Source organism: Etheostoma cragini, chromosome 4 (assembly GCF_013103735.1).
Source record: "Etheostoma cragini isolate CJK2018 chromosome 4, CSU_Ecrag_1.0, whole genome shotgun sequence".
NCBI classification, from domain to species: domain Eukaryota; kingdom Metazoa; phylum Chordata; class Actinopteri; order Perciformes; family Percidae; genus Etheostoma; species Etheostoma cragini.
In genome coordinates, this window is record NC_048410.1 from 3,796,135 (window position 1) to 3,867,111 (window position 70,977).

The 70,977-nt window shown below is 40.3% G+C and overlaps 5 protein-coding genes across 11 annotated transcripts in view; 2 read left to right on the forward strand and 3 right to left on the reverse strand.

The window, feature by feature from the left end:
• LOC117942798 (integrin alpha-5-like) overlaps nt 1–5,405 on the reverse strand; it is a 42,263-nt gene extending 36,858 nt beyond the window's left edge. Inside the window, exon 1 of the mRNA XM_034868473.1 lies at nt 5,032–5,405. Within this exon, the coding sequence (XP_034724364.1) occupies nt 5,032–5,225 (194 nt within the window). The 5' untranslated portion in view covers nt 5,226–5,405. The remainder of the gene's footprint in view (nt 1–5,031) is intronic.
• A 9,160-nt stretch (nt 5,406–14,565) lies between these two features.
• Nucleotides 14,566–25,186, reverse strand: bin2b (bridging integrator 2b). 3 transcript variants are annotated; one of them, XM_034868504.1, is made up of 14 exons: nt 25,171–25,186; nt 24,713–24,880; nt 23,446–23,526; nt 21,413–21,467; nt 20,863–20,957; nt 19,165–19,260; nt 18,887–18,994; nt 18,677–18,762; nt 17,909–17,984; nt 17,309–17,391; nt 16,389–17,100; nt 15,422–15,514; nt 14,897–15,118; nt 14,566–14,864 (listed from the first exon to the last, which is right to left on the reverse strand). In XM_034868504.1, exons 2-13 carry the CDS (start codon nt 24,806–24,808, stop codon nt 15,005–15,007), a joined length of 1,695 nt encoding a protein of 564 aa, XP_034724395.1. In that variant the 5' UTR covers nt 24,809–24,880; nt 25,171–25,186; the 3' UTR covers nt 14,566–14,864; nt 14,897–15,004. The 3 variants fall into 3 exon arrangements, with proteins under 3 accessions (XP_034724395.1, XP_034724396.1, XP_034724394.1); XM_034868505.1 differs by lacking the exon at nt 25,171–25,186 and having other exon boundaries at nt 14,897–15,115; nt 24,713–25,161; XM_034868503.1 differs by lacking the exon at nt 25,171–25,186 and having other exon boundaries at nt 24,713–25,161.
• Nucleotides 25,187–27,224: 2,038 nt separating this feature from the next.
• On the forward strand, nt 27,225–41,224 carry txnrd3 (thioredoxin reductase 3). 2 transcript variants are annotated; one of them, XM_034868488.1, is made up of 16 exons: nt 27,225–27,609; nt 28,333–28,393; nt 30,007–30,116; nt 30,919–31,023; nt 31,158–31,230; nt 31,697–31,879; nt 31,967–32,109; nt 33,500–33,615; nt 34,223–34,448; nt 34,769–34,861; nt 35,342–35,418; nt 36,335–36,491; nt 37,001–37,108; nt 38,307–38,402; nt 38,519–38,653; nt 40,195–41,224. In XM_034868488.1, exons 1-16 carry the CDS (start codon nt 27,493–27,495, stop codon nt 40,255–40,257), a joined length of 1,863 nt encoding a protein of 620 aa, XP_034724379.1. In that variant the 5' UTR covers nt 27,225–27,492; the 3' UTR covers nt 40,258–41,224. The 2 variants fall into 2 exon arrangements, with proteins under 2 accessions (XP_034724379.1, XP_034724380.1); XM_034868489.1 differs by having other exon boundaries at nt 27,230–27,609; nt 31,697–31,816.
• A 9,584-nt stretch (nt 41,225–50,808) lies between these two features.
• LOC117942830 (carbohydrate sulfotransferase 11-like) lies at nt 50,809–66,775 on the forward strand. Of its 2 annotated transcripts, XR_004656224.1 has the most exons (4): nt 50,809–51,244; nt 60,260–60,339; nt 65,301–66,206; nt 66,242–66,775. XR_004656224.1 is itself a non-coding variant. In XM_034868528.1 (3 exons), exons 1-3 carry the CDS (start codon nt 51,151–51,153, stop codon nt 66,144–66,146), a joined length of 1,020 nt encoding a protein of 339 aa, XP_034724419.1. In that variant the 5' UTR covers nt 50,809–51,150; the 3' UTR covers nt 66,147–66,775. The 2 variants fall into 2 exon arrangements, 1 of the variants encoding a protein (XP_034724419.1); XM_034868528.1 differs by having other exon boundaries at nt 65,301–66,775.
• Nucleotides 66,776–68,306: 1,531 nt separating this feature from the next.
• The window catches only part of LOC117942822 (solute carrier family 41 member 3-like), a 13,050-nt gene continuing 10,379 nt past the window's right edge, over nt 68,307–70,977 (reverse strand). For 2 of the 3 annotated variants that reach the window (XM_034868514.1, XM_034868515.1), the window contains exons 8-10: nt 69,684–69,818; nt 68,793–68,941; nt 68,307–68,677 (exon numbers count right to left, since the gene is read on the reverse strand). In XM_034868514.1, the coding sequence (XP_034724405.1) occupies nt 68,498–68,677; nt 68,793–68,941; nt 69,684–69,818 (464 nt within the window). In that variant the 3' untranslated portion in view covers nt 68,307–68,497. The remainder of the gene's footprint in view (nt 68,678–68,792; nt 68,942–69,683; nt 69,819–70,977) is intronic. The other variant, XM_034868516.1, reaches the window with a different exon arrangement.

Here is a 70,977-nt window from a genome sequence, read left to right on the forward strand (position 1 = left end):
TAGTCACAGCCTATTGGTAGGATATCCTCACTCAGTTGAGCGGTCCCTATGAAACATGACCTAATCAAAACATTTCTTTTACACATTGTTATGTTGATTTTTTTCTTTCTCTAGAAGTACGTTTCTCTAAAATACTGATACTGTTACCCCTTCAGGCATTTAAAGGTATTTCAATGGAGCAATTTAAGGACAGCCGAAATAACCATGTAGACATCGCTTCATTTTAAGAGGCACAAGCCAAACAGGTTAATAACCATTGAGTATAATCATATAACCATACTTTACATATGTCCATGGAAATAGCAAAGCCCCTGTATCCCTGAAAACTGTTCAGGTTTCCACAAGATTCTATCTGGGTTGTTATAATAAACAGGATATGATGTTTATATGAGCCAGATCCCCAAGCTGAGTTAGTTTGTTTTTTAGCATGTAAATACATGCATTAAACACACATATGTGGGTGGCCCAGAATAATCTTACACAATACTCAATTAGTGTGTTTTCTTAAAGTGCTTTGGTCAAATATGCAATGTTGATTAAACCAACATTAAAGCTGCTATAAAACATAAGCTGCCATAGAAAAATCCCCACTGCTCTAGACTGTACATTTGCTCAATTGACCAAATGACATCTGGTTCTTATATCAAAAACACAACCAGATTCAGATTAAAACCCAACACAGCACTGACCAGGACTTGCTGTTCAGTAAAATGAAGCTAGCAACATTTGGTGGCCTTTAATGTAGAGCTCACAGACAAGTTGGTAAACATAAAGAAGTTCACTGACTTCAGGTCACAGGATTTCAACAGCTGTGTCCCATTTCCACACTAGAAACTAATTCTAAAGATGGTTTGGGTATGCAGTGTATTCACAAGGGGGAAAGTGAAAAAATCAAGTAGCCTACACTTAAACAGGACTAAGAGTTTATAGCCACAGCTCTTTGATGTGTTATTAAGAATGCCAGTACTTTCCTAGGCAAGATATGCCCTGCTTAGCATACAGATGCCAGGATTGGCCAGGATCCTCCAAACCATACAACAATATGTCATGTATTGCTACCCTCTAATACGACCCAGTTGTGTCAGGTTTAGGCACAAAAACTACTTTGTTTATGTTCAGGCACCCACACTCATTAGTTAGGTATAGAAAAAGATTGTGGTTTGGGTTAAAATCAGACGCTACTTCACTTCTGCCTATTCATGTGGCGCAGAACGTGACATAGCTGCGTTTTTCCGTAAAGTTAAACTTGCTGTTTACTTTAATTTTAAACGGGATTCGAACATCGGTCTCCTGGGTGAAAGTCCTGTGTTTGTTTGAGTGTCTTGCCAAGAAAAGTAGTGGGATTCATATCCACACCTCTGAGAGGCTGTATACATAAGCATAGCTATGGTTGCATCAACATGCCCACAAGGGTGTTTATCAGGTATAACATTTACCATCTTAGTTTATTGTGTTAGCATGGTAACATGTACTACTTATAAACACAAGTACAGGCGAGGATGGGGGGAATTTAAGTTGTTTTGCAGGTATTTTGTCATAAACCAAAGTATTGGACAAACACAAACTTTTACCTAATGTTGGGGCTAGATGACAAGTCAGGGATATCACCAAAGAGATTAGGATTCAACCCGAAGGGGATATGACTATATGTACTAGAAATTGTATGGCAATCGATTAAATAACTGTCTAGACATTTCACTTTGAATCCAACAAAGTCAGTAGTCTTCATACTCTGGAAACCATAAATGTCTAGGTAAAATATTTAATGGCAATTCATCCAATTTTGTTACAATATTTAAGATATGACCAGAGCAGTGGACCAACTGACCAACAACACCATCCCTACACTCTGAGAAACATCTCTGTATTAACAGTTGTATGTCTGCATATTTTAACAGAAATTGTTCACAGTTGTCTATCTCTTTATGTACATTTCAATTTGCACTACGGGACCTGTGCTTGTTTTCGTCAAATTTATTTCTTAGAGTGTCGAGCCATGAAGTGAGTGTACACTGTTGAACCATCTCTACCAACACACTTGATGCTAAACTAGACTTATTGACATACTGGAGATGTGTGCTGAGACAATTAAAGCAGAGACGGCATGGTGAGCAACAGGAGCACCTCTTAACAAGGCTTCCTAAAGCCAAACAGTGTAGTATTTGTCCAAATGCACAACGACCAGCAGAAACCATCCCATCAGCAGAAAGAAAACATCGATCTCATTCAGGGGAGCATCCATTTCCTACCGCGTTGTTTACCCACCACAAAAGCAGCTGTCAAAATATATGAATTTGGTCAAAAACAAATGTTAAATTGTTCAGTGTAAGCAAAACTATTGCTTACAAAAGGGGGGGATCTTGTCTGTTGAAATGCATTGGTCTAAAATCAACATATCAGTAATGACTCAACAACATGCCCTCTAACTGCCAGAAGCTTAGTAAAGCAAACTCAGAGAATCTTAATCAATTTCCTCACAGGCAAATTTCTACATTCACTAAACCAACATTGGTTTTACTCTGTAAGGCTTCAAGGATGATAGTGAGAGATAGTGATGGAAATGATTTGACACTATGAATAAAGTTGAGTTGATTTGTTTCTACATCTGATGTATGCTAACAGATATACGATATGTGGTTTGCATGTAGCATTTCTAGTTGTTAGCTAAGTGAGCCTGCTGGCTAGCTAGATAGCAGCATATATACGAACGTCTCTTACGTTCAAGCCATTGCTAAATGATTAGCAACAAAGCTAATTAAGACCATCAGCTACACACAACTCTGTCTGTATTTCTTTGTGTGGCTATGTTCAGAAGATTGTTGCATTTGGCAATTTTTATATATTTACCTCTTCTGAACAGTCCTTTTTTGTTTTTTTAATCCTCCATGTCCTCATTAGCTACTAGCAGTTGTGTGGAGGAGGGGGAGGTGCGCGGTCACGGAAGGCTTTTATCATGTGGATGCGCCGACAGTTTTGTTGTCATTACTTACAATTTCTAATGGGGGCGGCCGAAAATACACACTATGACTTTAAAGTGATATTATTGCAGTTTTTTGCTGAGTAACGGCTACTGGGGCAGCAAGTGACAATTTATGGAAAGATGGTAAAAGGCAAAACACAGCTTAAAAGTAACAGAACAGCTAACAATTGCATTGTCTTAATGAAGTTAACTAATGTTTGCTAACATTAGCCAGAAAAAGCTTCTTACCAGACCAAGGCATTAAAAACCCAGAGGTATTCAAGTAAGAAAATGTGGTTTGTGTTGCTTATAAATGTGTCTTAAGAGGAACAATAGTGTCTCTTTTTTAAATAACATAGTCTCACTTTAATATTGAAGTTTTCCCTAAGCCTCAATTCAGAGTGGAGAATTCAACAGAAGTCTGCCGCAACATTAAACAAAATGTAACCTGTTTTAAAGTTGTTTCTGTCTCCTTTATGTCCTTTCTTAAAACACAAGCAAAGACCCAGGTGTTATATTGTATTAAAATCTAGCAATACTGGAATGTAAGATCACTATACCTATACCACTAAAAAAAGGAGATCACATACACTACCGGTCAAAAGTTTGGGGTCAGTTACAAGTTTCCATTTCACTCCATTATAGACAGGATACCAGCTGATCTGAGTGGGTGGCTGATCTTTAATGAACTATCTACATTTCCCATTATCAGCAACCATTCATCCGATGTTCCAAAGGCACATTTTGTTTACTAATCTGATGTTATTTTAAGAAACTAACTGAGAAAACATTAAACAACCCTTTTGCAATTATGTAAGCAAATAATGTAATCTGGAAACTGCTTCCCTGGTTAAAAAAAAACAAGGCAACTGATCTCAGCTGGGATTCTGTCTATAATGGAGTCCAATGGAAATCTGTGTATATATTTTTTGCACACACATACAAAAAGGTAATAATAGCCTACATGAGATGCACAAAATGTTTTTGAGCATCCAATTATAGAGAACCATAAAGCAATCAGCATTATATACTTTATTCATATTCAATTTACTTTTGGGTTATGACTGTGGGTGTTCCACTCTAGTGCCCAGAGGAGAGTTTCCTTAATGGGCCAAAAGCAGGTGATAGTACATGATGTATGGGAAGAAGGAAGGAAGAAGAACATGTTTGATCTTTAAATTATTCTCACTCAACAGTTCATCATCTGTCAACAACAACAAAAAACAGCAGGAAACCCCAACTGTTCCTTCAGACAGGCAGACTTCTTACTTTGCTTATGGGTTAACCCCCTCTACCCTGAATCATACACAGCCTAGTATGTCTGTTTCCAATCACAATTGGGCTGGAATCCAGTGTGTGTGTGTGTGTGTGTGTGTGTGTGTGTGTGTGTGTGTGTGTGTGTGTGTGTGTGTGTGTGTGTGTGTGTGTGTGTGTGTGTGTGTGTGTGTGTGTGTGTGTGTGTGTGTGTGTGTGTGTGTGTGTGTGTGTGTGTGTGTGTGTGAAAGAGAGAAAGAGAGAGAGAGAGAAAGAGATGTATGCCTATGAGTGATATTTGACTTTAGACACAGCCTTAACATTTCCATCAGAGTGACATATTTTTAACAGACTACTCTTACACTTTAAAATGTATCAAATTAAAGTCCCTAAATGAGGGCCTATAGTATGATACGATCATATAAATGACATCCATGATACATCATTTAACTGAATGCTAAAAACAGGACATAACTGACTATTTCCCAGCAACGAGTCAAATAGAAAATTGTTAAATGTAGCCTAGTAGGCTGTATTATCGCAAGGATACCATAAGAGAGAGAACAACACGAAAAGTGACTGTGTAAGGTAGGCGTCACTAGTCATAAAGACCCGGTAAGACTGTCGAAAAGTGAGTCCACTACAACTGGAGAGGCCGGTTAATCTTTCTACTCCCAACATATAGTAGCCTATTGGGCAATAATAAATAAGGGATTTTAAACTGCTGAGAACACTGTAAACTAATTGCTGTAAACTTTCTGACTTGCCAAAGTAAATGAGAACATTAAGCTTAGTGATGCTGCGTTTAAAGACTTTACCTGGATGAGTTACTGAAGAACTCTACTGAATAGCCGAAATAACTCCCCCGTGGTCCGGTGAAAACGACGAGTTCTTCCGTGTCCAAGTTAAAAGCAGCGCAAAGCTGGACCAAAACCACCACTACAGGTACAGCCAACACGGCGTAAGGACAACATTTTCCTCGGGTAGGTGAAAGTCCAGGAATGGTGCCCATCTCTTCTTTTGCGCGTTTCTTCTTTCATTGAATAGCTGAAGAGCAAAACGCATCATCCGTAATGTTCCTTATGTAGTGATCATAAACTGGCATCCTGAATAATCCCTTCAGCTTCAGCAGGTCCGGTGTACTGATCCAGAGTGCATAGGCAAATGTAAAGAAAGGCAAGACAGAGTCAGAGAGAGGGAAAGAGAGGAAAGAAGGGTGGGTGGGGGGGGATGATTGCAACCTCATTTGGGGTGGAGCTTTATATACCAGGCAGTCTGGTCCCCTGAAGAAGCAAGACTATGGTAATGACTTAAGTCAATAGACACTTAATGACAAATAGCTATCACAGCAAAATGTCAATCTATTGACTAATGTCAAAAGAGACTGACATAATTTGGAAATTCATCATTACATTACAAATACATTTTAAATTCTACTACCATTACATTTTTTTGATGTTATTCATTGCAGCCCATGTGTTCATGACACAGAGCCTGCGACGCTGTGTGTGAATTCAAACTTGTTTGCTGTACAGCTAAACAATGAGCTGCAACTCGCTATCACTTCTCTGTATTTTATCACTCTCAGAAACACCTTTCACCCTACAAATTGATTTCACATTGTCATTTGATACCATGTACATTTTCTATTGATTATAGCTAATTTGAAGTAACTCTGTGTGTCAATGGATACAATTTATCAAAATGAGGATCATGACTCTGATGACTTATTTACACTTCACTGACAACATCAAAATAGACTTGCATCTCAACCTTGACTAACACCACTGACTCCTAACTTTACTAGGACTTTATCCTTTTGACTTGGAAATGACCTCCCCGAGTCCAAAGATCAAAAAAGTCTTCCTTTGCAAGAAGAACCGAGTATTTGTTCATACACGTTGAATCAGTCTGACAGTCATTTTGCAGGAGCAGGAGGAAAAGCTGCATGTCAGATGACACCTGATTATCACATTTGGATGTAACAGTGATGTTGTAAAGTCTAAAAGGACAGCAATACACATACACCTCGTCAAAATGTTGTATACCTGGTAGTTTGAAAATAATAAACACACATTTAGAAAGCCATTTATTATTGCTGCATCTGAACATTAAAATTGCATTAATTTAAGTGACTTTACATACAGGATTTAGAACTTAGACTTGACACAGGACTTCACTCCCTTGATTTATAGCCAAAACTTGAGAGTCATACATGTGACTTTGTCTCTTTTGTGGCAATAATTGTGTATAGCTTGCTGCTTTCCATTGCAGATTCCCATTAGACAGCTGTTGATTAAGCCAGCAGCATAGACATATTTAACTTTTGATAGTCTGACCATTTGACATTCATGTCATGTAGTTGAGTGTTTAACATAAGAACAATAAGAACTTAGTTTCAGAAACAATGATGATTGTAATGATACGGCTGCATTTTTAAAAGAATATCTTCTCCGGGTGCTTACTGTCAGAATCTCCTGGTTTTGTTCTGACATACTTTACATGTCAAGACAGAATTTAGTGTGACTAAACCTGGAAACACAGGCATCCATATTCAGCTCTGTCTCTCATCACTTTGTTGGAACTCAACTTGCAGTCATGGCAGACAGACAGGCAAGCATACAGTACGTGATTGTTTGCCTCATGGTTGTGTGTGTGTGTGTGTGTGTGTGTGTGTGTGTGTGTGTGTGTGTGTGTGTGTGTGTGTGCGTGTGCGTGTGCGTGGCTGTGAGTCAGGATACTTTACCTGCCAAATGCAACAGGAACGTAGCCAAAGAGAGTTTTTTTGCTGTAAAAACAGACTTTCACATAACGTGGAGGCAGTACACTGTGCCTTGTAGCAGCTAACAATACATCAGTAAGTTCCCCTCATAAATTAACAAGTGCCAGCAGATGTGGTAATGTGCTGGATGCTGGGTGTTACTTTAGTTTACTTCATGAATAGGTTCAAATATAGCAACATTTCTAGCTGACTTAAATGGATACTTCCTCATGTTTTAACAAATTCTTATACACAGCACGTTATATTTGTTATCTGTAATCAATCAATAATTTTAACTCAAATGAATGTCTTGATCCCTGCCTCCACCTATTAAAAGCTTAAAGTTATAAATTTTGGATTACAGTTAGTGCCATAGTTGTGACACAACTATACAGATGAGGAAATACGTAATAACAAAATGCTGTATAAATCGCCTATTTAACTCTGAATAAAAGAGATCAACTAATCGGTTATGTTTGTTGACCTCTATTGGCATGAAATATGAACTGCAACATTCAACAACCGTTCCTTACAAGTTCTTAATGCTTAGTTTTTACAGTCTATTGTGTTGCCCCAGGTGGTCCGGATGCATTCAGACCTAACACTGTGAGCATCCGTATGCCAAAAGACAGTTAAAAACAAGTATGTGCTTTAATTTTCTTAAAAAAACACGTACACTTAGCGTTATTTTAAACCATTAAGTCTCATTCAAACCGTTCCAAAGCATACCAATGACTGATGATTGGCACACAAGAGACAAAGTAACACTTATAAGTCTCAGGTCTTAGGCCCAGTCACTGTCTTCAGTGGCCAAAAAATAATGCAACTTCAAAGCAAATGGACTGGGCTACAACCTGCGATAAGAAAAACCCATGTAATGGTCAACAGTCTAATTAAAGCTTTTGTTTCTTCCTGGTTTTAAATATTGCAGCGTCACTGTAACTTCAACAACACACAACAGCCAATGTGGCCACAGCAATATATGTTTTCTTTTCACTCCTAATAACTATTTTATTTTTAACAATGACACTTACCATTTATAGAACCTTTGAGCCGTCTCTTCCTGCCTAATGTCTCATTAACCATGAAATTGCTGCTTCCTTATGACTTTTAAACCCTGGCTGTTTATTAAAATACTTGTCAGATACAAAGACTTTCCCTTGTCCAAATCAACCCCCTGGAGACTCAGCTCAGGGGAAGCTTCAGGTTGACCGGTTGGATGAACAGCTATAAAGACAGAGGGTCCAACAGTGGAACTAGACATGGAGTCTGTACAGTGTTGTCTCTAAATTTAGCCCACTTCACAGTGAAAGATTTGCTCACAAAACCAAGGTAGTTCTCACATTTGAGAACTGGAAGGGTTATCGGAGAACACAGACCTCTGCCAAGGCATGCCCTCACTCGCAATGTTATTGTCCCAACTGGGTGGCTGTTCATGTGAAGTTTCACGAAGATCAGGCCAGTTGTTTTTAAGTAATCCTGCTGACAGACAAACAGACCAAACAATCAGACCAAACAAGCCGAAAACATGACCTACCTTGGAGGATGTAAAGGTCAATCTCATTTCTAAGGAATTCAACAGTTTTTAATTCTGATGCAGACTCCATACTGATGGAGTCTTGTTATTGAAGACAGAAAAGAAGAAAAAGTGAAGACAGGTGACCTTTACTGATTTGGCTCAAAACTGTGGAAGAAGAGGATGTTCAGGCTACAAGGAGCCAACTGAAACTGCAAAAGCTCAGAGACCTTTTGCACTATAGTTACATCTGCAGGCTAATTGGAAAAGTCTAAGTAAAGAAGCACACTGGTACACCTATTTCATTGATTCTGCAATTATTTTGCTATGTGGACGCGTGGTAAGTTTAAAGGGTTTCATTTTCCACTGGTCCACTCACCAGCCATGTAGGGGATTTTATTTATGTCCTTTCGCAGCCAAAACTACATCCCATCCCCCACACACAATCACTCACACAGACGGCCTACATCATGTCAGAGTAAAGGTGATAAGAGACACAACACACACGTAGTAGTTTCTGCATGTTGTCTCGAGCACTGAAAGATGGAGGGAAGAGCACTTTTCCATCCACACACACAGGAAGCCACAGGATTACCACAATTAGAACAACATGGCTACTAATGTGTGCCTCCAGAGGTTCAGATACTAGGATCATGACTTAATGCAACTATGCTGGCTAAAGGGGGTAAAGGATCAATGTCAGTGGATAACAAAACTTGTGTTTACATAACGTGTGCATAATGCGTCATTGTTTAGCTTTTATGACCCACAACCTAAATGTTTTGGTTCACTCTTACCACTGTCATCAACCTGATTTCCAACAACAGCAGGCAGCAAAAAACCTCTGACCAACCCACCATGCCTGCACAGGCTGCACAGCACCAAAACAGGCAAAGTTAGCTTCTAGCTTGTTAACATATAAGCACTAAAGACATATTTCCCTTGGGTGTTGAGACGAATAACTAAAATAATAGTGAGCACTGGTGGAAAACAAAGACAACTTTTAATTAATGTTGTTATCTATCATATTATAGTCAACTTTTAGCTAGAAATACAGTTGTTAAATTAAAGGATTTGCATTCACCATGCTGAAGTGTAGTTGAGCAAGGCCAGCTCCAAGAAGGTTTTGTGTTGCTGACCTCTGACCTTTCCTTGACCTCTGAATCTTCCGGAGTATTGTGAATGAGAAAAATACTAAATATACAAGTTTATACTCTTCTTTTCCACAGTCAGAAACAAAATTTAAAGTGAACTTTTCAATTTTGCGGAAAATGTTCAATACAAAGTGGTATGAACTGTGGAACTAGAAACGTATGCACTTGCAAAACATACAGCGGGGAAAGTCCAGCTGTCGAGGAATGTGACGGAGCAGTGGTTGAAACTCTGTAGCTCTCCAGGGGATCTTTTCCAAGTTTATCTATTATCTACCACATCAACACAACATTACTCATTAAAAGACCAAAGCTACTCCAGCAGTTAGCCATGTGTGACCTACCGCGTCTACTCCCAAGAGGGAAACTCACACTACAAAACCAGCGTTGAGAAAAAGACATGTGACAACTTAAAGACATGTAAATTATCATTGATTGTAAAAGAAAAACAATTAATATATGTTTGTTATTCAAAATGTGCCTCTGCTGGGATATAAATATCTGATTGGGTGATCATTTATTTTAAGCAGACTGAGGAACATGTTATTATTGCAGCAAATGCACATTACTGTTACCAGCCCCTAATCACTTTATTTCAGCCTGATGACATCAACAAATTATGTATTTAGCATTTTATATCTCAGTTCTGCATCAGTTGTTGCATTGTCACTTTGCATGTTTTGAAACTGTAAAAGCAACTCTCTCATGTTCATGTTTCCATTTCCAACCACGATCAGATCTGAGTGGCATGCCATGTGAGCCCTGCAGCCGAAAATGGCTAAAAAGACTCAAATAGGTTGCGTTGAGCAACTCCAGCTTTTTCAGGACTATTAATTGATTCAATCTGTTAATCCCCAATCCAGAAGTAGCCTGCTTGGCCCATTGACATTTTGTTATCGCTTTAAAATAACAAACACACAATTGTTCATTGTACACAATGATCACCGCCATGTCAAGAAATACAGTACAGGATGTTTTACATCAAATACATGTAAAGATAAACAAACAAAACATAAAAAGCAGCACATGTGCAAATTCCCTAATGTTAAGGGTATTTGCACCCTTGCTGTTATTATAATCGTAGCTAATTCAGACAAAGTATTGGCGACGAGACAAGTAACTTCTTGCAATGCTTCGGTCTGCCACATTCTGAAATGATATGATTAGAAATAATGTAACGTAGCATAACTTTGTATTAATACAGAGATGTAATTTACACTTTATAGAGAATTTCATGCAAAAATCCCAGCATATTAATATAATTAATTGCAATATCATAAATGATGATGTATAGGGTCGGGATAGAAAATAAGTATAAAGTAAAAGTTAGTGGTATTTTATTACATAATAGGTGGTACAGCAATATAACAGGATGGAGTAGAAGAAAGTATTAAACATTAAAAGTGTGGGTATTATAAAGTGTAACACAGAGAACAATGTCTATGTCTCTAAACATATCAATGCTTAGTCTTTATTTTCTTTAATGAAGCACATTTTCTTCTAAGGGACACCTAAAAGCTGCATGCTGGTGTGAAACCCAGCTGATGTCTTGTATAATTGGCTTTTTCTTTATGTAACTGTGTTTTTTTAGTTGTCTAGTCCATATCGATGTCCCATACAAATGTCTGTCCCGACGTGCTGTAACCATGTTTTATGTTTCTGCAGAACAGGAACTTGCTGAAAAACGGTTTTTAAATTGAGTCAGACCGGTTTACATTTTAATGTAATGTTACTTTTAACTTCCCTGTATAATAAATATGAAACATCTAGAGGCATGTGTGGGTTAGACGGGGAAAACCACATACCAGCCCTTAAAAGTGCCCTGCCACACAAAACCGTTTTTACTTGCCTTTTTTTGAAATATGTTAGAACCATATGTGTTTGTTAGGTTAAATGTGAAATGAACCGCTACCTCCTCTGTCAGCTCTAACCACAGAAAAGAAATAAGAGGAGAAATCCGGCCAATTACAAAAGCTGATCAATCTGATGTCATGTTGATGAGCTCATTACTATTCATGAGCTTATCCAGTTGCACAGGGTAAAGGATGCTGATAGCCAATCTCATTGGCTAGATGTTAGCCAATCAGAATCAAGCAGCTTGCTCATTGAATATTTATGAGAAATGGCACAAATCAGCGAGGTTCCACCAAGGTGCCTAGCCACCCACCCGAAGACACCTGAAGATCCAGGCCACACCAAAAAACCCAGAGGACAAAAGAATGACATTCCCGAAACAAAGACTCAAACATTACCATCAAAACAACCCCGTTAAGTAACTGAACAATCTCAGAACGTACACTCAAGCAAAACAACAAATATGCTCAAAGGTAATTAAGATAAGAAAAGGCAACACTAACAAAAAACCAAAGCAGAACAGCAACAGGTGAACCTAAAAGACAAAAGGCACATGTTAGTTCAGAGGGACAACTTTAAATCACTAGGAAAGACTAAAAATGGCAACCCTAATCACCACCTTCAGTAGGAAACCATCACCAGGGATCAGCAAAAGACTAAAGTGAGCCAGCTGAGGCCTTTTATAAAGCACCTGGGCAGGGGGAGGAGCTAAGGGAGGAGTTTAGCTGGACTACCGGATTTGCGTTCACAACACCTTACTATGGTTCACTACAGTAGCTAATGTTACAACTAACATTGGTATTAGGGTTGATAATAGCAAAGGAACCATTTGCATTTGACATTAACTCAACTTACACATTCTGTGATAATGTCAAAGATATTGCGTACTGCAGTAAGGGGCTTCTCGTAATGGGCGTGTGAGAAACAATTTGTTGAATGAAAACCATTCTCACGCTGCAAATAAGCAGTGCAGCAAGAGGCCAGCGGAGACAAAACAGGCCTCTGAGATATTCACCCAGATAAAGGTCCCTCATTGAGAAAAAGACAAGTAACAATGCATTATGTTCATATTGGAGCACAGCCCGGAGTCTACCACTGTGAATATCACGTTTCAATATTGACCTCTCAGTGACAGAGCAACTCTATAAATAACACAATCTCAGTTACTGTTTGATTTTTAACCAAAGGGGAGGCTTGTGTGTTGTTCGCCTTGTCCTGATCTTTCAGTGTCTATTCCCACAGGTTGCCTGGAAAATATTCCCCTGTGAAGTGTCCACAGGAAATTATAATAATGTCTGGTATCTCTGTCAGATATCAGTCACTGGCACATTTTCACTGCTACAGAAAGAATGTTTTTGTTAGGGAAGTTGAGAATGAAGTATGCTCAGAAAGGAGGTGCAACATAACTACTTCGAAATTCTGTTTTAGAAGAGAAGCACCAAGAAAATATCATCCCGTGACCATGCCGACATAAACCTGAAAACATGTAAGCTGTAAGTTAACCAGTAATAATTATGGTCAATATTTTAGCTTTGCTTCAGTAGCAAAAACAACAGCTGTAAATCAGAGGCTGTTGAAGCTGTAAACCACTTCATGTCCAGATGTTATTTCACAAGCGAATCAAATAAAAACTCTTATTTTGCTATTTAAACTGATCTCATGCTCTGCTTCCTGGACTCAGGGGCAAAGAGATGTTAGGCCAATATTAAACTAAGTCCCTGTGTCACTGAGGTGACTTCATATAGCAGGAATGGTGCAAAATAAAGTTTACTCCAATAATAGAGACTTTGACAGATACATGCGGCAGTGGAACATCTGATAACCGAAGAGACCCCAGACATGCTTACGCTCCAAGCTTTATTCCTGCCTCCCGGCCATCAATCTCAGCTTTTGCCTTAAAGTTACAGACTACCTTGAAAAGCACCTTTTTTCAAAAGTGGTTCCCACTTTGCAGAAGTTTGTCTCATTGATCACCTGAGGTGACATGCACACGCACTGGTCATTCCCAAAGGAGCCACAGCACCATTTTACAATAAATTTCTTATCGTGCTGGTGTGACCAAGCCCAAACCCAAACATAATTTCTAAATATCTGTCCAAACCCGGCCTGTCTCTCTCTGTCACTCTATAGAGGTCATGAGAGCAGTCTTGTATAAAGTATTTTAAAGCATTACATGAGTAAAAGTACAAATATCTTACCAGAAAATTTCTTTTAGAAGTTCAAAATACTTTGGTATAAACTTCTTTTATAGTAAAGCATAATTATCAGGGTTTAGTGGGTCCATTTAACAGTCCCAGCTCTTTGACCGTAACCCTGACCACACCAAACCCAACCAGACAATCAAAGCCCATGATACACAGCTGCTTTCTAGCTACAGTTATCTGTCTCCTACCCTTCAACTCCCCCTTTTGGTGTAACTTCATCATTGGATGGGTGCAGCTCAGCCTGTAGGGAGTTGGGTTGGAAACCAGAAGGTCGGTGGATCAAGTTCACATGTGGGCCAAATTATGGTGGTGGACTGGTAGTTGGTGAGGTTACTAATTCATCTCCAGGTTACTGCCAAGGAACCCTATGTGCATGTATATGTACTGACCATGTGTATGTATTTCAAGCTTGTGTGTTTTAAGAGTGACATTTTCCTTTAAAATTATTGTCAACCAGCTGGTGCTATGTAGAAACTCGAAAACACTCTAGTCTCTGATTTCCACACAGTAGAACTGTCAAACTGGAAGGGAGGCCCAGCTCAGAATATTTTTATACATGACAGACCTTTCTTCCGTAAACTCATCACGGTCATTCAGTCAGCATGTCACAGTTACCAGGTCTTGACAATATTTTCACATTCTACTGTGGTGAATCACTGTAGTTTTTTTCCAACCTCAGGCTGTTTATCTGCAGTCTTGCAGCAACAATTTCCTTTGTTTACAAAATGCAAAACCCATTTATTGTCACGTTTTATTATGTTACCCACTGCTAGATTAGTAAATTCCCATATCAATTAAACAAATATGGCACAATTTAAACCTGGCTGTATTCACATCCACAGAATTTCATACAATGACATCTTCTCTTTATTTTAGAACTTTATTTGAAAATTTTACACAAGATCATTGCATTATCTGTATAAAATAACTTTTGTTGCTTCACAGTGTTTCACAGAAAAACTTTGAAAATCCCAAAAAGACCAAAAATACTGTAACATTAAACAATCCAAACATCAACACAAAATGTTCTAAAGCGTCACTTTTGTTCCACAAGTTGCAACATCATAGCATGTGAGGCACCACGTGGGACTTGTGCTCATCTGTTTGTACAGCTTCTGCACACACAACAGATGGGTTCACGCCCTGTGTGTGTGTGTGTGTGTGTGTGTGTATGTGTTTGTGTATGTGTATGTGTATGTGTGTGTGGGTGGGTGGGTGTATGTGTGTGTGTGAGAGAGAGAGAGAGAATCACCAACTGCTCAAAAAGAGGAAAACAGAATTACAGACCAAGGAGCAACTATTGCCTCACTCTGCATCGACCGGCCGGAGGAGTTTTTCCAAGAAGATCCCAGAGTGGTTTTCTAGTTCCCTGTGCTGGTTCCAGCTCTCCTCCCTGATCCCCCTCACCAGGCCTTCCTGCTGCGAGACATCACATGTAACACATGAAAGATTTTAAGCAAACAAATTCACCCTTTGATCAGATACTTTGTCAACAAGTGTTTTTTTTTTTGATGCGATTTCCTGCTATCTAGACGACCGACACAAAATGTTGGGGTTGGATTCACAAACTGTCTTTTTAGCACCATTAGAAGTCCAAATGGCCTTAAAAGTTCAGAGTTTCCTTTCACAAAGCTGCTAAGAGCCACAGAGGAGTCCACAATCCACAAAAAGATGCAGACTTTACAGCAAAGCAAGTGCTGCTATACAAGAACGCACACAAACCTCTTGAGTGTCAGCAAGCACCAGGAGGATGTCGCCCTGTTCAAACTGGAGCAGTCCGTCTTCGGACGCTGCATGGCTCTCCAATGCCACCCCCTGGTGTTAAAAACAAAAAAAAGTTAGTTTTAAAACGTCAGTTCACCTAAAGGTTTAAATAACAGTTTCCAGGTTTGGAGATATCTGAGATGTGTTCCAACTTAACACATTGGAGGTAAACATATTTTGTTAGCACAGATTCAAAACATAACCCAAATGCAAAGTGTGTGCAAATTCAGTATTACTGAGAATGTGGATGGGTACAAATACACAGAGAAAACACAGGCAAAGGTTTTCACCAGGGACTTTAGGGACTGTTTTTCAGTGCACTTTTTTTTTCAAATATTGCAAGCAACTACAAAAAGGTAATGTTTTTCACATCCTTTGTCTTGAAGTGGAGGTAGAACCAGATATTTCAGAAGGTCATCATCTTGCACAAAAAAAAAAACAGTAATTTAAATAAAAATAAAATATAAAAAGAAGGTGATTTTAAGCCAAGCTTTAAACTTTAGCCTGGCTAGCTGCCCCCCGTGACCGGTCTACGTTAAGCCCAAATACTGACTCCAGCTCTGTACTTAAAGGGGAACTTCACCAATTGTACCCAACCCAGTATGATAACAGGTCTTGGGGAGTACTACTGCACCAGAGAAAAAAAAATGTCACGCAAACTGGGGGTGTGGAGAAATGTATTTTTTACAATGAGGGTAATGCAGGCAGGTTTTGACAACTACAATGAATAAAAGACTAAATCAGATTTTTTTTTTCTCCAAACAGTCCATCAGTCAGACTCTTATTTAGAAGTGCAATGCAAAATTGGTGGGGCACTCTTTTAAGACACAACATGAGATGGATCTTTTCATCTCAGCATCTGAAAGCAAGCTAAGTAACTTAGATTATCGAATTGTTAAAGTCTTCCTTTAATCTAGTCATGTACCTTGTAAAGGAAGCCTGGTGGATTGTGGGAACTGGAGTCATGGCCCGAGTTAGCTGTCTCCTGGTTGACTGATTCTTCCTCATCCGTCTCCTTCTGCTCCTTAGGGGTTAAGAGGGGATGTCTATCTTTGGAGTGGAAGGAGACGCGAGGGGCAGGAACCGGTACAGGTTTGGGCTTTTCCTTCTCTGATGGTGGATCACTCACATTCTCCTGCTCTGGACTCTGTGGGGTACTATCTGCAGAGTCAGAGGGATTGGACACTTCCTGACTTCCCGCTTCTGACTTTGGTACACTTACCCCGGAGTCATCTGACTGGTTTGCCGCAAGTTCAGCTTCTGCGTCTGCGTCATCGTCTGCATCTGCGTCTGCGTCTGCGTCTGCGTCTGCCTCGACCTCCTCTGGACTTTGACTCCCTGTGCTCCTCTTGCCGTTGTCATTGTCACATACCGACCTCCTCTTAGGTGTGTTGGCCCCGCTGGAGCTGAGATCGGAGTCGGACGAGTTGACATCTTTGGATGAGACACTGCTTTCTTCTGGCGGGCCGGTTTCTTCACAGATGCTATCAGTTCTTTGGACAGTGGAAGAGGGAACAGCGTCTTTTCCATTTTCAGTGGAAGAATGCATGGAGACGTGGTCGGTTGGGAAAGCTGTGTTGCAAGGGATGGGATTGGAGATAACCAGGGACTTTCTCTTCTTTGACTTGCTTGACGTGCTATTTGAAGGAAAAGTCCATTCATTATTTTTGAACTTACACATAGCATTGCTTAAGTCTACCTGAATAGTGTAGTTAATACTCCAGCATACTGAACAGAAATGGGCAGCATTTTGAAAGTGTGCTAATTAGTTACTAGACAATACATTCGTTAGGAACACTGTAACCACAGATGAGGAAACCTGTGCTCTACAGCGCCTTACTGTACCTGTTGAGACCCTTGATGATGAAAGCTTTTCCCGAGTGTTGAGTCTCCAGTTTCTTCATCACATTGTACAGTTCATGGTTCAGCTGCAACACAAAGTCCAACATAAGCACACAAATTTGCAACACAAACACCATACTTAAATGTTATTTAAAGATGCAGACGTAATAGTTTTCATGGGATTTTTTTCCTCCGCACCCAAGTTAAGGCTGGGCAATACAATGATATTTTATTGATAATGTGGTATGGGCCTAGAGATATTCTTAGATTTTGGATATTCTATTATCCTTATATGGTAAATGGTGTCTTTTCCTGGTTTTTAAAGGCTGCATTAAAGTAAAATGACTTCACTTTCTGAACTTACCAGACTGTTCTAGATGATGTTTTTCTAATTTCATTTAACCACTTAGTCATTTAATCCACATTATTGATGATTATTTATCTAAAATGTATTTGTGTAATTTTCTTAAAGAACCAACAGTCAAGCCCACACTATCAACATTGAGGTATTGGGTCAATGATATTGTGATATCGCCCAGCCTCAACTTAAATACTTTTCAATGCATGAGCGAGAGGAAATAAAGCATCTGTGTTATATCTTACCACGCTCATTTCCTTATAGAAGACGTCTCTGAGGTTGGATACGTTTTGGAACACTGTCACATAGCAACCTATCCGGCTACAGAGACAAAAGAATAGCTCTCAGTTCATCTTTCAGTTAATTCGTATGACCTTCTAAAATATATTTGTTTGTTTGTTTTGTTGTTATTCAGACATTTGTAAATGTCTGCTTACACTAATTCCATCTAAATTTTACAGGCTGGAAATGCTCATTTACACACCTGACCCACAGTTTCTTTTTTTTGTACTCTCATCATGAAAGTTTTTTCATTGATATAATAATAATAATGTATCACTTTTAAATATTGTAATTTGTTGGTATTTTTTTTTCTATTGTAGAGAGGCATGAGCATTTGATGAATGTATTTCTATCTGTTTTTGCTGTAATTCAATACTGCAGAGACTGCTAAATTTCCCACTGGGAAGTAGACATTATCTCACTTTCATAATAACGCGTGCGTGTTTCTCTGTGTGTGTGTGTGTGTGTGTGTGTGTGTGTGTGTGTGTGTGTGTGTGTGTGTGTGTGTGTGTGTGTGTGTGTGTGTGTGTATTCACGCGCGGGCCTGCGCTTTCAGATTTATGTTCCAAATAACCCGAGTGTGTCTTGTTAGTCTTGAATACCCAATTCGACCCTTGCACGTCAGCTTGCTCATTCATACACAGATATTCTTACTTTACTTATCAGGATCCAAAACCAGACTATGAAAATCCACAAAGTATCATCTCCGACCGTGTTAATTTCAACCATACCTCTGATAGAGAACCGGCAGCTCCTCCCTCAGTTCGTTATTTATTTCTTCAAAGACATTCTGGGTTTTGTTGAACTCTTCCTCTGCCTGTTGATGAGGATTCAAAAGAAGATTTGTATAAAACACTTCCAACTTGAAACCACTCTCATCAGCCAGCACTTGTTTCACACAAGGTATTACTGTGCTTTGTGTCCTGTAATACTAACGCTACCTTTGTTATTTTGCCCTCATCCTTTTTCTTGGCACTCTGGAGCGCTTCCAGGTGGTGACGTGCTGAATCATAGTCCACCAGCTTGCGACCGCGTTTGGCAACCCGTTCCTAAAACACAAAGAGTTTAAGTGAATATGTTGTCTGCCAGTGAGAGAATGGATAGCTCTGTGTGTGTCATCAAAATCATACGGGTGTAACCCAAGAGGCCCAGAAGCACATTCTAGTATTTGCATGCAGTTTTGCAGGAACTGATTCAAGTTGAAATGCATCATCATTACCTTGACCTCAGGGAACTGGCTCGTATAGTTCTCCATGGTGCGGACTATCTGGTCACTTAGTTTCTCTTCGTAGTCGTTCCACAGCAAGTCTTCACTCTAAGATACATAGTTGACATCACATTAGTCTCGCTCTGCAAGTCCTTCCTCCACAGCGCTGCGGAGTAGGGTCTGGCGAGTCCACATTAAAGCTGAAGATCTTTGCCTGAACCCAACGAGACCCGACAGGTTTGGTTGAGTTCTGTCTTAATTTCTATCATTTTACACAGGCTCGGGCTAGCGCTTGTATGCCTAGGCCTATTTAGAGTTCTGAGATGTTACATGTTCCAACTTCCAGGTAGACTATAGCCTACGTTAGTCATGCACAGGAACCTGCTGAAATACAGTTTTTAAACGGAGTCTGGCCCATTTACATTGTAATGTAGTGTTACTTTTAACTTTCCTGTATAATAAATATGAATGAATGAATAAATGAATACATGTAAAAAAAAATGTATAAATGACTCCTTCTTGATAAAAGGCAAAAGAGCGGTGTGCGTGCGCATATTTGAATAATGTTGGACTGTAAACGGGTTTCGAACACGGACGTTACTGCATTATACAAGATTTGATTGGCCGTATCAAAATAGGGTCACCGTTGTCATTGTATTCCACTGAATTAATGCATAACTAGGGGGAGCCATTATGAAAGCAAAGAATTGTATTACAGATTTATTTTCAAAAGGAGAACACAGGACTAGATGATTTACAGAGCAGGGAAGGTATGCTTTAGCAGACAAAACAAAATGCTATTCCTTTTCAGTTGAGCTCTAGCATTTCATGACGGTTTTTATTACATCCAAATCGTTATTACCTCCAAAACTGAACCCTCCTTTATTACATGTTGTCTGTAGATTTTCTCGACAACCGCTCACCCGATCGACCCCACATTTGGCGGGTGTACAGTACATTCAAGAACAGATAAGGAGAGAGACACTGGAAATTGTACAATGTAGGTAAACCAACAATTCATGCATCAGCTATGCAAAAAAAAAAATGCTTTTGTTCCTGGAAACAGCTTGGTCCCAAGTAGCTAGCTGTTGGCAAACGACATACAGTATATACTCTAGCATTGCTAGGAGACGCAACTATGACATGGCAGGTGTATTGCTCAGGACCCAAGGAAGCATAGTGTCGAGTGAGAAGCTGATTGCAGAGATGGGTTCTCAAGAAAGCTGCAAGCAGCAAGACCAGAAGCCAAACAATGGTGAAATGGGAACCCCTCCTGTCTTAATGCATATATATTTACATAGCAACATATTTGGTCCAAAGTAGCTAGCTATGCCATGAACTACTACAAACTACTATTTTTGTAGTCACTGTTCAACTATCTTTACTATGACTGTTATTGCCACTATTCATTTCAACCCCAACAGCCCGTCAGACACCACCTACCAAGAGCCCGGGTCCGTTGGGTCCTTGTAAATTATAGAGTGTGTTCTAAACCTACTCTATCTGTAAAGTGTCTCTGGATAACTCTTGTTATGATTGAAAAAGGAATTATTAATAGCTGATTTTACACCTGCTTGGTGGAACCTAGTTGCCTAAAAATAATGCCAACCTGATGAATTAAAAATGGTTTTATCAATTGACCTGGCTCTGTGAAAGGCTCTCAGATTAATGTTGAAGCAAACATGCACAAAACACACATTATGAACATACTTCTGTAATGACAGCAAGGTCCTCCCCTCCATTCCAGTCTGGTTCGTAGATGTCTCGCAACGTCTGGGACAGTCGCTTGGACGTCTCATGCATGGCTGCGGAAAGAAACAGAAAATTTTTAGACAAAAAAAAAAAAAAAAAAGAAATCATAATTGCATAAAAAGCTTATCATCTAGCATCAGCAGTGCAGTGCATTGTGGTAGTACTGTTTTTAGGGTTTGTGGCAGTGTTGCTACACCCACACCAAGAAGGTCAGAACAACACAGCCTTCCTGTCTGGAGCTCACAATGCAGGAGCAACAAGTGACAAAACCAAAAACCCAGCAGTTTCTTGCACATGAATCACATATGCAATGCTGCGTTTGCCATTTTCACTGCAGGGTTTTATTTGTTCTTGTACAACATGGCAACGCAGACAGAATTGCAAAAGTCAGACACAGGATCCAAGAATAGAAGAAATCCACTTCCCTATTATTCACTAATTCTCCAGAGCAAAGAGGGGCGTTCAGTTACCCCAGTGCTGTGGGTATGTATATGCTTTTATAACCTACCTTTTACTGCTGCATGGTAGGCTTTGACATCTTTAAACAGCCTGCTGCCATCGTTCTGTGTGCAGAAGCAAAACACAAAAACATAAATTACAAAAAATTTGGTGGAACCCAGCAACAGTATCTCTATGGCCAATTAGAGCCATTTATGCTTCATCATTTCTTTAATAACCTTAAATGTTAAAATCAGTACGCTTCTGATGAGTACAGGCTGCCATTGTTTACAGTGTAAACTTTCTGCATCAAGATCCAAGCTGCATATTATCCATTTATCTGATGCTTATCACAATGTCAAGTTTAAACTAAATATTCACAACATCAGATGTGGTGAGGGTTGTGGTGAAGTGAAAGCAGTGTGTCTTGTCAGCGTGTAGACTTCCTTCCTGCTTGTCCTCGTCAGTTTCCCTCCAATATGTACCACAGCTGTTGCATTTAAAACTGAATAAGCTTTGAGCAACGTAAACCTGTACCTACTGTAGGCTATGTCTTTTAGCCTAACACCAGTAATGGTGGCCACAACAACACAATAATGGATGCTAAAACAAAGTATAACATTTTTGTGTATTTGTAGTACATGTTGTAGATTTTATTTGGCATTCTGTGGACAGAAAAGGAAGAACTTCATTGCACAGGGGAACATGTTTCCTTACTGTGCGTATGACAATAAACCTTGAAATTGAATTAAAGTTAGCTAACATTAGCACATAACGCTAATGGTCATACCAGACCAAGTAAGGCAGAGGCAACATAGCCCCTGAGTGTATTACACTGTGCAATGGTGCTTTTTATTTCTTTTGTATTAAGCTTTATTTGTAAAAAGGATGACTGTCATTTTCTCTTTCTAATGTTAGTCTCATTTTATGTCCTTTCAAAGACCAAAACTGGGCCAAGTTAGTTTATGAGGAAGTGGGTAACTCTTAAAAGGTGCCCTGCCACACAAAACTGTTTTTACTTGCATTTTTTTTTAAAGTCTATTAGGTCCATATGTTTTTGTATTATGACGTGAATGTGAAAATGAACTGCTACCTCCTCTGTCAGCTCTAGCCACTAAAAAGAAATAAGCAAAGAAATCAGGCCAATTAAAAACGCTGGTCGGTCTGACGTCGTGTTGTCTGAGCTCATAATATTCATGAGCTCGCCCAGTTGTGCTGGGTAAAGGATGCTGATAGCCAGCTTTGCTTATTAGAACTGGAACAAATCTGGCTTTCTGTACCACGCTAGAATGGCTTGAAACAAGCTAACCAAGGCAGGTTTGTTCCACAAACAATGTTACAGAGTCCATGGTAGAACTTCAGAGTATCACAAAGTAATGACCTACGTGTTGCAGGGCACCTTTAACATGGATAGTGTTATAGAATGTGAGCATACACTCTCTCATTTATCATAATATAAAGAGTAATGCTTGCGTACAGATATCTAGAGAAGACATGACAAGCAGTGTGTATGCAGAATAGATAAGAAACTAAGAAAGAGCTTCATCTTTGTAGTATTTCCTGTTTTCAAGGCCGAGCTGATTGTCTGAACTTGTGAGTTGGCATCTCAACGCAACAGCAGCAAAAACAGAACAACAGTTCTTTTTTCCGTCTTGAAGTGAGCACCACAGGACAACCACGTAGAGAGACCTTATCATGTTGACCCTTGTGTTGTCTTCTCGTTGACCATGCAACTTTTTGTTTTTCCTGGGTCAAAATTTAAAATTAAAACTTATTTTTAACATTTTGGACCATGATACTTTTCCTGATGTTTTTGTCAATTTTATTCTGCATTTATTAAAACGTTTGTTGTTGTTTTTCCCACGTTTTGGAAGCTTTTCCAACATTTTTGTCACCTTTCTCAACATTCTTTTATGAATTTATTTTCAAATGCTACAAAATTGAATGAAACACCCAAATTCAATAAAAGTAGTGAACTAATCATTTATTTTACTTGTGAAGAGTGTATAGATTGTTGTTACAGATAGATTGTCATATTGTTAATGGGTCAAATTTGACCCGAGGACAACATGAGGGTTAAAAAAAGATGGCATGTTGTTGTACCTGCTGTTTGTTGAGGCTCTGGAAACATAGCTCAAACTGTTCATCCTTGGTCTCCATGGTTTTGCCCAGTTTTTGGAGGACCTGAGAGGACGACAGGGTCACAGTAAGTTTCAACCTCACATTGACATAGGATTCTAGCATTATTGATCAATAGCCAGACTGATTAAAAACGGAGAATTAGGCACACACAGCAAACCATTACGCCTTCATAGACTGCTGCATGCAGCTGTTTGAAGGCCTGAATGCCACAGCGACCACATGACCTTTAACTTTAAATCTGCAACAAAGGCTCTCATTATCATGTATAGACCTATGCTCCCATTATCCATGATTTACACACAAAAAAAAAAAAATCTTTGAATCTCCAAAATAGGCTTCGGTCTAGCAAGTACAGAGTACAGGCAAATTTCTGTAGCTGGTTTTTCGGGGCGAAGCAGTGAAATAAACAAGCCAACCACAAACTGAGTGAGAAAGGCTCAGCAAGCGAGAGGAAGTGCACAGTCAGGAAGTGGCAGCTTTTGTGTCCACACACAGCTGTAGAGTACTGAATGATGCTTAGAACGGGAAAGTCCAAGCTACAGTTTTATTAACGCATCAGATTTACAGTCCAGCCATTTAGATGTAGACTGTTTAACAACATCCAATAGACAATGCTTAGATGACATGGTTCGCAGCTTGCATTGAGAGCTTTTCCTTTTCTGAAGTATCACATGTTCTTACACTTTGTTACAACGAGGTCCAGTAAATAGGCTTAACATGATTCCCCCAGCCCCCATGAAGCATTTCAATATAAGTTACACCATGGCACAGAGTTAGGTAACAGGACTATTAGGAAAGCAACAGCAACTCTACAGAACAACATATTTCATAAGCAATCTTACTACATCTTAGACATTACTACTCTCATTTCACAATTTCTACTAAAGGAAACAACACAATAAACAAATCCCCTGAAAGAGCAGCTTCTCCCTGTTTGGAAGACCAGTTGTTGTAAACTGTTTGCTATAAAGTACAGACCCTTCAGAGATGCCTCATCTAATGCTTCCAAAGAAACCCTTACTTGAGTAATCTGGAAGAAAAGTGTGTTTACTATGACATCAGGGCGTCTAATGACTTATTACCCTACTGCCAGTAGGATGAAGCTGGATGACAAAGCTCGTATAAGTCTGTCTCATCTCGCACCATACTAATGACAGTGCTTCTACTGTACAGTTTTGAAGTTAAACGGACCCAAAGTGACTTTACGAAGACGATTTCCCTGGCTCACCTTCTCCTGAGCTCGATTTAAAGACTTCTGGACCCGTTTGGCAAGGAATCCAGCTCCAGCCTGGAGGTTCGGGCCCATCTTATTATTCTCTGCCATCGTCAATCGTCTTTCCGTTTCTCCTCTCTAACAGTACAATCCGCCAACTGCCTGCTTCCTCTTGAGAAACTGCTTCACGGCGGCTGAATGGCGACTTAAATTTAAAGCAATGGAGGTGGAGCAACATACAAAGTGTCAAGACACACGCGCACGCACACACGAGGACGGTATTTTAATCCCAGCCAGGAATGGAGTTATTTACATCACTATCAGTGGGATCTGCTCATGCCCAAACTTGTTAAAGTAATTATTATGAAGAACTGTCTCTGCATGTCCTGATCTGTTGAACACACATCGCGTAGGCTGCGCTGTGGCAGTAGTGCACTTCGCTGTAAAGGTGGAAGTCATCCAACGACACTCACCTGAAAATGATGTAGTAGATTACGTTTCTGTGATGATGCGTACCTGTGTCAGCGACGTGACGTAAACAGGGGGGCCGCGGATTAGCAGTGTTTGACTTTTTTTCTCAAACTACTCTATGATATTCACTGGATAGAAAGGATTTTTTTTTTTTACTTTTTCCTGATGCCAAACTGTTCAATAAATGTTTAACTTTTGTTAAATTTGAAGATGATAATAAAAAAAATAAAATTAAAAAAAAGTGTAGTGGCTGAGATGCCGCCTTCAAATGTGACTCAAAAACTCTTTCTTTTTGAGGGCACATATAGCCTGCGGAAACAGGCTGAAGCTTTTATTATATATAGTTAATTTTGAACATGTTGAAAAACATCACTTGACAAATAAGAACATGTACTTTTCGAGTAGGTTACATTTGAGAAGTTACAGGCAAGAAAACCAACAAAACAAAATCCTCAGCAAACATCTTTCAGAATCACAGTACATGATTCAATCAAGGTGTTAAGTAAGGTATATGTAGCCTACAAGGCTTATGTAGGCTACGCTTGGTGTTTCATAACTCTGATGCTGTAAGGCCGATTAAGCTTCTTGCTGAACAGAGCTGCACTGTTTGCTGAGTTCCCATTGTTGACACATCTGCTTCTCACTATAGTATGACTGACATGTATGTCCCAACCTACATGTCCTTTGATTACATTTTTTGAGGAATGTACTATAGAAAATTACCTCTATCTGTATTTCACTTGCAAAATCTCACTGAAAAAGACCAAAAATTACCAAATTAAAATTACATTCTAACTGTACTCTTATAGGTGCAGAAACACACACGCACACACACAATCACACACACACAAAAGTAAATAAAGGGGATTTATATCTGCATATGGGGAGATCAAATTTAGAGAATGTGGACTCATGCTCTAAAAAACCTTTGTGTGTGTGTCTGTGTGTGTGTGTGTGTGTGTGTGTGTTTCTGTGTGTTTAGTTTATTTTGAAAACGTTATTAAAGAACAAGTCGACTGAAGAGGCAAAGATTAGTTCAAATGTCACTGAGATTATTTGATGAACATGAAGATCAGCGTGCTTGTCACAAGGAGTGCTTCCCAGCCTGAAACAGTTGTAAAATGTCCTCTGCAGCTCTGAAACTATCAGACGTTTTAAGAGCATGAGTCCGACTAGGCACATTTAATGAGTTTGACCCATGTCAGGGATTAGAAATTAGGAAATCTCAGGCTTTGGCTGCTGTGATGTTGATCATTCCTTTTTATTATCCCATCTCTTGTGAGACCCCAAACATTATCAAGGGAGCCCTTTCTTAAATTATTCAACTAATTTGAGTGACAGCAATCACAACTACTAGCCTACTACTGGGGAGTGAAGCTGAATGCTTCTACTATTTATCCATTACTTTTAGCTAACTAGTTAACCATTTCAGCCAGTTTTCTATAACTTTTAGCTTCTTATTTCACAATTTTTTTGTATTTACTACTTTTAGCTACCTGTTTAAAAGTCCTATGTTCAGGTGGTAAAAGTTGTATGGTGGGGATTCAACATGCACCTGGTAGCTACTTGTAGTTGTCTATTTTCACCGGCAGATGGCGTTAAAATCCGCCTATTTGCCAAAGTCATGCACCAACACTCGTAACGTGGGGTAAGAATGGAAATCTGAACAGCTCAGCTCTTCCACCTTATCAATATCTACTTGACATTCTGTGGTTATCAATACAAACTCGAATGCTCTTTTCCGATCCTCTTTAATCTCAATTTAGGATTAGCTGTCTTCCAGAGGTGCCTGTAGGCCCCCTTACAGCTATCTTCGTCGCTAGTGGGATATATTTACTTTTGTATATTTAATGTAAACGCGTCAAACTAGAAACTTTTGTTTCAATAAGCACATTTCGAGGATATAATGGTCCTAGTGCTTAACGGCATGTAATTAGGCAACCCTGTGACGTCAATGTAGGTGCGTGCGTTTTATAGCCCGGTATTGGCCGTGTGGGTGGAGTTCTTCCTGTTAACAACGATAAGCAACGGGATACGGGTAACTGACGCTGATGTTATGGTGCATAAGATCAAGTGCACCCATAGTAGCAAGAGAAGAAAAAGTAGAATACGTTTGGCGCGGCTGGTAGACGAGCAGCTGAGTGCGGAGGCAGAGAAACATAGGTCATATTTGCGGTCCAGCTGCTCTGTTAGTGTTTAAGGCCGAGAGACATTCCTACATTTACTAAGAGAGTTGGTGCGGTTTAATTTGGGGTTCGACCGCAGTCTCTTGACCGCCGTCTGTTGAAGCTTGCCCTGCGCAGGCAGACGGAAATACCTTGAACATGCCTCCCGTCGAAAATGACACCGGGAAGAAAGAACTCAAGTCTCGGATACAGCAGCTTATTGACTCTAATCAAGTGATGGTGTTCAGTAAAAGCTACTGTCCGTTTTGTATCAAGGTAAGGCATTTATTTTGTCAAAGGGGGAAAGATCTTGCTTTAGCTGGACGGAAACTTCCACCCGCCAAGTTACACGGGCTTGGTCTAATTCCTGGCTGGTCCTTGTCACGTCCATTCCCCCAGTGACTTCGCCTCGTTGGAGGCTGAATACAAAGTCTTACTATGAATTATCCGAATCACATTAAACAGCATCAAGCCGTTAACGTTCAATATAATTTACCATAGGTCAATATTTAGTGGCGATAGCCTGAGTTATCATCATTAAGTCTCAGACCTTTTATCTGAACTTGGTCGCACTTCTTAAAGTTAGTTAACGTATCCTTAGCTTCATAATAGTCCATAACGTTAGATATTTGTATTGTCAATACAACAATACATCCTGTTTACAAAGTAGCACTTGTTTCTGTAAAGTTAGCACTAATGTAATTTGTATTTAAACTCTGTCTGCCGTCAATGTAACACACAGGGGAGGCGATGAGCGTTAGCTAACAATTAACATGATGTGACTTTATGGAAACTAACCAATCTTTGACTAAGTTTAAAGATGATTTGGACTATTTCGACTTTGTTCAAATCAAGCCATTTAAAGGTAATCTTTGCTAATCGGAAGGGTTGTTTCGGTGTTTATTGGTGTGTTGTGTATCTGGGCTAGGGAAAATGTAAACTACCATGAGGACATTAATATAGGCTATAATAAAATAAAACTCATCTGTTTCTTTTTAGGTGAAAGACTTGTTCAAAGAAATGCAACTCGAATGCAATGTGGTGGAGTTGGACCTCATAGGTAAGTTAAGCTGATTAGTTCAGTTTGCATTATACGTTCAATGCTATATTGTGTTGTGTCTTTAACTCCTTGCAAGGTTCAGTGGCAAGTTAAAGACAGCGATCATTTTTTTATTATCGGTTAATCTGATCGATTAATCGTTTGGTCTATAACATGTCAGAAAATTAAAGTAACTGGGGTGGACATTTTTCACTAAGTCCAAGATGATGTCTTTAAATGTCATATGTCAGTCCAAAACCCAAACATATTCAGTTTAATATGATATAAACAGAAAAGATATGGAAATCTCTGTATTTGAGACGCTGAACATTGCATTTTCTGCCATTTTTGCACAAAAAGTAACTTTAACATTAAACGATTATCAAAATAGTTGCCAATCATAGTGTTATAAACTATGTTATAAACTATGTATTCAGTTTTATTGCTAAGTGCGTGTTACTGGTGTTGCCTTGCTTAATTTATTATGACTTAAATATAAAATGCATTTTCACGGTTGCGTTTGTATCCACACAGTGGAAAACTGCCCTCCGTGATATAGGAAAGGTGTTGTGTAAGCTCACACTGTTCTGTTGTCTCCTGTAGCAGTAGCACTAAATACGCTGAGTCACTGACTGAAGATACCGAGGCCTTAGGCCGTATCTTAGTAGACCCTTACCTCAGCTGCTCGATCCTGCAGAGGCAGATTTGTCACAGTCTCCTGTGTTTTTGATAAAGGAAGTATATAGGGACGCTGATGATTAACCGATGAATGATTGACGTACTAGATCACCATTAAGATTATGTTCAGAATATTAAAAAAAAAATAGGCTTGGGCATCGTTGGGATCTTAACGATTCTGATTACACTTATCATCCTTTTGATTCTGATTCTTTGAGGGGTGAAGTTGAAACGTGTACCATGCTTTTTTTCTTTTTCCTTTTTTTTTTTTACAAATAAGAGGAGAGTTTTATTTTGATTCAATGGTGGTTTGCAGTTTTACTGTTTTTTTTTAATGTAAAATGCAGCCACACTAGAGCGCCACTAACTGCGCTCCATGGATGCAACACAACAAGCACCTGGCTGCTTGCGTAAACCAAAAGTTGTGCATCTTAAATTGGGATATGACTTTGAAACCAAAATCCTCCGGACGATTCAACTGGAATCGTAACTTTTGAAACGATTCCAAGTAAGAATTGGTTCTCCATTCCCAACCTTATTAAGAAACCAACAAAACTTTACGTAAGGGAATGCTTATAACATCAGTAGATGGAGTTGAATCTGAACTAATCAGCTGAGAAACTGTGTTTCCCAGCATGCTCTGGGTCTCGGGGTCAGTGAAAAGCATCTGCACTGCCTGCGTCTCAGAACTGATGATTGACACGTTCACCGTTTTCTAACATTTTAAAGACCAAACAACTATTCAATTCATTGAGAAAATAATTGACAATAAAAATAATCGTTAGTTGCAGCCCTAATGTGATGTCATGCTACCTCTTTTTTATTTTTATTTTTTTTGCCTATTCATTGTGTGTTACTCATGCATTTCCATATGAAAAGTAGATGTACTGAATGGATAGTTATTATTCAACAACCCTGTTAACTTTCACTTAAACCACATTAACCCTTCTGTCTAGAGGATGGAACCAACTACCAGGAGATGCTGCTCGAGATGACCGGACAGAAAAGCGTTCCTAATGTCTTCATCAACAAGACGCACGTTGGCGGCTGTGACAGTACAATGCAGGTGCGGAGCAAATATGTGCACCTAATTCATCGTCTTACAGGAATCCTCTTTTCTTGTGCTCAAAATCCTTGTTGTACACAATGCTGGTGTATATGTCCTCAGCATGACCTGTTACTCAATCAAGTGTCTTATTCAGATGCCTGAAGCTATAAAAACAAGCCCGTTTGGCTCAATCTGAATTTCTCTTCGCATTAAAATGACTTGTGAATGCGGACTGTTTTTAAATGCCAACCACAGATGAAGACTAATCAGTAAGTCTTTGTCAAAGCAGACATGGCAACAGTGGAAGTGCTATTTTTTAATTTATTTATTTACATTGAACCAACTTCCCTTAGGCTTACAGCAACATGATGCCACAACAGCAATGGCAACACAATAAACCTGAACAAGCTTCTTTTGTACTTTACAACACTCTGGGATTGGAAATGTTTGGATGCCACGAATTGGACACACAGCAATCACAGGAATCCAATTTTACAAATGGCACAATGCTTATGATAGTGTAGCTTAATATTTATTTGCATAAATACCAGGTTTAAACAGAACTAATAGACAGTATTGTTAAATTAACAGAAGAGCTGTGGTCAGAATACGAGGTCGGCGGAACATGTCTAATAAGCCCTGTCGGAGTAAGTAATGGATTAACCTTGAGGTGGTTACACTTATAATGGGACAGCTGTTACTAATACCAGCGATTTTGGGGGAAAAAAAAGCTTTATTCATTCTGACTATATTTGAAATGGGTAATGCACATTGTCAATCGTGATCACCATTGAGGACACATTGTTTATATTTCTGTCAGGCTCATAAAGACGGCAGCCTGCAGAAGCTACTGAGCAATGACGAAGCTTATGACTATGACCTGATCGTCATCGGAGGAGGGTCCGGGGGCCTGGCCTGCTCAAAGGTGACACAATTAAATGCAACACCTTTTCAGTCTTAGCTTAGTTTAGCCAGCAGCTTTCATACAGTCTGCAGAAACGTATGAATAAATCAAGGATTTATACATTGATGCGGTAACATTGGCTGTGTTGACAATAGGAAGCTGCTGCAATGGGGAAGAAGGTCATGGTACTGGACTATGTTGTGCCAACACCAAAAGGAACAACCTGGGGTAAGGTGCTTTCACTTAAGGATACATAGTTAAGTGATTAGAGCTGTGAAAGATTAAGCACTTGGTTGTCAACTATTAAATGTATTGCCAATTATTTTGATAATTAATTAATTCATTGGTTGGAGTATTTTTTTATTTTTATTTTTTTTAATCGCTCATTCCAGCTTCTTTATTTGGAATATTTTTTAGGTTTTTTTCCCCCCCTCCTATGATAGTAAAATATATATCTTCGACTTCAAGACATTTGAGGCACCATCTTGGGCTTCGGGGAACAGACATGTCTCAGTGTTTTTTTGGAATGTTTTTATAGACCCACATCTAATCGTTGAAGCAAGAAAACAATCAACAGATCTATCAGCAATGAAAATCCTCATTTAGTTGCAGCCCTACATGCGATGCAGTGTATATTTTAATGTAATTTGGTTGGTAACTCACCATTTCCACGTGTTTTTGTTGTGGGGATCAGGTCTCGGTGGGACTTGTGTGAACGTAGGCTGCATTCCCAAGAAGCTGATGCACCAGACGGCCGTGCTGGGCACCGCCATGCAGGACGCACGCAAGTTCGGCTGGGAGTTTGATGAGACAGGTGAGGGCTCAGAGCACCGGCCCCGGAGGTCACGAAGGGGGGACATCACACCGGTTTGCCGCGGTAAATCAAAGGCAAACCTTGTCTGTAGTCTCTACTTGTTCCACTTGCACTGATTCCACTGATTGCCGTCATTCTGTCTCTTCTCAGTGAAGCACAACTGGGAGACCATGAAGACGGCGGTGAACAACTACATTGGCTCACTGAACTGGGGCTACAGGGTGGCACTGAGAGACAAGAATGTCAACTATGTCAATGCCTATGCAGAGTTCATTGAACCACACAAAATCAAGGTAAATGAGTACTTAGTAGGCCTGCACGATATTGGGGGGAAAAACTAGCATTGTGATATTTCTTTCCCGGTATGCGATTTTATATGAAAACTGAGTCATTTTTAAAAGAGGACATAAATAGCTCCATTTGGAAATGGTAAATCATTCTCGACTACTGCAGTGATTTTGTAGGGGAGTGCATCTACAGAGAAAGGATCTTTTGTAATGTGAACCATTCTTTGTTGAACTTTAATTTACTAACACCAAAGAAAGTAAGCACTGTGGCTAACGTTTACTCTTCTGAAGGGATTTTGGAGAGGAATAATGGGTAGAAATACGCTGGTTGACTAGCATGACACCACTTTATTCCTATAATAATCAATCCAGGCTAACGTGAATGACAGTGACTGCATGTTGCTTCCTCTAAATTTCAGTTTGTGGTCGACTAGCGGGGCCAACTCGTTGGTTTGGTAATTTGATCAGACCTGCATGTCACGCGCACTAGCAACACACTCTGTGTACCCAAGAACAATTAAATCAGTGTTAATTATGTTAGATCAGACACTGACTTCTGTAGTAGATTAGTGTGCCTGGCTGGTAGCCGCTTTCTGCAGGGAAAATGGCCAGGAGACGTTGTGATTATGCTGCATTAATCAGGTGATTTAGTTTGTATTTGCAGCGAACATAAAACACTGACTACTGCTTCACTGACTACCCATCAAACTATGCGCATCACTGCGTCAGCGGCAGCTGCTGCCGACGGTACTTTTCTACACACGGAGATTCTCGCTTCCCGTAACAAACCCTGTCGGACCATAGTCGCATACACACGTTGAGCACATGGTTTCCTGTCTTAAACGGGAAGGGTGAAAGTTTAGTTTTCTATCAAGCACCAAAAAGTCCTGCGATGTGTCTATTGCGCTTGCGCACTTTGCGATGTCAATGCTAAAACACAAAATCGTTCAGCCCTAATACTTAAGGGTGCATGATCCAGAAAATGTCACAATATCAATTTTCTATTCAAAAATGATTCCCAATTAAAACGATTCAGAGTAAATGTGAGAGTAAATAGTTACTTTCCTCATGTGAAAGTATACGCGGCGTTACAAAACAAATATGAATCGACTTTGAATCTGTAGAGCGTTAATCGCGTTAAGAGTGAAACTCTTTTTTTCTTTTTTGCACACATACAGATGTTTAATTGCTGGTTTGGTTCCAGTCTGCTCTGAAATGTGAAATGTCTAGCCTGTTGTGTCAACCTACGTTTGCCTTCAACAGGCATTGCTAAACATTTAATCTCCATATTTGGATGCCTTAGAGCATTGTTGTTTTTGCCTTTCCTACTTGTTCCTACAGAACAGGCTTCACCTAAGGCTTTTTTTTTTTTTTTTTCACTGAATTTGTCTGACAGGCAACAAACAAACGGGGGAAGGAGACATTTTACACTGCGGATAAGTTTGTCTTGGCTACAGGCGAGAGGCCGCGCTATCTGGGCATCCCTGGAGACAAGGAGTACTGTATCACCAGGTGAGGGCACAATTACTCGGTTGCTGGAACACCACCAACCCTATCTAATGGCAGGCTGTGTTACTGGAAGCCCTTTTTCAGAGCTCATGTTTAGATCAGAAGGTGGGTTCAGCAGAAATGTCTCTTGCCAAAGGGTCTGATCTCTGAACACACAAACACACCTTTCACGGATACGCTTTCATCCTCCTGCGGGTGGTTTTGTCTCGGGGCATCCGTTAATCTCACAGCTGTCTAAATGTTTTGTAAGATTGTCCTCTGGTGTCTTTGGGGATTATGCTGATGTTTTGGCAGCCTACAAATAATCTTGTGCTGCTCCTACAAAACCTCAGAACCAAAGGTTGTGTGATGTAAGACTGTAGACACAACCCCATCATGGTCACTTCCTTTTGTGTGTAGAGAGGAGTGCCACTGTCAAAATGTTAGTTTTTAAACGGCAGCAGCATGTGTTGTACTTGCAAAGTCTTATGGTACTATTTTTAACCAAAAGATCCTCTATCACTGAGAAGCACATGGACATTTAAGAAGTTATTGTTGGGTGAATTGCACTGCAGCTTCATGTTTCACCACTCTCTTTGTTTGATATCCTCTCTGCCTGTCTGTCCACCAGTGACGACCTCTTCTCGTTGCCCCACTGCCCGGGAAAGACCCTGGTGATCGGGGCTTCGTATGTGGCTCTGGAGTGCGGTGGTTTCCTGGCCGGCCTGGGTCTTGATGTCACCATCATGGTCCGGTCCATCCTGCTGAGGGGCTTCGACCAGGACATGGCCAACCGTGCCGGAGAGCACATGGAGGAGCACGGTGTCAAGTTCCTCCGCAAATACGTCCCTGTAAAGGTGAGTGTTTAATAGACTGACTAGATGGTATTTTAGCTGAGTCCGCTCTTTCATTTACACACACAGCAATGTAAAGCCTGTTTGACTAGCGGCAGTGGAAATGTGCCCAACCCATCAAAATTACAGCACACGCTTCAGAAAGATTCCTTTCATTTGACATTTTTTAATCTCACATAAAGATATTGTTAGTAGTACAACTGGCCATTATCAGACTGTGAGCAGTGTAATTATACAGCATCTGATTAACTGCTAGACCATTTTGCATCATAGACACAAGCACAAAATGTTGTCCTTTTGACTTTCTTGCATCTGTGTGTCAGATAGAGGAGCTGGAAGCAGGCGCTCCTGGCAAGCTGAAGGTCACCGCCAAGTCCACAGAAACCGATGAGATCATCGAAGGAGAGTACAACACTGTACGTACTGATCAGTTCACACTTCCATCTGTAAATGCTGTAGAATACTGTTTTGTACTAGTTTTATATATTTAGTTGCTCAGTCCGTAGGGAGTTGTGTAGGAAACTGGAGGGTAGCCGGTTCAAGTCCACATATGGACCAAAGAATGGTGGTGGACTGGTAGCTAGAGAGGAGCCAGTTCACCTCTTGGATGCTGCCAAGGTGCACTTGAGAAAGGCACTAAACCCCCAACTGCTCAGGGTGCCTTTCCATGGACCCCCCCCCCCCCCCATTCTGACATCACTCCATTTAGTGCATGTATAGGAACTGAGCGCCCGCGTGTGTGTGTGTAGTTCAGGCTTCAGTATAATGTGTGTAATAACGGAGTGTAAATTGTAATTTTCCCCGTGTGGGACTAATAAGTAATTTATTATAATCAACTTTTTTTGTTTCATAATGGCACTTCCTTTTAAACTACAATCCATTTCTTTGTTCTTCAGGTGTTGATAGCAGTGGGCCGAGACGCGTGCACAGACAAGGTTGGCCTGGACAAGGCAGGGGTCAAAGTCAACCCCAAGTAAGTTTATTATCTTATTGTATATCTTTTTTTTTTTTTTGCATAAGTCTAACCCCTTATATGGGCTGGCCTGTGCCTTTAAGACTCGTGGTACAGTCATGGTGATTCAGCAGATTTTTTTTTCATCCCATGGCTGACTGCAGGGCTGGTGTGTGTGAGTCTGTTGGGAGATTTGGAAGGGAGGGGGAGAGAGTGAGAGATAAGTGTCTTTGTACAACATAGAAGCTGCTCCTTCACCTTTTTTGTTTTCAAAGGTTTTTTTATGTAATAAAATTGCATGTGTTCAACCAAATTGCCCAAAGTGAGATTGATGTATTTGCAGGTAAATTAACGATAACTTTCATTCGTTGTCCTCTTTTTTTGTTCTGCGTAAAACTTTTAAAAAAAAGAATAAATCTCATAAAGTCATTTATTTAGGCAATTTATTATTTATTCCAATATTATAAGTATAGAAAATGTAGCCACTATTTTGTAAAGGAATGGACTGAATGGTTCAACAATGAGGCCAACAGAAATTAAGGCCGCATGAGTCCAGCTTAAAAGAGCGCTCGGCGGGTCACATGGACCCAGTCTTAAGACGTTGGTAGTACTCTCAAGTCGACACACAGCTGGAGGGCCACTGGATTCCAGGGCCATAAACAGGTTTATTGTTCGGCTGCTGTACAGTGTAGAATATATGGTTTATATAATACTTTTATAGTTTTTTTTTTTCAGTTCTTTCCAACGTGATCTTAGGCTCACTTCATTTTATTTCTGCCTTGTGATGGATGGTCCTCTGCTGCATGTGTAGGGACCTTACCTAAGACATGTTGATTCAAGTAGCAATACTGTAAATTCTAGCATTAAGTAAAGTCATTCACATTTAAATGAAGCATGGTAGGTTCTTCCTCGCTGATCTCTGTGTACCATCCTCTAGGAATGGAAAGATTTCAGTCAACGATGAAGAGCAGACCAATGTGCCCCACATCTACGCCATTGGAGACATTCTGGAAGGCAAGTGGGAGCTGACACCTGTAGCCATCCAGGCTGGCAGGCTGCTGGCACAACGCCTCTACGGGGGCAAAACACTTAAGGTACACCGGCTTTAAGAGACACTCACACATACCATAACAATGATAATTTGTGTGAATGGTAAAACAGTCTATAAAAAATAAATGAAAGTGTCAGTAAATTTGTCGGACTTCCCTTCATATTCATTCATATTAATGGTGAAGTTTTTGTTTATGTAGCCATATAGTGATAAAATGTATGGAAGAAAACAAATTGAGATGCAGCAAAAAGAATAGAAAATAAGGGAAGTGTTGCATTCTGAAGTGGAATTTAACAGTGAAGTGCGTAGAAATTTAATTCCAACTTGTATTTGTATTGTACAATTAGTTGTTAGTTTAACACCGTGACTATGATCACAGATATGAATCTGAACCTACTGGACCTGAAAGGTTTATTTACTTTAGCTCTTAAAAATACTCAGTCTTTTCTCAGTTGACATAAAATGTGACACTCTTGAATAATGTGGGACTTATGCCAGCAAGAGACTTTACTTCCCTTGACAAACCGTAAGTCCTTGTCTGTGTTTTTGCAGTGTGACTATATCAACGTTCCCACCACTGTCTTCACCCCACTGGAGTACGGCTCCTGTGGTCTATCAGAGGAGAGAGCCATTGAGCTCTATGGGCAGGAAAACCTAGAGGTAACACACACACACACACACACACACACACTCGCCTGAATAATTCATTACCTAGCTGTTTTACCTGTGAACCTTGTGACAGGCAGGAGTCCTGCTTTGTAAATTGGGTTCCTAAAATCCATGTTGTACTGTTAAATGAGCAGATTTGGGTGGGAACATATTTGCAGTAGGTCTCTAAAAATCCGACACCATGTTGGAATACCTTCCCTTTTCGGTCTGTCTCCGCCCCGGTTTGATCGCGGTGTAAGTTGGTGCATGTGTTGGGTCTAATTTGAAACTTCTAATTTGTTTTTTGAATTCTATACATAGCCGACTCAATGGTTCATGTTTGTTACTTTGTATGGTATTACCATAGACTGTATAATAGTAGTGGACAGTGCATGTGTGACAACACCCCATTTGTTTGTGGAGATCTGCTATCCGTCGGCGAGTTTGTCGTTACGGGCGCAGACTATCTGTTGCGGATTTGGTGATTTTTTTTTTTTTTTAGACTCGAGGGAGGAGCCCTTACACTCTACACACTTTCACTGCCAATCACTTCATATCCACCTCCTAAAACACCCCCTGCTTTATTACTGATTTTAAAATCAACTAGACATTATTCAAAAAATTAACATCATTCTTTATTGCAGAAGACTTAAAACTAGCGAATGAGACCATAAACTCTTTATGAAAATGGGGACTGAGGTAATAAATCAAGTAAGAAGTTGGTCACTTTCTCATAGACTTCTACAGAAACCTCCTATTGCAAACGCAGGTGTCGCCCCAAGCTGGAAATTTGTGTGTTTATGTCCGTGTGTGTGTCCTTGTGTGTGTGTGTCCGTGTCCCAGAACCTATCCAATCAGAGTTGTTTTGTCTGGGGTATCCTTCAAGTTGCTGTTTTCAACCTGAATGTGCCTATTACTATTTGCTGATCTTTATTTGTACTTGTTTGTGCATGTCGATGGGTTAGTATGCCAGCCAGAAAGTATGTGGTGTATTACTACAGAATTAAACAGTACTATGAGCTCCTCTTTACACCCAGAAGACGTTGACTGCAGAGTCAGTTGAGCAAAATTTCCCTCTGTTTTTAATTTATTTGAAGGTTTAAAAGGCACTGCTAGGTGTGTGATGCTGTTATCAGTGATTTATATAATGCAGCTTTGCTATTCACACTGTGTAATAGACCATCATTTTGTTTTTGGTTTCTATGTTCAGGTGTTCCACAGTCTGTTCTGGCCTCTGGAGTTCACTATACCCGGCAGAGACAACAACAAATGCTACGCTAAGATCATCTGCAATAAACTGGACAATGTACGGTTATTACTGCACTACATCAAATCTGAGCCTGGAGCAACCAGTAGCTTGTGTACCTTCCTGTGTCACACGAATGACCGTCTTGTTGTCACTGTAACACTGTCCCGCTGTAGGATCGAGTCATTGGGTTCCACTATCTGGGTCCAAATGCTGGAGAGGTGACGCAGGGCTTCGGTGTAGCCATGAAATGTGGTGCCACCAAGGAGCAGCTGGACGCTACCATCGGCATCCACCCGACCTGTGCTGAGGTAAGACGTGCAACAAACGACCTTAGGTCAAACTTAACCTGTGGCCGCTGCAGTAAGGATTGAGCCTTGGTACTTTGGGCACACGCTGTACCAGGTGGTCCACCAGGGCACCCTTAATATTTGACTTTCTAGAAAAAATATTCAAAACATTCAAGAACATTTCAGTGTAAAAGTTCAGCAAAAATGTTTTTAAGAATAGAAAGAAACTTGGAGTAGTGCTGACCGTCCAGAGCTGTAGCAAAGCTGAGACGCTGTGGCTTCTTCACGTGGCAGGACTCAGAGCTTCTGCACGCTCCTCATTCAGGTTCAGGACAAAGTGGCACACTCGCAGCTGTATGTCCCAACAGATTACCACACTCTCAAAAAATTCCTCCTATTTTCATTAATCCCACTTAAGTATCCTGGTTATGATCAGGTTTTTGGTGTATCTAAGTGTGCGTTGCACTCATATGGATATGCTATCTGGGGTACTCTAATAGAAACCAGGATCCTGTGGCATGTAATCTCTTGATCCTGGTTTCTTAATATTATTTGGTACAGACCATAATGGATGAGATGGTGAGAATCAGGACACAGATGCATATGATGGTAAAGGCTGGCTCACTTTCTAGACATAAAATAAGTCTTCTATTTCTATGAAACTGTTTAACTTGTAGTAAGGTCGTCTTTATTATCCCAGAGGGGCAGTTTCTGTTCTATTAAACTAATTTGTGTTTTAAATTAATCTTAGCATTACACATCAGTCTAAAATGTGTTTGTTAAACTGTTCCCAGTGCTCATTAAACATTTCACGTTCAGCATGTTGCAATAGTATTCTGGTGACTAACCAGGAAATGACAACATACTCCAGAGCAAAACGTTTTGTTTCACAACCAACAAATGATTTGAATGATTTGCACTTAAGGGTCCCATACATGTGGTGTAAACAAAAAATTACTTGCCTTTGCTAACTACATGAACCTACAACCTACAACCTAAAAACAATGTGTGTAAATGATCCCATTGTACCAGACACGGATTTGATCAGAAAACAATAAAACTGGGCGGCCACAGGCAAAGGCTTAAAGTATTAAGATGACACGAAATAATCAGACCAGCTGAGTCTGTTTAATTTCTAATCTATTTAGTGGAAGAGAATTTTTAATCATGTTTAGTTTTTGCAGATTGCAAGCTAGTCAAAATGTAAATTTTTATTTAATTTCGCCCACTGTGATACACACTGTGCCTTTATTAGCTTAATTTAAGAGCTTACCATTATACATTCATTGTTAATGTGGTACGGTGATAATTGCAGCACATTAAGCTGCTCAATCGCCTCTTGTTTGATGTTTTTGCAACAAAGTGTGGTCTGCAGGGCTACATTTTGAATGAATGCAGGACACTGTTAATTTAACCATCTTACAGACTACTTCATTCAAATAATTTAACCAATTTAACTCTACATAGAAAAGGTCCAATGTGCATTCCTGAAAAGTGCAAATATGCAAAGTGTGCTTTATAAAGCTACACCGCCTGACGTTCGTTTCTCCTTATCCTTTTAGATCTTTACCACCTTGGACGTAACCAAGAGCTCTGGGGGAGACATCACCCAGGCCGGCTGCTGAGGTTAAACCCTGCGTGTTTAGCGGGCTGTTCTCATATTAGGATCTCCTACCAACTCCTCATTTTAGTTCAACCTTTTCTTTTTAAAGCTCAGCCTCTCCTCCAGCTGCTCCGTTTACAGGGCAGTTGTTTCTCAGGACAAACTTAACACCGTGGCCAGCGTCTGAATGAGTGAAAGCACTCATTAGGACTCGCTGGGAGCCTAGAGGCTACTAAAAGAATCCAGAGCTGAGGATGTGCAAGTGTCTAGCTCTGGCTGAGGGAGACTGATATGAGGGCAGCCTGCTGAACAGCGGGGTTACTCTGCTGATATTTCTACTGGGCTTCACCAGCGTGTCCTTCTCAGAGGAGCACCAACACACACTACTACTGAGAGTGTGTGTGTTTGGGCTGTTTGTGACGTCCTGGCCCGTAACCTGAAATACTCGGGTGGGCGAGGATCGATGTCCCTCTGCAGAAGCACCTGACGGGGGCCCAAACCCATCGTCCAACTCCTAACTTTAAACACTTCTCATTCCCCCCCAGTATACAGATTGCATACAGACTGGAAGTGACTTCGATAAGACGTTAAAATTTGCACACAACCAGGGTTTGAAAGGATGCACGGCTCTGAACTCGGGTCCAGCTGTGGACCAGATGGTCCAAGTGGTGGAAACATTATTTAATCTGGTCTGTGTGTGCATGTATAGATTTACTGTCAGCACGTCTTTTTTTGTTGAGCCCACACGTATTCCTCTTACCAAGTCGTTAGGATAAAACTGAGGTGCAAACACGCTGTCAATATGTGTCTTTTGCTATGTGGATGCACCGGGGGGGTTTCTGCCTTAGAGAGAACTCTTTATCTCCCAAAGTATTTATCTAAACAAGTCTGCAGAGAGATCATGAGTCGGCACCTTTCCAACCTTGATGTGCTGCATCACAACCCTTTCATATAAAATTTATACAACCGGAATTGTACCGAATGTTTAACTTAAAAAAAACATGTTTTTACTAAATTAAGTTAATGCTTGTTTGTTGCATCTTGCTGTTTGCCTCTGCTTTATGTGTATGTAAAAGATATATATTCAATATTCTGGAGGACAGCATTCCACCTGCTGTCGGTGAGTGACATCGGTCATCTGTATAAGACTTGTTTGTATACACCACTGTAGACGACTTATCTCTCAAGATTTAATAAAGAATGAATTCTCCTTCAGTGTTGTCCCACTTTTTCACTTCGAGAAAACAAGCCGTTCTGCAGAGGAGTTGTTTCTTAGCAACCTGCTCCTCACTTTTCTGAATAAAATATGGTTACTTTCCAATATTTTCATATTGATGTAAGTGGAAAACCAGTATAACGTGACCTGGTGTTCTGGTGCGACAGTACATCAGGAGGGTACCTATTATTTAAGAACTGATTGAAAGAAGTAGCAGGTTACAGTCTAGACCTATTCATACATATTCCGTTAATCTACTGTGTGTGTGTGTGTGTGTGTGTTTGTGTATAATAGGACCGGTGCTGTTACAGTTTTGCAGAAACCAACAAAGACTTTCCTTTTTTATTTTATCTTTATTGAGGCCAACAGGTTACAAAACAATGTAGGATTTTCTTTTTACATATTTTCTCTCTTATATGATTTACGGGATCCTGGTACACAGGTTAAGGAAAAAGAACACTATGAAGATTTTCAATTTATGTCTATAGTTATCATCGTATCAAAATCTGTCTGTTTCCCAGGCCCTTTTTTTTTTTTTTTTTTTGTTAAAACATTTTTGTATATTAACTGTAGGATCAACATAGGGGGGGCTTCACTACACTTCTTTGAAAGAAAAGAGAAAAAAGTATATTCATATAATTACAACAAAACAAAATCTGATTTTAGGTCGATATGTCCAACATACCCAGTCCGTTTAGACCACATGTCCCGGAGTATGTGTCCGCAACAAAGACGTTCCTTTCATCCCTTGACAGAGACAGCAGAAAATTAACTTTGTGGATAAAAGTTTGAAATTTGTATATACATATATTTTTAATCGTTTGTTCTTTTCTTTCTGTTAATCAGTTGTATTACCAGTTTTTTTAGTTTTAAATATGTTTCGACATTACGAAGACGTAGACTACATTCAGACCTGGTATCTATTGTCCTGCGTGGACCCGAGTACTGGTCATTGCTAAAGAAGGCATTATGAAATAGAGCTTTCTAAGGAGAAAAAATCTCTTAGAGTTTTGTTTGTGATATGTCGTACCTTTCTGAGATATGTGTATTACGCTAGTTAATGTTGCAATAATGATTTTTTTATTTTTAAATACAATATATTGTGCAGGCCTTTTATTAAATACATAATCTCAACTGGCTACTTAAAATACAAAATATATAAATAAGCTAATAAGTGAATTTATTTTTTGGAATAATTAAAATCAATTAATTCATACCATTTCAAAAACAATCTTGTAATTTATTTCATGATTGCATTTTCCCAAAGATATTTTTTGACACATATCGCAAAATGTCTTCTTTTTTTTGTCAGTGCCCTGTGCTGCAGGGTGTCTTTAGGAAAAGCTCCATCATGAAATAATATCAGACGGCTGAAATGGGCCTTTTCAACATGCCTAATAGTGAATAATGAGCTTCTCTGATACTGATCAGAATGATGAAATAACGCGTCACAATAATCTGGTGTTTTAATCATTTCTCCAAACCATGTTAGTGTATTGGATTAATAAATATTTGGCATTGTTTATTTCATAATGTCTTATTTCATGTTTAACACTGTGGGGTTCATAGTCATGTTGCAGCACAGCCTGATGAGGTGGTTGGATGTTTTGAGGTACAGTGGAACAAAATCAGCATCCTATTCATGTCATCTACATCAGAGAGCTGTGATAATAATAGCATCATTTCCTCTGGGTGTCTGTCTTTCTGTGGGACTATTCAGCCTCCATAAGTGGCGGTGTTGATTAATAGCCTCTGGGCTGGTGTGAAGCCTTTGTGGGTTCACACAGGCTCACATCTGAAAACACTGTCAACACCAGGGGCTGCCATGACGACTCAGGCTTTGATGAGTTTTATTTGAATGATTGGCCCATTTGATTGAGGACCATCTATCCGTGATACGAGCTAATTGATTCATTGGTGCTTGTTATTCCAGCAGCAAAGTCCTGTTGAAATGTTTGTGAGGCTGTTGCTTCAACGCTGCATGGCACCTGAGCTCTTACCTAACTGCTTATTCGCTTTATGTACAGTTTATTTTTTATATCCTCAGAAAACCAGAGGAATGAGGAAGGAGTGGAGTATGAGAGCACCAGTATCTCAGCTGATCTGATCACCTGCCTTACCCTGCAGAGGAGTTGATCATTCACTGAATTTATTTAACCACCCAATTAAACTAACTGTGAGTCCGTGTGATTTAAATGTATACACAACAGTTTCCTTATAATCGGCTCCGCTTGAAAAAGAATTTTATTTTTTGCAGAACAGTACTGTTGTCAACTTTGGTGTAATCAAAAAAAGAAACGTCCCCTTCTTTACATGTTTATCCAAAGCATTCATCTGGAACAACTAGGGGTTAAGGACACATTGGTTGATGTGGGAACCAAACCCAGATTTCCCACCCAAACGCTACACACAAACTTGAAATACACACACGTGCTCAGGACCTATGTAAGCCCAGGGGGTGAAGTAGTAACCTCAATCTCTTTTGGTCCCCATCTAGAGTTGAACCAGCGGTCTTGTGGTTTCAACCTAACTCCCTACAGACCGAGCCACAGCCACCCAGAAGCACCTAGTAACGGCCTTGATAGTGCATAGGAGGCGTGTCCAATATGCAGTAGCTTTTTTTCATAGGTTCAAGTATATATCGTCAAATAGAAAGAACAAATAATTATTGTTGTTTATAGTTGTTTTGTGACTGTTTTTGTGTCTCAAACATCATTAAAAGACCTAGTTTTTTTTGCTTTTAACAATGTTGTTAAAAGCTTCTTTGTCCTCATTAAACTCAGCTCTTTCAGTGACTCCTCCAAACCTCCAAATATAATATAACCAAAAAGGATGTTTAGTGGTTTTGTATATAGAGATAAATCTAACAATGATCAAACACTTCACAAGAGAGCACATTTTGCGTTTCTTTGCCTTGTGGCCCTGTACTAACTTACGTTATGTCTAAAAAATTGCAACAACCAACCAAATGATGCAAAATTTAAAACATTTTACTCAACCACCCTCCAATAAGGAAGTGGCAACTGCTAATGTTGGGACTGGAGCGGGGACAAACCAGTCTACTTCCATCTGACTGCGTGTAACTTAAATCTTCGCTTCCCAGTGGCCAATTTTATCTGCCTCCAGAAAAAGACCTTGGTAATTATGTACACCAATACAGCCCTCATTTGAAAGGAAGTGTCCTCTGACTCTTGCTGGAGACAGCAGCTTTGTGGACGATGTAGTTCAGCATGACGTCAACGTGTCCTGGAAAAGCTGGAAGTTGACTCAAGTCTTCACTGACACCATGGAGTGTAATCACCAAGTTAAAAGTCCTGCCTGTCTCACTGTGACTTGCTAGTTTTACTACACTCTCCGTATCGTCATAGCACAGCAGGAGCTACTGGTGAAACCCACACTTACGTAACTCAATCTCACATATATCACAGCTGTGGATATATAATGACTGGAAAATTCCTTTGTGTTGTGCTTGCTGGAAATGATTAACACTGAAAAATGAGTTCAAGTCAGTCGGTGAGTTTCAAATAGATCAGTTGAAATCGAGTGACATGCTGATAAGTGATTGATTCAGAAGACAGTAACGGTCTTCTTTATCTGAAACTGAGTCATGCAATCCGTAGTGGTTTTACCTGGAAACGTGTCTGTCATTTCCTGTAAGTATCTGAAAAAGTATTTAAAGCTGGAGGCTCTCTGCTTTTTTATCGTAGAACTAGTCAATTGAAGCAGTGATTCCCAACCAGTGGTTCGTGTACCCCAGGGAGTCCTTCTGCTGTTGCCAGGGGACATGTGGAAATGTATAGAGCTCTGCCGCTGTAATGTGAACATGTTGCAATTAGGGAAGAGATAAACTAGTTCGCAAGCGAGCAAAGAAGTTTGAGCAGATAGCTAAAAGTAATGGCTAAACAGTTCAAATGAACTTTGAACTTCCAGCATATCAAAAGTGGAAAGCATTCAACTTTTGGTCTTTCTGGGTCAAAATTTGAAAAGTAAAACTTTTTTTTCTACCCTTTTGTCGTTTTCCCTGATGTTTGTCACTTTTCCCAACGTTTTTGAAGAATTTACCATTTTTTGTCACTTTTTCCCATTGTTGTCCATTTTTTTCTGCTCTTTATTTGACGTTTTTGTTGTTTTTCACACGTTTTTGAAGCGGTTTCTGACATTTTTGTTACCTTTTGCAATGTTCTTTCATCCATTTTTTTTCTCTCCAAATGCTATAAAACTGAATAAAACACCCACATTCAATGAAAGTAGTGGACTGATCATTTGTTTTACTTGTGAAGAGCATTATAGGGAACCATCCACATTATTTGTTTTGAAAATGTAGTCAATAAAAAAACACATTTCTGATATGGAAACTGTGTGAAACTGGGGGATGGTTAGGAGGGTTACTACAGAAACAAATGGTACAAAATAGTATGTACTGTAGCACAGGGAACACACTTTTGGCCATCTACTTTTGAATAAAACTTGGAAAGCAATCCTTAAAAGTCCCATGTAATGAAAATGTCCCTTTATTTTTTTTTTTAAATGAATATGCGTTCCCCCAGTGGTGGTAGGTGTAAACCGAGCCCTGGGTATCCTGCTCTGCCTCTGAGAAAGTGAAAGCTCGGATGGGCCAATCTGGAATCCAGCCCCTTATGAGGTCTTGTCATGGGACCTTTAAACAAGCACATGACTTCTCTCCCTATTGTAGACACACTTGTAGATGTAAATTATCTCCAGCTACCATTAATCTTATTCACATGATTTGGTCATGGCTGCAAACTTTCTCTATAGATTTCTTTACACTCTGATTTTGCTTAGAGTCATTGGCCTTTAGAGGGCAGCACAGTCTCACCAATGTGTGCATCCTCGCCCTGTTACTCTTACATTGCCAGACCTCACTCAACAACGGCCCTGTTAGCACTAAAGGACTCTCTTCTGTGGACTGAAGAGTTTGTTTTTTACAGCATCATAGACAATACAGCATAATTTGCTGTCTATTACATCCTGACAATTTGAAGCACTTTAGGAATACTTCCTGCTGTGATAAGTTACCACAAACATTGTGATAATGATTCAATTATCAATCATTAATCATTGAATTGCTTTTTTCTATTTATTCACATACAAAATGCATCGGCATGTATTTTTCTTCTGCATTGATAAACATTGTTGCTCCTTTTGTACACAATGTTCCCCTGAACCAGTGTGTATGACAAGTCCTTTGAACATTTATTCCATATCCTTGATATCAGATGTCAGGTTCTACCACTAGTTGGCTTTTTATCAGTACTAGTTGGACACTTAATTGTACTAGCTGTATTTTGTCTCACTAGTTACAAAATATTTTACTTTTTTTCTAGCAACAAGTGGAACCTTGGTCTAATTAGTTACAACAGAAGCCTTACTAGGCAGTGTACTAGTAGCACTAAAGTCCAAACTAGTCAGATCTGGGACACACTAGTGGTCCTGGGGACCAAACTAGTCACACTAAAAACCTTAGTGGTTAACTAGTGAGTTGCAAAAGATCCAACATGTTCAATAGTAATAATGAATTCCAGTTATTAGTTTATTAGTGAGCTGCATCTCTCTGTACTTGTTAACTTAGTGAGAGCCAAAATGCTTACTAGTTAACTAGTTAAGAGAATGTTTACTATTTAAAATGTTGAAGCCACTTTTTTACCTTCCTAGTTAACTAGTGAGCCTCAAAATAGTTATTGGTTAACTAGTGATGTCCAAAAAGCCTACTAGTGACACTAGTGAGATACATTTGGTCTTTACTAGTAAACTAATGTGGTCAATAATGTTTACTATTTAACTAGTGAGCCTAAACATATTTACTGTTTAACTAGTGATGTCAAAAATCCTTCTAGCGACACTAGTGAGAGACCTTTGGACTTTACTAGTTAGCTAGTGAAGGAACCTGACTTTTGATATCAAGGATATGGAATAAATGCTCAAAGGGCTTGCCATAAGTGCGGCCCTCCTCCTCCGCTGCAGAACATGTGTTCGTAATGAATCTTCAGGGCTTTATAGCAGGAGGCCTTGCAGCATATACAGTGTCTCTCCAGCTGGGAGTTAAGCCTTAGGCTTTGTGTCAGATACACAGATAGGGAACACACCTCTTCCCTTTCTGCATTACGTAACCTTAATTCACATACGTGCATACCACCGCACTGCTGGAGTGAGGAGACATAAAACAGCCGAGAGGTGGGCCGAGCACTTCTCGCACCTACTGAACCAACCAGCTCCCGCAGTAAGAGCAAACATGCAACCTGCAGAAGTCCCCCTGTCAGTTGACTGCAGACGGCCAACCAAAGCAGCAATTTTGGTAGGATGTTTGGCAGGATCTGTCAGGAAGACGACCTGACTGGGGAATGGAACCAAGGTCATTTGGTAAAAATAGGCTACCCAAGAAAGGCAAAATCCTAAACCGGGTAATCTTGCGATGCCTCAAGGCAGCAGTGGATGCAGAGCTTAGAGACAAAACACCTAGATTCAGGCAAAATAGATCATGTGCCAACCAAATAGCGACTCTGTGGATCATCCTTGAGCAGTCACAAGAGTTCAAATCACCACTATACTGTACAGAGTATATCTGGATTTCGAGAAAGCATTCGACAGTCTGGATAGGGAAATGTTCTGGCAACTGACGAGACACTACGGCATACCAGAAACGTTCACTACCGTCATCAAAAACACCTAGTCAGGAATGCAATGTAGAATCAGACATGAGGGCCAGCTGACAACAGGAGTTAGACAAGGCTGCTTACTTTCCCCATTACTATTTCTCTTAGCGGTTGACTGGTTAATGCGGCGAGCCACGGACAACAGGAGCAATGGGTTCCAGTGGACCCTGTTTAGACTGGACCTAGTGGACCTAGACTTTGCAGATGATATTGCATTACTGTCCCAAAACCACCAACAAATTCAAGGGAAATTGAGAGAGGTAGAAACAGAAGGCAGCCAAGACAGATCTCCATATTAGCATACAGAACACCAAAGTGCTCAAGGCCAATGCAAAGATGCTGGCCAGCTTGATGGTTAACCACCAACCACTGGAGGACGTCAACTCCTTCACCTACCTGGGAAGTGAGGTAGCGAGTGATGCCGCGAAAAATATTGCAATACTATGCTGTATCGAGTTTTTTCCCTTCCCCTACCTCTTTGTGGTGATTTTGCATCTTTTTCAGTGACAGAGTGCATGTTAAGCCCATGCTTGTTCAGTAATCCACCCATGCTGGGATGCAGAGTGATGATTTTTGATCATTCATGTGTGCTGACTCCCGACCAGCCCCAACCCACGGACGGAGTAACAGTAAACACTAACAGGCTTCACACAGTCTTGCCATCAGGCCTGGGGTTTGAACAGTCGCGTGGCTCCTAACCCATCCTGACTACACCCAGCGATCGGATCCATGATTCCTGGGAAGATGGACATGAGGAATGTGGATAAGGTCAGCGGTCAAAAGTAGCTCTGCAGGCAGTTCTCCCTGCTCTAATAAGCTAAACATGAGTTCCTGCCCTGTGATAGATGGAGCTGCAAGACGCCCTCTGGTTCACCCCCTCTAGACCTGAAGGTTGATGGGAGCCGTCGTATCTCATGTCGGGTTTACATCCAACTTTAAAGACATTGCCACTGTCATGTTCACTCTTCTGTGAAGGTTAAATTCCCCATGATGAAGTCCAGAAGCACTCAAAACGTCACTTGGTGTTAATAGATAAATCTTAATGGAAGCATGATCTAGTGTGCAGACTATTTTCCATCTTTTCCATCTTCTGTCCAGCTCCCTAGTATTTATTGTCTTGATGTGCATGCTTTTGTCGAAATTTCTGCATAAATTCCACAATGATTCCAAAATAAGATAAGATGTGTGCCAGATGCACTGCTGTATTTTATTAGTTACTTTCCTTTTTGAGTCTCATATTTATTGATGCTCTACACAGCATGCTCGAGCCAAAGTTGCAAAGTGGTTTGGTTGACATTCGTTCCATCGATTCTTCTTTCTTTACCCTGGCAAGATTAAAAGACTAGAAATTCCTTTATAGTACTGGGCTGACTGTTCACGTCACCTTGGCTGCATATTCAGCTTTAACAAGAACATTTTGGAGATAAGAAACAGATACAAGAAATGTTAGGCAGATACCTTGGCCAATGTTGCTTTGAATTGCAACAGAAGTGCGCCACCATTAAACTGTTAACAGATTAATGAGTATATTTGTTGGGGAAATCACCCAAAAATGTTTGTGATTTAGTGTGTGTGTTTGTGTGTGTGTGCGTGTGTGTGTGTAGAACGAATAAATGTGCTATACCAAAAATATTACCCTAATAAATATAGTATAGTAATAGTATCTATCAAGATATAGGTCTGTTATGGTGCTCTATGATGGATTCAATGACCGGACCTTTGTCCCACCTATGGGTTCAGAGGGATGGCACTGCATCAGATCACTGGAGAATCCAGCCCATCTTTAAATTGGAGAGGAGGAGACATTGTTTTAACAGTGACTAATGAAGTGATTTTGAGATGAGAGGAGAAATCAAAACCAGATGATTTACTCCAGACCGAACAGCATTTTGTCACATTTTGGACAAACACATGACAGGAACGGAAATGAAACGGATATCTGTTCATTTTGGCTTCAAAATAAAGGCATGGCTTTGGGTAACACTGCACGGTTCAAATCCCCCCACTGTTTTTCTCCCTCAAGATCTCTCGGCGTAAGCTCACATCGAACCAATCCTCCTTCGCTCTCCGGAGCCTCTTTCTTACCTACTCTCAGGTATTCTTTGTTTTTTGTACAATAAAAATGGGTTCATTATTTGGCTTTTCCTAAGAAGCTTTGTTTGCTGTTCTTGTGACTCTCTTATGAAGCCCATCACTACACATCTCTGTGCTTTATCCCCTCATCTCAGTAGGCCTACACAAATAAATCAGATTCATGTAAAATATTCACTGAGTGAGCACAACATAACTTATAGCCTACTGGAAGTATGAAAACACACAGGGCCTTTTTACAAGGTACGGCCTTGGTATTAATGTAATAATGCAGGACATATTTAGTGGTGCACTTTCACAAAAAATGTTATATTCTTGGGGGGGGGTCCCTGAGATCTAAGAGCACTGCCACTCCACCTTTGTCACATGTGCTGCAACAGGACATCAACTTGGGGCCATTTGTCAACGCTCCACGTTGTCAGCAGGTTTGGACGTGCTTTTGGGAGATTATATTCTTTGATTGAAACGACTGACTGGTGCTTTTACCTTGAAAGGTCCAACCGGAACAGCTCGACTAGGCTACTAACAGTATTTCTTTTTCTGGCACTGCTTGCGTTTGGGGAGAAAGCCCCCCCACCCCTTTGTACAAACAGACCGCCCCGGCCTCTGCTCGGACCGTACTGACAAAGTACTCCAGCCTGTTCCAGTTTGTCTGAACCGGGCTCAGAGTAACGTTACCCTGACGGTAACTGGAAGATAGCGTTAGGTTACGGCCGACCGGCGAAGTCTGCAGCCCCGGCTCGTCTGTTTCTACCCTCTTCACCGCTGCGACTTCCACACTGGACACCCGAAGATGTACAGGAAGATAAGGAGCTCAGGAGGTCAGCGAGCCCCGGATCGATGCTCTTATCGGTGATAGAGACCACAACCAGTTTGTTTTTCGCGCGAGCCGTGGCAGGAATCGGCTCGGCTTCTCGCTCCTTTCCACAGACTCAGGATGAGGAAACCTAAAGTGACTCGGATGGCTTTCGCTTTGTGCCTGGGATGTTTCATCATGGTCATTCTTTACTTCAACAGCAGTCTGAAGCCAGGTGAGCACAAATTCTTCTTAATTATCCGAAAATACATTTGGACCTTCAGTCAACAAGTAGTGTTCCAACATGTTCAAATGTAATGCCTCAGAAGAAAAGAAAACCGTTTTGAATCAAAATATAGTCAAGTGTGTCAAATATTACAGTTGATTGTATCAGTTTTTCATCCAACACTTCTGCCAATAAGTATAAAATTGCCCCACTTTCACATCTAAATTCAATCAGACACAACTAACATTAAAAAAAATCTAGAAACATGCCTACATGTAAAAATTAAGCTTACTAGACATCCTAGCCCAGCTCAAATTGAAAATTGTACAAATATTTCCTAGAATCCAAGTTCCATGAGGTAGCTATTACTATGCTTGCATATTTGTCTTTAACAGTGGACATCTTTTTATACATAGATTAATTTAAAACATATTTTAGACATTTGAAACATATTACTGATATGGTTAAATAAAGTAGATCTTTAATGTGCAGTAGGTTGTCTAACCTAATGGCCTGTTGGTCCCATTCTGTATAAGGTTTTGTGGTCATGTTATGTCCACATGTCACAATAATAATCAAATACATCCGTCATAGTACTCTAAGGCATAGTAATTATCTGCAATGGTGCTTGAGGTAAAGTCTGAGAAGTACTGCATTCAAGCCCTTCACATCATACTCAAGGGATTTCTGTGTCTGTGTTTCTGTGGGTGTTAGAATGGAATTTTTTTATTTTAATGTTTTCCATGTTCAAATAAACTACTATTTTCATCCTTGTACACTCCCACCCTGTGTCTCAATTTCCCAGAGAACCACAGATCTTGGTAGGGGAACAATTTCATTACCAAAATGATTAGTGGAGGGTTTCCTCTGCTACGTGGAAGAAGGCTGGAAGAGGTTGCAGCTGGCTGGTTGCTGAGTTGGCCCTCTCTGAGATCTGTTTCCACCTTTTCCAGGTCCCTCTCTGCCACATACAATGGCTTCATTCAGATATGCCAAGCTATATCATGGGCCAAAAAATCATATATAGCCTATACTGTGAGGAGTGTTTGGGTTTTTAAGAGAGGGGTCAGTCAGTTCTGGATATGTGTGATGTGAGACGTGGGGCAAATACTGTTTGGAGTTATTAGGAATCTATAAGAGACCGGCCTCTTGTGGAGACAGGTTTCATCCAAGTTTACGTCTGAAAAGAATTTAAATGTGCTGTTAAACCACAAAAGTAAATGTTTGGGGCTATTGGAAGTGTCGAGGTTACATAAAAAAAAAATCCTTGAATCCCTTGGATAGTTGATTCCATGAGTTTTTTTTGTAGTGGTGTTTCATTAACAGTAGATGTTTTGATAGGCCTGCCTGAATTATCTTCCTCTGTTTTAAAAGTGCTCATATTATGCTTATTTTCAGGTTAATAATTGTATTAAGAGGGTATATCAGAATAGGTATACATGGTTTATTTTTGTTATGTTATTGTTGCACTGAACATTGCTGCAGCTCCTCTTTTCACGCTTTGTGTTAGCGCTCAGTTTTAGCGACAGAGTGAGGGTTCACACTTCTATTTTATCTTTGTTGGGTGTCACACATTTGCAGTACCTAGGTCAGCACTACTACTGCATCTGCATCAGATGTAGAGTATGAGGGCATGCTACGCTAGCAGCTAGGCGAGCATTATGCTGCGTTCCAGGCAAACTGTAACTTGGGTTTTCACCGCTTCATACCCATGATAGTGCCCTGGAAGGGAAGTCAAAGCCCGTTACTTACTACTCGTACCTGATTGTTGTACTCCCAGTTACAGTTTCTGACGTCACACACACATAAACCACAATGGCCACCCCTGTTGATGCTGTACAGACGCCGGTGATTAACAGAGAAAAATAGACATAAATAGGCAAAATAAAGTAATTCCACACATTGTAATCAAAACAATACACACACAATTGTGTACTACAACAGGTTATGTTTATTAAATGAAGCCCAAAATATGTCACAGACTCAAAAGTGCTAGTATCAGCTAGTACTAGCTAATGTCAACGTTAGGTAGCCACTAGCTAACACCAGCGAGAAGGTTGTTTTTTCTGTTGGAGATGGTAAGTCCCTTTGGGGTTGACTTTGGGCTTTTTCATTTTATAAACCTATAACATGCACAAAAAATATATATCACAAAAAAGTAAAGGGAAAAAAAGCCAAAAAGCACAATATGAGCACTAAATAGTTCTTTAGCACATCACCTTTTTTTACCAAGGCATACAGCAGGATAAGTGTGTCAGCAGGGACACATTAGAGCCAAATCATCCCTGGCCAAAACATGAATTTCTCTCTTGAGAACATTTGATTTTGCACAAAGCAACCATAACGAAACATGGCGCCATATGAGGTTATTGTTAACACTAGGATCAACAACCGTGGGAAAGGCAGTGTCCTCTGTTATCCACTGTTTGTTTAGTCTTCTGCGGACTTTACTTCACATCCTGAAGTACTGCCCGTGTTTGCCTACTGTTCTCCTTTTGCATTTCAGAGATGTCTAGTTAATTTCTGAGGACATGCACAACAATTGCTCCGAAGAGGTACAGGATCAGATTTCTTGGCCAAGTATACATACATACCCACACAAGGAATTTGACTATGGTAGGTGTTAACTCTCTATACATAGACATAGACACATACTGTACGATAGAGACAACAATATGCATATAGGCACATATCAACATAATATACAAATATACAAATAAGACATAATATCAGACAAATACACTTGGAGTGGGATGTAAAGTACTGTGCAAGATGCATATTGGAATGAGAAGTATGTAATGTGTGGGGATGACCTCCTTATCAGTAGAGTGATGGCAGGGGGAAAGAAGCTGTTCTTATGTCTGGTTGTTTTTGTGCACAGGGATCTGGAGCGCCTGTGCGGGCCATCATAGGTAAACACATGCATAAATAAAATCTATACATATAAATACAGCGCTATACCAGTGAATGGTGAAACATCTGAAGGTGATGATTTTGCACCTAAGCGTTTGCTTTCGCTATTTTGATGTTGAGTAGCTCAGATACACACAGAATGCATCTTGTGTTCCAAACATTAAAGTTGCATGTCAGCTTTAAATCAGTAGGTTTCAGATACGCAGCCAGTCGGTCCTATTTGCATTTAGAACACTTTCACCTTCCCTCTCTTGTTCCATCTGGGGTAAAGGTCATATTGTTTGTTCAAAGACTATATACAGCTGCACGAGAGCATCCCATAACAAAGGAATGCAATGCTAAGTCAGAGTTACACTGTGGCCTTGTTAACATTCACCAATTTCCATGCATATTTTGAAGTATTGCATTGGAAAAGCTGAATGGAAACGGCAAAATGTAATAAAACTAACTCAATTGCGCAGAAACGTTTTCTAATGCTCGCTTGAGAAGATATGACTCATTGAGTTGAGCCTTCTTTTCAAAGTATGGCTTCACAGCAATGGCAGCTATGGTTAAGTATACAGTTTACACAGACACAAGGATTGAGGAGGAAGATGACTGTGTGGAATATAGTATGTTTTATGGCATTGTCAGGATCTTCTTATACACCCCCACTGATTTACATGTTCCCAGTGACATTTACAGATGTGATTTGATGGATATCAGGTACCTAGTCTTTGCTATTTAATTACAAGCAGAACCATACACTATCGTTTGGTCCTTGGGGCTACTGTCATCGTCCGTGTACTGCAGAGCTACCCCCCAGCCTCATACCTTCCTTGTCCAGGCTTGACTTAAGGGGCCCTAAAAGAGTTTTTAAAATGAACAGTTCAGTACTCCACTTTTATTGGAACACCTCTTGGACACCATGACTTCCTCTGGCATAAATCAGACATCAGTCTTTGTTCCTAAAGTCTCTTGAAGACCTGTGACAGTTGACATCAGTTTGGTCTCCTGACTGCTGTCAGATCCTCAGCCGTCCGGGGCCAGCATCTTATGACGGGTCAGGGTGGCCCTACTGTTCTAACCCCTTCCCCTCCAGCCAGCTGCATATAATCATGACACGGAGCTGCAAGTGCTGTTGATTCAGCAAGAACCCTGGAGCATGTTTTTATTTGTTTTTTTTCCATGAGGACCATCTGCTTTCAGAGCTGAAATCCTCAAGTAATTTCATTTGCAGTGTTTTCCTTTCACTGTTAGTACTGCTCAATAGGAACTCCACTCTACATAATTCTATTGTTTGACTAAAATCTATGGGCTGCTGTGTGGTTAGGTTGAGGATAGACACACACACACACAATCATAGCCACGATGTGAAGGCTGTCATGTCGAAAACAATAAATTAATGAAACCAGTTTGATTTAGATTGTATTTTATATATATACAGCATATATTTTATATATACAGTATGCCTATCCTGGTTTTGTGCCAGTTGCATGATAGAGACATCACTACCATGCCCACTCGCTCCCTGTGAATTTTCCGGACAATGACCAACTTAGTGCAATGACCAGACAGTCAATTCAATTTCAATTTTTCTTGCACTCAGTGCATGCAAACACACTGACTGACACATGTGCTCGCTCAGACTTTTCACAGACTTTCTGGTCGGGTGAAGTCTGTTAAATGTCCAGTTTTTAGTTTGCAAAAATTGGATGTTCAAAAAACGGACAGGTACTCATGGCCCATGGCAGGCACTTGACAGAATGTGGAGCTCTTAGTTATACGGAGGCAATCAAGCGGATTCAAAAAGAGACAGCTAATGACATCTGCTTATCCAACAGATGCAGCATATTTCAGTTTGTAGATAGATACTTTCACCTGTAACTGTTAAATGCACTTGTGCTGGAACATGCAACTTGATACCAAACTTAACAAACTAACATTTCCTTTGTCTCAGGATCAGAAAGTCTCAAATTTTACATCTGCATACATTCTTCTAAGACTCAATAAACAGACACTACACCACCCACATGCCTTTGCACTTACACCCTTTACACACACACATTTGTGGCCTAAAAGGATCAGACTTTCCCTTGTGGCTCTCAGTAAAGCTGCTCTTTGGCAGGAGAGGCCAAAGAGAGGGGCCCCCAGTTATCCCAGTGGGACCTAAACACAGAGCTCCGTTTATGGTCGGGACAGGAGGAACACACATTAGCCTTTCTATATTTTGCATTTCCGAAGCCATTGGCTTTGTGCAAATCATGAGGAATGCTGCAGTTTTTGGTCTTGACAGGGTTAAACCAACAAGACTACTCCTTCCTTTGGTGGGGTTGGTGAATCTCCTTATAGAGGAATTTGAGCTTACAGCTGAGACAGTGTTTGGTTAGAGTATCACATGGCTTGAGCCCATAGCTTTAGAAGTTGTTTGTGTGTGTGTGTGTGTGTGTGTGTGTGTGTGGGTGTATGTGTGTGTGTGTGTGTGCTGGTAGATTTTCTTCACTTTTGGAGACACTTAATTTCTTCATCAAGGGTAAAGGCCCACATCAGTGTTTCCCCTAGGCTGACTGCTTTGGCTGGGCAGATGGGCTTTATGAATGAGCACCTATTTAAAAAGAAAATACGTCACTTTTCAAGCAGGATTGCCTGTAACTCCCATTATTTCCTTCTTCCATAACAGTGGTGCAAATAGCAGGAGTGGAGTTTTCATTCAAACAAAATTATGTTTGGTGTGTTAACTTCATGCTAAATTTCCTTCTAAGTTACCAAATGACTAATAGGCAGTTGAGAGTTTAAAAGGCTGTTTCTCAAAGTATGGCGCAGTGCCCACTCCACATAAAACGCACCGGGGCTTTATGACATCACTTCCAGCTAACTTTACAGAGAACAGTGAGAACGAAACCACGTCACCGATCTGTTTTAAACAGAATATTTTCTGGTCCAGCTCAGTTAAAAGCACAATAACACAGAATCTGTCACCGGTAGGCTACAAACAACATTATCGCCACTTTTTCAACTGACTTTTGCACTTCAGATAACACACTTGATTGTCCTGCTGTTGTTACAGACATGTGAACTCACAACCGACACCTCATCTTGGCTTTTGTTAAATACTTCATAACAAAATGTGGATAGTAAATTTTCGTGGCTTGCTGAGCAGTGCCAACTTCGCAGGGGAGTGATGACACACAAGGCACTCTTTCGACCCGGTTAATATGCCATCTCAGCTTGTTGCGGAAACACTCACAGTCTGCAAAGTATTTGTCAGCTCCAAAATACTTTCAGACTTTACCTCTGCTAACCAGTGTTTCATTTAAAGGGGACTTCCGGCCAATTTTTACGTTAATCTTGATCTCTATAAATATGCATATACTTTTCAGAGTATCTGAAGCTACGCGTACAAGCTTCCACTGAGCTTAAACGGCAGTTGTTGGCGCACGTTTTAGAGTGCCTTTGTGTCTCTTAACAGACACTAAATGCAATTAAATTGTCTGTGCAAAATGAACAGGGCCCTAACGTGACAACGATATGCGTTTTCAGCTCAGACATATCCTACCCTGTCTCTATCCTGCCAGTACCTAGCTCGCCATGTTAGCTCCTAGCTGCCGTCCATAATGTTCAGCAAGGCTTCTGTGATAACCATCACGCAGCAGTTCTATGTCTATATGTAGCTCATCCATTTTGTGTGTGGTCGATCTGGTGTTGGGGAGTTGCAGAGACATTTAAATTGCATTTTGTGTCTATTAAGAGGCACAAAGGCACTCTAAAACTTGCCCCAACAACTGCTGTTTTAGCTCAGTGGAATCACGTAGCTGCAGAGACTTTGTCTTGCCTGCACCCATTTTGGTCGTTTTTTGTTTTTTTTCACTTGAAAGTATTTATAGCGATCAAGATCAATGTAAAAATTGGCCAGAATTCTCTTTTTAAGAGGGGTGAGAAGGCTTTGGGAATGATCTTGTTGTACATTGTTGTTCCTGAATCACTGGTAGTTTCCATAAAGTGGTAATGTATTTAGAAACACAAGGCAGCTTAAGGCAGAGGACAACACTGTCCTTTGGCAGCAGCATCCAGCAGCATGTCTGACTCTGATCACTCCAATAATAAGGCAGAATTTGGCATCTTATTCACACTGTGAATGATTAACATTAAGGCCTTGTGTAATTCCCATAGCAGAGAATTTAATCACAGCTAATAGTGGATTTGCTTGTGGGGGCAATGTAAATATGTGCATTTCTTTATTGAATTTCCAAGGGACACATACAACTAAGACAACAACAAAAAGCCACACAAATGTTGACCCACACACTTGCACCGTTGACCAATAGCAAGTTCTTGACAGTTATGTCCTTTTGAGGGAGCGTAGAACTGAAGTGTCCACATAGAATAAGCTCTTGTATCTTATAGTCGTGTGTCAGCATTCACTGTTATTTGGTCTCGTCTGCAGCACCCACTAGCCCTGTTAGTATTGTCACATCACCAAACTCTTGGACCAAAGATGTGCTGATTAATCTTGCTGTTGGCGTTTTCCATAAATGTAAATGTAAATGTGCTGTATTTATATAGCGCTTTTCCAGTCTTAACAACTGCTCAAAGCGCTTTTACATCTACAGGAAACATTCACCATTCACACACATTCATACACTGTGGCCGGGGCTGCCGTACAAGGTGCCACCTGCTCATCAGATAAACATTCACACACATTCACACTCCGATGCGCAGCACCGGGGGCAACTCGGGGTTCAGTGTCTTGCCCAAGAACACTTCGACAATGACTGCAGGGGCGGGGATCGAACCACCAACCTTCCGATTGGCAGGCAACCGCTCTACCACTGAGCCACAGCCGCCCATAACATAACACCAAGTTACACCAAGCCCACTGTGATGGATGGATGGAAAGCAGTTGGCAGTACTTTTGACTGAAAACTCAGTATGAAATTTCATCTATGTTGTCTCCCTCCTATACTGATTTATTCCTCCATAGTGTTGTCATAACTACACATTCAGTACTGTACCTCATTGGCTGTCTCCACCATGAGTGTGTCAGTGGGTTTACAGCTCATAAGCTGCTTGGCACACATGCCTGGCCCGATCACACCACAGTGTGGAAAGAGGCACACACACACAAACACGCACGCACACACACGCGCGGCCGACATGTGTTTCGCTAGAATTGTGATTCACAATTGTGATTTTTTTTTTTTTTTTTTTTTAAACCAATAATTAACCAAAAATATAATATACTACGTCTTATCCATTTTCCAACAAAACAGAGTGAAAGCATATCCACGTTATGTTCTTCTTACCAAATGAGATAGATGTCAGACTGACTGACATGTGAAGTCATATCGGAAAAACGATCAAATCAGGACGAAAGCATAATGTTCCAGCTCTACAGCCTAAGAACCTAAAAGTGGATTTAAAGCCGGTTCTGTCCTTCAACAGAACAAAGGCCGTGGTCCGTTTGGATTCCAATCATGATATTTATTGAATGGGGAATAAAGTATTATAACCAGTCTTCACATGTGACCCTGTTGGGTTAATTATTAATTAGGACTGAAACGATTCCTAGAGGAACTAGAATAATTTGATTAGTAAAAATCCTGGACGCGAAATTATTTGCCTCAAAGCTTCATTTAAATTAAACCAAACTATTGTAAATCATTGCTCTTCAATAAAACAAAAGTATTTCTTATCTGAATACCAGATTAGTTAATGGAATAATTGGTAGAATACTTGATTACTAAATATAATTGATAGCTGCAGCTCTATTATTAAAAGGTGTTTTTTACAGCCATCTTTTAAAGCTACAGGGTGTGTTTTATGTATATATTTTTTAAATCACTGTAAGATGATTCCAAAAACGTTATTTACAGTATTTTGTATAATGATCAGTGGTGCTGGAGTGTGCCTATTTTTTAAAAATTATTTTCTTGTCTTCCAACTTCTCTTCTGTTCTTTTACTTGTTTTTTGTTGTTCGCATTGTAAAGTTCACTCCAGTGTGAGTGCTATTGTTTCATAATGCACCATTATGGGCCATTTCATTATGTCTGATTGTTTCTTTAACGTAACGCAGTTTGGTCTTGAAAGCTCTTTCAGTCAGATTTCATGCCAGATGTGTTGTGTTTCCTCAGCCTCGGAGCCGGTCGGTGAAGGAAGCACTGGGCAGAAGTCGAGGAGGAGTCCTCTACAGACACTTTATGATGGTGACCAGGTCAGTCTTATCCAACCACAAGCAGTTGACAGTGTAAACCCATATTAAGCCCTGGTCGAACTCTTTCTGTACGAATATTTATTCATAAATATCTTGTCCGGGTTACTCATGCATTCTTTAGGAAAATGTATACAGAGTTTACAATGCAAATTTAATTTGAGCTCTGATTTGAATTCAAGTCCTCTCTGCAAAGGTAATGATGGATGATGCTGAATCGTTGTGTTCCTGACACTGACGCGTGGTATAAAAGGAGAGAACTCGGGAATGCCCAAACAATAACCGGCAGACAACGTTTATCACAAGCAAGCTTGGCTAAGTCCTGTGTCAAAGGGGCTGTAGTCGATATCCAGAACATCAATACTCCAGTAAACAACTAACTTCCATGTAAAGATTAATGGCGTCTGGAACAGAGACCGAACTCACTGTCCGTCTGTGTGTGTGTGTGTGTGTGTGTGTGTGTGTGTGTGTGTGTGTGTGTGTGTGTGTGTGTGTGTGTGTGTGTGTGTGTGTGTGTGTGTGTGTGTGTGTGTGTGTGTGTGTGTGTGTGTGTGTGTGTGTGTGTGTGTGTGTGTGTGTGTGTGTGTGTGTGTGTGTGTGTGTGTGTGTGTGTGTGTGTGTGTGTGTTAGTGTTACCAGTGACATTTATTTAGGAGGTTTTATGGGTTTGTACAGACACTGTCAGACAATTAAGAGCTCAGTAATTTAGGTGGTGCATTTGATGAAACCCAAAGAGAAATTATAACTATGTATGGTTGCATTTTTTAGATGTATAGATTACATAAACTATGAGGCGGTATCATAAAAAAAAAACTATAACACGAGCAGTTGTTTCTCTCCTGTAGGCACATAAGAAATGGACTATCAAGTGGCCTTATACAGAATTATACATCCTGGCAGATCCTGCAGTGTAAGTTGGCGTAGGCCATGAGAGGGATGGGACTGTCTGACAAGCCGTTGTGATGGAGTGTACTGGCCCCTTTTAGTCTTGTTTTTCTTTAACAAAGAGGGTCAGTTTCACACAATGCAGATATCTCAACATGCCTTTAAATAAAAAGAAAAATAGCTTATCCTCACAAAATGACAGTTGTGGTTACTTTTTTTCTAATTTTGCTTTTTAAAATTAAAGGATTTAAAGATTTTCACTAAAAACCGCCTCTAAATAGTCATTTTTATCCATCTCATTAATCTCTCTCTGTATAGCCATAGAGCAGCGTTTAGCAGCTGTTTCTTGTTAAATCTCCCTGTGAGTAGAAGGAGGGTGTACAAGCCAGACAACAAACCAGCTCCAGCAGACATTGTTTACTTTTAATTGCTTGTGATATTTTACTTCTTTCCACTTAAACTCTTGCTCAATGGCAGGAAGCTGCGAACGGGCAGCAAAGAGGATTCATACACTTTGTGTGTTTTACATAATATGTGAATGCTTTTTTGTTTCTTTGCTCATGCATGTTGCATTGTTCTGACGAGCAGCAGGTAATGAAGTGAAAGGCAAAATGTATGTAAATGGCAGTTAATGGGCTCCAGTTTAGCATCCCGTGCAGTTGAGAAATGTAACTAAATAGTTATTGGCACCTTTAAGATCACCAGCTAATTTGTCCAATAATTAAAAAAAAAAAAAAATGTAAAACATGTTTTTTTAAAATATTAATACTATCCTATTCAGATTAAAATCTCACAGATCAGTTTCTACATGGATGTAATCTTTATCCTTGGTGTTCCACTTCTGGGATTGCTCCGTTGCCGCTCAAAAATCCGCCGGATTTCACTATTTTAGGCCGGATATTTGTTGCCTTGGGCTTCCATTGTGTTGGCATTTTAAACTCCGGTGGATTTCTGAGGACTATGGTTAACTGCTCCTCAGATCTCTGCAGGGTAAATCCACACAGCTAACTAGACTATCTGTCCAATCTGAGTTTTCTGTTGCACGACTAAAACTACTTTTGAACGTACAGATTTCACCAAAACAAGTTCCTTCCGAGCCTATTTTGCAGCGGCGCTGAAGCCTTTCTCCGGTGCTTAGCGCCTTCCAGGACGATTGTGATTGGTTTAAAGAAATGACAATGAACCAGAGTCCTTTTTCCTCCCATCCCGCAATGCTGTGTGGACTAGCCAGTCTGGGAAAGCGAGACTACGCTGATAATAAATTTAAAGCTGCATTAATTGATTTAAAAAATACATATTTTGTGGTTACTTTGGGGCAGCGGAACAAGCTTTAAATATAACACTGGCCAAAATCTGAAAAAGATCTGGCTCTTTAGCTGCAAAATACTTCACAATGTTTACTAGCTAACTGCTAACTTTGTCTGTGTGCGGTTCGGGCAGCATAACACATTCTCCTTGGTTTTTGTTTTCTTAACAATGTCTTTAATAATAGTGTTGGGCTTGGAGAACCGATTACTAGCTGGAATCATTAAAAAAATTACAAACCGGTAGAATGGTTTCTTTATTGGAGTCGTTTGGAGGATTTGGTTTCAGATCTGATCATCACTTCCCAATTTAACATGCAAGTTTTGGATTCCGAAGCGTCCAGGTGCTTGTTGTGTTGCAGCCGCGGAACGCATTAAGTGGCGCTCTAGTGTGGCTTTATTTTACGATGAAAAGGCCCAGTAAAACTGCAACCCTCTATTAAATCATAATAAAACGTTCCTCTTATTTGTAAAAATAGGCACGTGACCCGTTTTAACTCCACCCCTCAAAGAATCGAAAGGAGACTCTATAAGAACCAGAGCCTCTAAAAGAAAGGAAGAATCACAATTGGAATCAGAATCGTTAAAATCCAAACGATGCCCAACCCTAATATTTACACTGTTTTGCCTTTTGGTTTGGTGAAACACGTGACAAATGGATTTGGTTACAGAGTGAATCTTGGCCTAAATATGCCAAAGAGCAGCTTCAAGCTACAGTTGACACGTGTGTCTGTACTCAACATACTTAAGAAGACTTTGGTGTTTTTTTTTAATTAAATGGCATGTTTGTCTTGTGACGCATCCCTGTGGCTATTTTAATATCCTCAGAAAACCGTACTGAATCATGCGTATTGCTCACATGAAGATTTAAAGTCTGAGGTGGAAAAGCAGTGTTGGTTACGTATATCCTAACACAAGGGTCTGCTGAGAGAAGAGTCAGTGTTGGCTCTACAGTCTTTGGCCAGTCTGGTGTATCCTTAATGTTCCAATGTCTGCCAGTAGACACCGAGCCACACAAAGTGTCAGGCACTGAGTTAACGGGGAGACTCAGGGATCCAAGCCTCCGACCACTGCAGTGGTGAGCCAGGCTGAGTAAATGAAAGGAGTAAATAAGGCGTTTGTGCCACGAGGAGGCCAAGCTGACCTGGCTGACCTATGATTGTAGTAGGTGATTTCAGGGGATGGGCCCCGATTAAGACCTCCACAGGAGAAGTATCTAGTATACTTTCTCAGAGACCTTATAAGGTCTTGGAAACATGCAGGGCCTCTGCTCCACTTGGCTGACTTTTATGTTATACATTCTTATTTTCCAAGGGCTGAATTCAAGTGACATGAACACATGAGCATGACTTGAGCTTTTCTCCGGTCCCAAATGCTTGTATCCCACAGATTTTTTAAAGATTATTTTTGGGGCTTTCCCTTTTATTTGATAGTAACAGTGGACAGACAGAAAAGAGAGAGAGAGAGAAAGAGAGGGGGGAACACGCAGCAAAGGGCCACAACGTCAGATTCAAACCCAGACGATGCAAACGATACCACCGATTTTTGATCAAAGTGTGTTGACAAGTCTTGGAGTGCTACTGCTAGGGCGTGGCAATTTAGAGAAAATCAGATATGAGCATTTTCTTGACCAAATAAACCAATTAAAAAGTGCAACAGTATTGTAGGGTTGACAATTGGTGCTTTGACAAAATATTTTATATTTTAGATAATCACCAACAATGTGGTAACCAGGTTCAAGTGAAAAAATAAATCATTTTTTTTCCAGTTATATACCGGCTGTGTTTACATGCATGCACAAATACAGTGTGATGTTAAACAAATCTGCAATTCTTCAAATGATATTCCTTCAAAATGTTTCACAACAGATTTTCTGATAAAATTGAGTTAGTATGTGCTTGCTTGTTGTCATTTTAGACAAAGTCTTGTGTGTCACGACATCTCCATATATGATTTATTCCGATATGATTCCATTGAAAGATGATAACTCATCGAATTTAATTATTAGCCAGCCCTAACTACTGCATATGTGAATGTGTGTACATACAGTAGCTTTTAGCGTCTCTAATAGGGAGCTGAGGGAAGTCTGGTAAATTGCCGCAAGTGACATCAATTGAGTTAGTATCGGTTTGTGCTGAAAAGGACAAGTTTGTAGAAAAGAAAAAAAGAGCTGTCCAGAGGTCCGTTTTAGAAAGCAGGTTTAGTGAAAAGTAAAGTTTTGAGATTAGGGGAACTCTGGGTTTTCTGTTTCAGAAAGGCAGGTTAATCAAACCGGAGAGAGACGGGGGACTTCAGCCCGTTTAAGAAAGAGAGGTAACTTAACCTCAGAGTCAGTAACTATGGTAACTGTGCCTGTGAACCTAACCTGGTTGGGAGCAGGTTTTTCCCTCTCACACAGCGCCCTTTCATTTCCTCCTTCATTCATTCTGTCTGTATCAGGCGCATTTTAGCCCAGTTTATCTGCATGAATGAAAAACAATGTCAGTTTATTAACCGTGTTAGGCAGACTATAAAGTGTTTTATTCTCAAAGCATGGCATTTTCTTGTGTCGACAATCCTATTGATGAAGAAGCTGTAGTACTTCGCAGGGAGTTAAACAAATGGTAACAAAATGGTAAGTTGGGAGATGATGTTGAATATTTTAATTTCCAGATAACTACCTATTTACTTCTACAACCCAAGTTGTTTAGAGCGGAATTTTCCTGTAAAAGTAGACTAGTGATAGTTTCAGGCTTACTTACTGATACATAGTTCTGTTTAATTGTTTCGCTGTAGGTTGAGTCAGCACTACAGGCGATCCATCAGGGTCGACGGGAGGTGTTAGAAGAAGCCTGCCGCTCCTACACCCGCAAGCGCAGAGTCCTCATCCCCGAGGACCTGAAGCATGTCATCGTGGACGACCAGCACAGCTTGCTGTACTGCTACGTGCCCAAAGTGGCCTGCACCAACTGGAAGCGGGTGCTCATGGTTCTGACGGGCGGCGCCGGGTCTCACCGAGACCCACTGGCGATCCCTGCCAACGAGGCCCACATCCCGGGAAACCTCCGCGCCCTGTCGGAGTACTCCACCTCACAGATTAACCAGCGCCTGCGCTCCTACCTGAAGTTCGTCTTCGTACGCGAGCCCTTCGAGCGGCTGGTGTCTGCTTACCGCAACAAATTCACACGGAGCTACAACACTGCTTTCCATAAACGATACGGCACAAAGATAGTGCAGCGGCACAGGCAGGACCCACAGCCTGAAGCTCTGGAGAGAGGAAACGACGTCTCCTTCGAGGAGTTTGTGTATTACCTCGTGGACCCGGCAACCCAGCGAGAAGAGCCGTTCAACGAGCACTGGGAGCGCGTGCACTCCCTGTGCCACCCCTGCCTCATCCACTATGACGTGGTGGGTAAATACGAGACGCTGGAGCAGGACTCCCGCTACGTGCTACAGCTGGCCGGGGTGGACGACCAGGTCAGCTTCCCCACCTCATCCAAGAGCACCAGGACTACAGGCGACATGGCGGCTCAGTTCTTTCACAACATTAGCCCCTTCTACCAGAAGAAGCTGTACAACCTCTATCGCATGGACTTCCTGCTTTTCAACTACTCAATACCAGCTTACCTCAAGTTCAGATGAGGCTGGGAGCCCAGGGCATCACTCATCCACAGACCTGACTTAAACATGTGGAGCCTAGACTTTAAAAAAAGTACACTGTGTATTTTTTGAGACGTTTTTCTTTGTGTAGGCCTTTTTTCAGGACATTGCAAATACTGTTGAGGATGTATCCTGATTAGAGCTCAAAAGCAAATGATTTTTTACAGACTGAAGAACTTCTGTGCACACAGAAGATACACATAGGAGAGGGCATTTAATCACAAGATGACAGTTGTTGCCTAAAGAAGGCAAATTATATTTTACTGTAATCCAGTGGATGTTGGTCTCTGACTCTGAAAGTATGAAATACCATTCAACTGAAAAGATGTGTCATTTGCACGACAAATGTAACCTGCAGTAGCTTAATGAAAGTATTAAAATAAGACCGTGAATGTCTCAAACGTATGTGCCTCTGATCGTGGGCCTTTTTTGACCCCTGCAGACAACAACAACTTTTATAACTGTGACTATGTTTATTTTTTGTGCTGTAGAAGAGTTTTGTGTAACAATGATATTGTCTTTTATTTATTGTGTTATTGCTGACTACAAAGTCAGACAAACCAAAATAGATATATAGTTTCTCTCACAATTTTCAAATAAATGCATTTCATTACGAATCTGTCTATTAGTTTGAATGTTGGATTGAATATTGTAAGGCATTAACCCTGATACTTGACACTCTGCTAAACAGATACAGATACTTCAGAATAAAGCAAAAACGCCTTCCTTTATTTTAATGACAAAATTGTAGCTGCAAAGATGTCATCTAGAAGTTTTTACAAATGTGAGAGCAAAGTCCAAACAAGCTTGGTGCCACTGTGAAAATAGAACCAATACCATCAGAAAGACAAGCATCTTTCTAAAAGTGCATATCAAACATTTGAAAATGTCCCATACAGAGAGTGGTGCATACTAAATGATTTTTACACAAAAATAGCACAAAGTATCTGTATTCTCATTACCTGCAACACAGACTAACACATTGAGAGTAAAGTACAACAGGCTATGTTCAATGGCATTGTGCTGCATACAAAAAAATACAGTTAGAAATTTGGCAACAGTTCTTAGGAACACTGATGAGAACTGAAGGCTTATCACGGTTTAAAGGCACAAACCTACATGAAATAAACACAATAAAATCTAACATTCATCCAGACAGTGCAGCATCTGATTCGTGTCATTTTACATTTACAATTGGTTATATATAATTATTGCCTTAATACAATCGTTTGCCATCTAACATTTAAGAGCTGACAATAGTTAACAGTGCAGTGGTTCTACAGTGGGAATAACTTGGATCCATTTTAGATGGGTGGTGTTTCTACAGAGCCAAGTCGGCTTGTATTGAGACCAGTGCAACTCAAGGGAACAGAGTACAACTATCGACCACATTTAGCTGGCAAATATGGCGTCTAAAGTGCAAAATAAGTTCATGTGTTCTTCACCTTATTTGTTCTTGCAGTCCCTTATCTGCGGTGTTAGATTTCTGCATCACTCCTGAGCACTAAGGGACATTTTGTGCACATAAAGCTTTTTTTCTCTCCAAAAACATTGGTTAATGTTTGTAGAGAAAATATATAATAAGTTGCTATTTCCTGTATGTTAAAACACAAAACAATACAATAACCTCCACCGGTTTTACTAATTTCCTCTGTAATTCCCTGCCCTCAACAGCAAAGGCATCACAACCATTAATGTAGATTCTTTTAAGAAGCTGCACCCCAAAATAAAAACCATCAAAGATATGTTAATTTGCGCAGAGCTGTTGAGAGAGCACTAGAGAGCCAGTGAGCCAGTGTTCAAGTGGTTTGAGAGCACACAGAGCAAGAGCGCATGGTGTGAAGCGCCTGGCGCAGTTGCGTTTAGGGCGTATACGACTCTACTTTTGCTAGTTTATCGGCAGAAAAAAGTGTCCGTGCGCATGGTTCATAGGGGTTGTAGGCTACTTAATGTCTTAATTAATCATGGGTGTGTTTTGGGCGTAATATGAACCAAACCAATTAGAGAGTTCTCTCCCATTCCCTTTAAAAGTCAGGTTTGTTTGTATCTTGGTGCATTGTAATATTTTTATTTGTAATCTTTTGCATGTTTGTGTGCTGCTGCACGTCTCTGTGTGTGTAACAAGCATAGTGTGCAATTTTTGCTTACCAAAACACATTCTTCTGTCCCATTAGGATGCTCAGTATTGAGGCACAAACATAACGCCATACTCAACCTTTTATGTTCGTTGATCTTCACCTTCCTTCTTAAATCCAAGAGCTTTGCAAGTGTCTTTCAGCCACTCATGTATACTAGAGAGCAGGACACTCAGGGTGTACAGGATCACGTGTGTGTCAAACTTCAGTCCCAGAAGAACTGACCATCAAGATCAACCTGAAGCTCAATGCCAAGAATCCGGTCCCCAACAGGTCACCCAGAGCTGTGAGGTAGGGGATGGAGAAGTTGTCTGGATCCAGTCCCCTTCGCCACAGCCATCGCACCATCAGGCTGGCCACGTAAAGCAAAATCACCACCTGGATAATGACAATGGATGGACATGTTTTTATTGAGAGTGTCTGAGATTGGTGTGAAACACACACTTTTTTTTTCCCTCAGTACGAGCAACAAAACATTTATCGACTATGTGACCTGAAGCAAAGCTGCAGACAGGTAGCAGACGATGAAGGTGGGCGTCATGGCAGTGTGGCCTCCCTGCAGGAGGTGGATGGTGTACAGGAAGATGAGATGACCCGGGACTACAAGAAGGATCAGGACTCTGGCGGATTTAGAGTTAACATCTAGATAAACATAGAAAGATAAGTAACAAGCTGTGTGTCCACTTTCGGTTTTTGTCTGCACTATGTTTAGCATTTTTAATTATTCATTCAATCTTTCGTTTTCAAAGGAATTGGGATCCTGTAGTTTAAACTATGAAGACTATGGTAGAGATGGTTGGTGGCATCTATCTTTAACCAGTGTTACATTAGCACAATTTATATTTCCCATTAAGGTCAAGCTCAAGGTCAAGGTTTATTTATATGGCACATTTACAAACAGTCGCTACCGCCCCAAAGTGCTGTACAATTATAGATAACAACATAATAAAAGGGCATAACAAATATCCGGAAAAAACATCTAAAACTGAATATACCAAAAACAACAAAAATACAACAACTAAAAAAGCTTTGCTCAAGTCAATACAACAACAAAATGTCACAGCTCAACTCCGTTTCTTTCTGGTACAAATAAGACTCGTTTTAAAAGAACACTTTCACAATATGGGAAATATGCTGAACTTATTTGCATTCTTACAGTAATCTTTTCCCAAATGGCTGTATGTAACCGGAGCCAGCAGCTGGTTAGCTTAGCTTAGCCTAAGACTGGAAATCAGCTAGCCTGGCTCTGTCTAAAGTTAACACCATCTACGGCTTTAATAACAGTCAAGTGTAATTATAATGTCATTATTAATTATGTTTTGATTGATTATTGTGATGAAAGGCCTGTGCACCCTTAAATTGTATATTTGTTCCTGGATCTGACCTGAGGAGCAGAGGGCTGCACAGGGTCCAGGGCAGTTCTCACCCATCACAAATGGAAGAGCTCCAGGAACACTCCATTGGTGGAGGTAGGTGGACATCCTGCTGGCCTGGATGGCCACCAGATTGCCGCCTACACCTGCGTGGACATGGACATGGAAAAGTGGAGCACTGATCAATTCCATGACACAATACATTTTTTATGTAGCCATTGGTCATTTTTACAGAAAAAACAAACGCTCATGTGATATAACGCCATATGTAGGGAGCGGTCAGTAAATCAACGCACATTCTTTAGGTCTTAATGTCACAGTTGAGCCATTTGTTAAAGGACAAACAGACAAAATAAATGAACAAATCTCAAACAAAAGGATTCATATGCTATAAGTGGTGGTAATGGCGCAGTGGTTTTAAAACATGCCTTTGATCTGGGTTCGATTCCCACTGCGATACATCATACATGTCCCTAAGCAATACACTTAAGTCCTTGTTGTTCCAGAAGCGTGCAGTCTCTGATATATATCAATTGTAAGTCGCTTTGGATAAAAGCATCAGCTAAAATGACATGTAATGGAATGAACAACAAGTCGTTATGCGTTTTTTACCAATTAAAACTTGTTTGCTCTTCCTCTACACCTGACCACATGCTAAATTAAAGGTGCCACCATGCCAACAGCAAGGACAAACAAAATAACAAAATATAAACCATTTTTTTGAAACACGCATGATACCTGAACATAATTATGAACTATATAAGGCAAATCTTCAAAATGGCTTCGACACCATAAAATAATCTACCCAGTAGTACGTAAAGTCTCTAAAAATGGCTCCACATTGGCAAACATCAACACTATAATGCTACATGTAGTCATTAGGGAGAAACACTGCATAATAAAACCTACCATAATAATTAAACACAATCTAAAAGAAACCATTCTGCATAACGAGCACTTTAATTTTGATCCTTTAAGCACATTTTTCAGAAGTAACACTAGAAGTAAAACTATTAAAATCTTAAGGACTTTTACTTGTAAAGGGGTATTTTTAGACTATGCTCTTTTGACTTTTGCTTAAGTAAAGGATCCAAATTCTTCTTCCACCACGGATTTCTGGTCAACAGGCCAAGTAGAGAGAGCGCTGAATTGGAATGCAAATGAACTTCCTGTACGGGGGGGGGGGGGGGGGGGGGGGGGGGGGGGGGGGGGGGGTAGCAATACATGCATGGGTCTTTGGAGGCACTGCAGTTGGCAGAGAGACTGTGCGAGCAGGAGCCAGTGATTGCATAGTTGGCATTCTGA

What these genes read in the sequence shown, in the direction of transcription:
- bin2b (XM_034868504.1), bottom strand. Translation starts at nt 24,808, where the DNA reads ATGGCAGAGAATAATAAGATGGGCCCGAACCTCCAGGCTGGAGCTGGA. An exon ending in GCCAGTTCCCTGAGGTCAAG is followed by an intron (nt 18,995 to 19,164) that starts GTAATGATGATG and finishes TTTGTGTTTTAG; the next exon opens with GAACGGGTTGCCAAACGCGG. An exon ending in CACCAGGCTTCCTTTACAAG is followed by an intron (nt 15,515 to 16,388) that starts GTACATGACTAG and finishes TTTTAACACCAG; the next exon opens with GGGGTGGCATTGGAGAGCCA.
- txnrd3 (XM_034868488.1), top strand. Translation starts at nt 27,493, where the DNA reads ATGCCTCCCGTCGAAAATGACACCGGGAAGAAAGAACTCAAGTCTCGG. An exon ending in TTGAACCACACAAAATCAAG is followed by an intron (nt 32,110 to 33,499) that starts GTAAATGAGTAC and finishes TTTGTCTGACAG; the next exon opens with GCAACAAACAAACGGGGGAA. An exon ending in ATGGGCAGGAAAACCTAGAG is followed by an intron (nt 37,109 to 38,306) that starts GTAACACACACA and finishes TTCTATGTTCAG; the next exon opens with GTGTTCCACAGTCTGTTCTG.
- LOC117942830 (XM_034868528.1), top strand. Translation starts at nt 51,151, where the DNA reads ATGAGGAAACCTAAAGTGACTCGGATGGCTTTCGCTTTGTGCCTGGGA. An exon ending in CAACAGCAGTCTGAAGCCAG is followed by an intron (nt 51,245 to 60,259) that starts GTGAGCACAAAT and finishes GTGTTTCCTCAG; the next exon opens with CCTCGGAGCCGGTCGGTGAA. An exon ending in CACTTTATGATGGTGACCAG is followed by an intron (nt 60,340 to 65,300) that starts GTCAGTCTTATC and finishes GTTTCGCTGTAG; the next exon opens with GTTGAGTCAGCACTACAGGC.